Source organism: Semicossyphus pulcher, unplaced genomic scaffold (genome assembly GCF_022749685.1).
Source record: "Semicossyphus pulcher isolate SPU_LCO1_2020_fin unplaced genomic scaffold, fSemPul1.0.p SCAF_8, whole genome shotgun sequence".
NCBI lineage: Eukaryota > Metazoa > Chordata > Actinopteri > Labriformes > Labridae > Semicossyphus > Semicossyphus pulcher.
The window spans coordinates 21,996,768-22,068,856 of NW_027211759.1; the positions used below are offsets into that span (position 1 = coordinate 21,996,768).

Below are 72,089 nucleotides of genomic sequence, written 5' to 3' on the forward strand. Positions count from 1 at the left end.
AACAATGGAAACTTAGTTTCTGTGCCCAACCTCAAGAAATTGATGGCCACAAATCTGGGATGTTGCCATGGCAGTAAATTTCCAATTCCACTTATTGTAAAAATAATGAAACACTAAAGAGACGCTCTCTGCTCTTTTTCTACCATAAATCACTTTTATTGTTTGGGGAGTTTGACGCTGTGTTGTGTGCAAATATCACAGGTAGAAATGTGTCTGACTATAAATAGATCAGATGAGGAGATCCTGCTTTGAATACTATGATGGCTTCAATCCATTTCTTTGACTTCACTCTCTGGTGAAGTCAGCGTGCTGTTAAAGCACTAATATTTTATGACAATTTAAAGGCTATAAAATTTGTTGATAAAAAAGAAACACCTGCAGAAACCTTTGTTTTCCTGCTCCTTTGCAGAACCAACTACAGTTAAAGGCGGTTGTGAATGAGCTGTAAATACATCACAAGCCGCCCTCATTTAAAAACCCGCTCTCGTGTTTCCTGCTTGTTGTCCTTGATGGAAAGAATTAGGTATGAGATGGAGTGTGGAAAATGTTTGTGGGATGATTTTCGTACATTAGTCCTCTCATACAGGAGATGACAGCTTGCTTTTGACAAAGCTACAGTTGGCTAAGTGACTCATTGTTAAAGCGTTTCACCTCTGACTCGTCCATGCAGAGTGGAGGTTTCGGGGCAGCTGCCCAGGGACCTCCACAGTGACCTTTTGAGCCACACAGGCACGTGTATATCGGGATGGCTTGCTTCCTTCATGCAAGTTTGGTATTTTAAGCATTTACTGTATTTCAGGATGAGTGTGACTCAGTGATCTTGATGGCAAGTAGTGTTTGGTAGTTAGCCTGCTCTACTACCTCTCAACTTTGTGCAGTTAAAGAGACCCTGAAGTGAAAATCTTGGTTCATTCTGGAGCTTTCATGCAGATGTTTTGGACCAGCTTTTTGAGCACCAATCAAATTGGATCTATTATGTCGTCTGTGGTTATCTTGCTTCCTTTGCCCACCAATAAGCCCCATAAATATGTCTTTACTTAGTGTTCTCCTCTTTGTGTCGACGGATCTGTTACATCAGATAAAGCTGATCAAAACCCATGGCGGGAACATTACTGTTATCCCTTTCTGCCTGTTGTTGTTGGCTGCTTCCCTCTGAGAGACCGAACACCAAATGAGCAGAAGCAGTAAAGTATCGTGTCTTTGGATCCCACGTGGAAAGATCGAGTCAGAGATAGAAATAAAGAAACATTGGAGGGAGATGGAGAGAAAAAATATATTAAAATGAAGAATGGAAAGACCAAAGACATCGAGTGTGAGGTCCTGTGAGTCTGGCAGAGATGATTTCAGATTCTAATCTCTGATGGTCACTTCATAAAGGCGAGCATGGAAAAACCGCAGATATGAAGAGACAGAAGATAAATAACTTTTATTGTATCCAGACGGAGTCCCAGAGAGCGATCACACTCTCCCTTATTTGTAATGATGAGTTGGGGAAACTTTAGAGAGCCATGTTATCTGTTAAACATACAGTGTCTGCATTTTGATTGTAATAGTAATTCATTGACCATCGTTTAGCTGTTGAGCTTATGTTACACTGGGGTCACTTCCACATCGCAGACACACTCACAAAGCATTCAAAACTCTGTCAGTGGTTATAAAAACTAACTGTAGTCCTTAAGGCCACAAAACAGAGAATTATAATGTAAAATAGTTGTGAAGTAACCAGAACTGAGGCTTTAATTGATACTGTATTATATCAGAACATAGAACACTTCTAGGTAAGTGAGTAAGACTCAATAAATAAGATGGTAATGCTATTATAAATGATAATAAACGTAAAGTAAAGGCTTTTATTAAGTTCTCTATAAATTGTTTATAGTTTCTTAGTGCTTATAAATGTCTTATAATCGAACAATAAACATGATTATGATACTATAATTAACACTTATGTAGTCTTATTTTAACGTATTTAACGTTAATAAGCATCTTATATGGACTGATAAGGGTCTTACTACATATTAACTAATGCTTATTACAAGGACCTTAATAGAATACATTACCCACCTCTTAAGTATTATTTATTTTATATAAAAAAGACACATTTAAATTGATAAAAAACAAATCGATTGTAGCTGAAACTGTTGAACATCAGGAGAAAATTAAACAACAACAAAAAAGCACACAATTAAAAGACCTTATAACACGAAATATCAAACTGCTCATAAAAAGTGAAACTATTAAAATAAACTTCAAACAGGCGGTTGCACATTATCTAAAACATCTGATATAAATCACTGAGAAAATGTTGCTCCATAAGTTACTACTATGATTTAAAAATTTTAATGACTGACCCTCAATGGACACCGTAGAGCCAAATGAATACAATGAACTGTTTCTGCATCTTCAGTTAGTCTCATTGATGATTTTGGACACACAGACGGAGTCGCTGTCAGTTACTGTGAGGGTTCTTCTCCAGTAATAAACCACATGGCATCACCTGACTGCTGACACGTGTATAACTGAGTATCTCAACAATAAATCTGACACGTTATCTGCTTTACATTCGCCCCCTAAAACCCCCTGACGTTGCATCCTGAAGACCTCCAGTTGAGTAAATGTGGGAGTAAGCCCTCAAAGCTTCTTGTGATTTCGATGCAGGAAGTGTCTTCAGTGACATCTTTTCTGTTCTTAGTAGCCACGTTGTTTTTCTATGGATAAAGACAGGTGCATGTTTCTGCAGTTGGCAACACTCTCAAATGTCACTCTGCTGCTACTTTTTACTCTTTTTGATTCAGTTTCAGCAACAACTCTGCACTTATTTTACTGCTCGATCGCTCTGTGTTTCCGTCTGTCTGTCTCATGCTGTAACCATCCCCATGAGTCCTCTCAGGTTATCAGTCACAGCTCCATATGCCACAGCACATTTATAATGTGCTCCTGTGCCTAACTAGAGTCGGTGAAGACAGCTCCCATGAACACACACACAAGCCCTCACATGTACAGCACAAATAAATTGCTAGCGGTCATTGGGTTCACACAGCTGCGAATCTTAATATTACTAGATTGCATAATGCTCTAAAACTGCAATATATTTGTTTTTCAGAGAAGCGGCATGATAAAGGCTTTGTGCCGAAACTCAGATTTGTCGGTCCATTTATTAAGAATAAAATTCACCAGAATGGTCAAGACATGTGGCGTCTCTTTAACTGTTTTATTACCACTGGAGAGCTGCCTGTCATGGATCTGTTTTGAGGCAAACAAACTTACTGCAGCTCTTTTTCAGTGCAGGAAAAGTGCACCAGTTTTCTAATCACAACTTTTAACTCCATAGAGTAACAAGGCTATAGGTCAAAGCTGAGTACGTGGCTGACCGCATCAAATCAATGTGCGCTTTTGTGGGCAACGTGTTACAAGGACTGTCCGTATGAGGCCGATGACGTGTTTGAAAGCAGGTGCGGATGTACTCCCCGAACAAAGTATCCAGAGCCGTATAGACAGAGAGTCGCATCAGTGGAGGTCCAATATGCTCGATGATCCGCCATTGTGATGTCGCAACTCTCTCCCACAAAGGCCCTTAAAAGTATTGTCACTCACTCAGTCACTCAGTCACTCACTCAGTTACTCAGTCAGTCACATACAGACCCATGTGTAGGGCTGACCCTGGCGGTCAGCCAAAAATGTAGATTCAGTTGGAGCATCTCTGCAGATTTTTGTTGCCGAACAAAGTCAAGTGTAGTGCAATGGGGCTATGCAGCTCCTCTCAGCTCCCAGTCTCAGGACCAAATATGCAATGTATACTTTAAGTATATTAAATTAACCAAAATAAAAGGAAAAAAGATAATAAAAAATAAATAAATAAAAATTAAAAATTAAATTCAACACTTTTTAAAAAACTTTTTTCTATTATTTTTCCTTCTTGAATTGCGAATTTTCGTCTTAATTTCCCCTGAAGATTAAATTTGATTCCCTGTTGAGGGCACAAACAAACAAAACCTCACAACATACACGAGGTCATGCAGCATTTATCTCAACAGTTAGAAATAAATAAATTGATTTGGTTGTTTGTGGGAAAATATTGAAAGAAAAACTCTCTGCAATTGCACTCTCTGCAATTCTACTTGGTAAAACAACAACAGACACAAAATATAATGAATATGAGTTGTAACGAGTCTATACAAAAATATTTTACACACTGGAAGTGACTTTGTTCTGCATTCAATTATATTAGCTCAGTTTACATGCCTAAATAATAACTGTTAGCTGCCAAAACTAGGACAAAACCAATAAAATGATTAAGACTTCACTCAGTTGGTTAATCTCACAGTCTCTCATAATGATCCTGTTTACTACGCACACATAACTGTGGATATTTTTCTTCATAGAGCTGCTATAATTGCTTCCTGTCCCTCTGCTATTGACCACAACAATAACACAGTTCTGACTCCACCACATCGTGCTGTGAGTCACAACCGCAGTCGTCTACTACAATTTAAGATGCTTCAGGTTCTACTTCTGACAGAGCTGTTGGAAGAAAGAAGATGCTTCAGTCTGATATTGTGATGTTTCTAAAGCTTAGGTAAAAAAAAAAAAAGAAGATGTTTCATTGTGTCTGAACTTTCTTTGTCCAGCACTTCTTTACTTCTAAACTCTGGAAAACTGCGGATGATATTCACTAAATTAATTGGCAAACTTTGCATTATGATAAACCAAAGCCAAACACAGTGTTGTGCACAAAAGCACAGATACCTGTTTACAGGAGACTGTGCAGCTTACACAGTATTGTACCAATGATTAAAGTATTATTAAACAGAGATGGGACTCTAAATAACATACCTAGTCTTACACCACATATACCTAAAATTAAGGGATCAATCAAGGGCTGTATATGTAAATGGTTGTGCATGCCAGTAATAATCAGACAAAAGTTAGTCGTACAAGTTGGTACAAACATGCTGTAATAACTGCCATAACTAAACCAAAACAGATTGGACGCATCGTGCCTGTCCTCCTTCCAGGACTCATGGTTAAGGAGGAATGACCCTCTCTGGAGTTAAAGAAAAATAAAACTTTGCTACCTGTAATTAACTTATATTTTTATACACCAGTCTAAACAGTCCATGCTTGAACATCAACAGGTGAAATACATCGGGTACACACAAGACAATAGATTCAGGTTGTTCTCTGTTGGAAAGGATCTGATGAATCCATGTTGGGAGTTTGATGTTATCTGTTTAGGACAACTTGAGTCAGAACATTTCCCATCTTTGGAAAGGCTCTGAAACATAAATATTCTTAACACATTAGCCAACTCTGAAGCATGACACTATTTCTATGACTTTTTTTTTTACTTATGAGCCACAGCATATGGGCCATGATTAAAAAACACGTAAGCACTCAAGATAGTGCTGTTGTACTGAATATCAGCAATACCGTGATTCATCATAGGCACCGATACAGCCGTGCTCATATTCAGTACAGCAACACGACCTCGAGTGTGATATTGCTTTTACAACATTTTTACAAAGGGCAGATATAAGCAATGACAGACTGTTAATTTTGGCTTATGTGTTCATTCGTTTGGATCCACCAACACAACTACTTCACAATAACATTTTCCTGCACATCTGCTTCATGTTACTGCAGACCAGCTACCTCATCCTTTACATATTTATGTCACACTTTATTATGCAATCTTTGAAATAGGAGTCTGTTTGCAGTTGCTTTGGAGGCCCTTGTGATTCTGACGTACCAGCTCGATCATTTAGCAGCGGAGTGATAAACATAGTTTAAGCCCTCGTTTTGTTATACTCTATATCAGCACTCATGGAATGCCTCTTGTCCAATCAGATTACTTGGTCGGTACTAAGTGTTGTATAATTATCCATAATGATTTCTGCTGCTAATAATAAGAAGGCAGCCAAGTATACATTTTAATTGCCACAATTATCTCAGTGGCAAATGTGGCATTCGAAAAATCATCCTTGAACTTTACAGCAACATATCATGTTAAATGTATCTTTAATGCTGCAAGAGGCATTGTTGTCATCGCTGGGCATCAGTGTGCTATGTCGGGGGCTATGTACAATATGTGTCGGTGAGTGGTTACTAGGCAACGTTCAAACTGTTGTGCATGTCGTCTCATCTGTGTGTGTTTTTTCGCTCCGTGCAAAGCTGAAGAGAGAAACAAAGGGTTGCAGGGTCCCGATAAGTACAGTCGTCCTCTCACAAGGTGGAGGGGGGTTTAAGTCATGTGAGTCTCTTGTTAAGCCGGCCACTGCGTTACATAACGTCCCAAAATGAGCATCGGTGTGTGCGCGTGAAAGTGGCATTTGTTTTCTGTCAGTGTGTGAATGAGATGACTGCTAACAGCTAACTGATTCATGACGCCATGGGCGCACAAAACAGGAATTTTTCTGTTTTTTCTTGTTAATCTGATTGCAAACAAACATCATATTATTGTAAAACCTTTCAAGGATAAAGATTGGTTAGTTTGTTGCAGCTCAGGAATAAAACTCCACTCACAGACTTCTTGAGAGCAAAGTCCCTGAGATCACTGTTATGCCCGCAACCACACAAACACTCATGCACACACGCACACACACCACACGTTCCTCATCAGTCACATTAACCATTCACATCCGCCAGTGGTCCCTGCCTCCCCCCTTTTGCCCCCAGGATAAAATCTAACACCCCCCAAAATAACCTGGTGAGTTATAAGAGTCAGCAGGGCCTTCATCCAACCTGCACTTTTAATAGAAACAAAAGGCAATTACCTCGGTATCCCTAAGAGTTAATTTAAGACACGAAAGGTGGTTTGCTTCCCTTTGTAGTCTAATCTCTAAATTAATAAACCCACATGCCACAGACAGCGTCCTGTTACGCTCTATTTGTGGGACAGCCGTCCCATCCAAGCAGTGGTGTGTGTGTTTTTAGGGATGCTGGTTTTAGAGGCACTGGGACTATTTTTTTCAGCTCAAACACAAACAAACACGTGCATGAGGGGCAGAGGAAAGAAAACACAACAACATCCAGAGGGCTTCCCTCTCGCCCAGGGATTCACGCCACACATTGTACACCCGCTGAAGCGGGGTCAGATTTCCCCAAGCCCTTGTGCTAACCCTGCACCAACGGCAAGTGTGGAAAAACAGATGACCCATGTGTCATTTTAGAGATTTGAAAAGCTCTTTCGGACCTATGTGTGAAGAAGAGCTATGACTCCACTTTTGCTAATGAGATGGTCTCCATTAGGGGTGAGATCTTACCTGATGAGCCAAGGAAGTAGCGCTCCAGGGCCGAGCCGAAGCCTGAGGGGTTGTCCTTAAGGTCGCTCACAGTGAAGGGCTGCATGGTAGCGTTCTGATCATTGATGGGCCAGGTCTGACCCTGGACACTGGCGCCGCCGTACCAGGAAATGTTGGTCATGGAGAAGCAGTCCTGAAAGGGAACCCACAATGCAACGACAAGCAAACAAAAACAACTGAGTGAAAGAGAAAAAAACATCGGGAAAGCAAAGACGTCAAGGTTTAGATTTATTTCAAAAAGGAAATATTCCAAAAGGATATAAAGTTAGAAAATTAAAATACTGGAGAACTTGGAAGTTTAATTTCTTTCTTTTTACCTTTGAAACCTTTAAACACACACCCAAACCTTTGTCAATATTCAGTTTATATCTGTCAGAGCTTACTAGGGCACTCACATGCTTCAAAAAGATTTAAGATTAATGTAAGAAGAAGATGAATCATGTTCCCAAAGGATGGATGAATTCTAAGAATTGACACTCAGTACTGTTACTTCAGTGCAGAATTGCAGAGCACCCAGCTGTATGTGATGGCTGGTACATGACACTATCTCAGGAAGCATCGCACGCAGGAGGGATTGAATGACGGAGCGTTTTCTCAGAGAAACCTTGTCCTTCCTCAAAGCGTCTTTACGCGCGGGGGGGACAAATGCGCAAACAGGGATCTTAATTATTTCACGTCAGCAAATCCAAAGCTCTGTTAAAGAGTTTCAAAACAGGTGCCAAGTGGTCACCTGAGAGGCACCGGGCAGGGTTTCGGAGAGGAGAAAAAAATAAAGGCTACTTAAGTTTGGAAAGCGTTTCTGTGAGCAGTCGTGCCACATGACAGGGAGTTATGGTGAGGAATGTTCCAGTGGGGACAGATTAACCTCCCCAAACATCCCAATAGTTAAATGCCTTTGATAATTAAGCTGGGGGGAAAGTACAGTAAGTACCGTGCATGTAAAAACAACTGTGACGAAGCGGATTTAACACGAAATGTATTCCTGCCAGTGCAATTACACAGAGGACAGCAATCAGGGAAAGAATGAGGGAATCAAGCGGACTAATTCCTGTTTTCCATCTCAACTCAAATGCATCGCTCAAACGCTACCATTGTGTTTTGATTACAATATTTCGATAGGGTGACGTGGCTTGTGAAATTAGAAATAAAAAAACAACAAATTCAACAAAATGCAATCATAAAAAAATATTTGTGTCCTGAATCATATGAGCCGAATAATTCCTGACAATGAGTTATACACTGATCCTGCAGCAGATATATCTGGTTTTGAGCCATTTAATTAATTTCCATTTAAAAGGGATAGTCTCTGTTTTTTAAATGAAGTCTCTTATGATTAAAAAAACAGATGAGGCTAGAAATCTGACAAATTTTGAAGATCAACAAAATGAACATTTTGGAGGTGATTTGGATGAGAAAAAGGCCTGATGTTGTGTTTTCTGATTAGAAAAGAGAACATGGTCCTTGCAAAATATGCAGTGTTTTAAATTGTGCACCAATACCACAATAGCATGTACAAACATATGTCAATTAAAGCTGCGTAAACTGCTAGTTGAGGCATGAAAGCTCAACATGCAAAAAATGTTGTGTCTTTTTGCGCATCACATTTTGCGTACACTTATTTTCATGAGCCTCTGAGTGCGTTCAGAGCTGTGCGGAGTGAGTGCACAGAGAGAAACCTTACCTTCAGCTCCACATGACAGTGCACCGGCGCCCAGCTCATACTGTAGCACTCCGTCTCCGTCTCCTCATTCACCTCCAGCGAGATCTTCACCTCGGCCACAGAGTCCCACGTGTAGCAGAACTCCGTCTTATTGAGCCAGCACAGGTTCCTCACAAAGGGAACCTCGATGTCGGGGTTCCCCACGTTCCCAACGTCTATCTCCACATAGGTCTTGTCCTCCGTTAGTGTCTGTATGACCAGAGAGTGGGTCCGTCTCTCCCAGATCAGTCCGCTAAAAGTCCCCCTGAGGATCCAGTTCTTGTTGGGCTGGTCCACCACTTGCCAGTATATGATCCCGATGGTCATGACAAAAAAGACGGCCACACCGAGGCAGGCTATAGCTCCTTTCCAGGTCTCGTTCATCTCCTTCAATCCCGTGTCCCATGTTACCTCTGGGATGGGGCTAGGGTTCCTATTTCGAGCGTGGGGCATGTTGTTTTTTGAGATCAGCAAAGAATCAAACACAAAAAATGCTGCAGAAATCTCTGTGCGTCAAAGATCTCTGTTGCCTCATCATGTCATGGTGTTTTCAGTGAGGCTACAGGGTAAACCAGCCTACTCTTTATCTTTACACCGTTTACACTGCTGGCTGTTTTTGCGCAATTGTGCCAGCAACAGAGACCTGTCATGTGAAGAAAGCTGTGAGAGAAAAAAATCCCAGGGAAGTTAACCGGTATGAATGAATAATTCACTTACCACATACTGCTGCAGTTTTAAAAGAGTTGCATTTGTAAATTGCATTGGCTGCAGTGAGCTCGTGCGCAGCCCCAAGCCGGGTTTGGCAGTAATGCCTACGAATAGCTCCTAAGACGCTGTCTTGCTTGCCCTGCACTTTCTGACGTAACGCCGGCTTGTTTCTTCAGGGGAAAGGTAGAGAGAGGGAAATGGGGGGATCAGGAGGGTTTGGCTGAGTCTTGGAGCTGCCCGCCGGGGCGAGGAGGCCACGGACAGCCTGGAAGGGAGGGACCCCCCACGCGTGCTCGCAAACTCTCCGTGCGCTCTCCGTGCGTAAAGACTTTGGAGACTTGTCATCCGGTGGTTTGGTAGACGGCCAGGGGCGTCAATTGGGCATGGCAAGGTTTGCCTAGCCTTATCCAAATTTAAATCTTGTGGTGTTAAACATTTTAAAGAGAGCAAAGAGTGATGGCTGAGATGGATTTTGAAACCACAAGTACAGGAATCCAAGCAGTGGAATATTCAGGACCAGTGTTTGTCTTTGCTTTAGGTTTAATTGGGTACATCTAATAAGCTTATTAATCAGATTGTCTTTCAGCTATTATTAATTACCCCACTTGTCTGAGGAATTTGAGTTGGTTTCGTAGGTTTGGTTTGGATCCAAGGTCTTGGTAGCATGTAGAGTTTAAAATGGCTTTGGACAGCTTGTATAGACAGTTTTGCAGCGTTTACAAAGAGAGATGAAGCACTCATCATCCAGCAAACATCCCTGCTGAAGCTCCAGGGCCAGAGCTCTGCATTGTTATCCACTGTAACGAGTATTTAAATTGTCTTATAGATCGCTTTTAATGATGTTCACCCTGAAATTTACATTATTCCACTTTGCCATGTCGCCAAGATGAGATGAATTCACTGATTTTAAATGCAGACAAACTCTCTCTGACATTTATATTTGTGTTGCTTTCCTGCAACTTGTATTGCATGATTTTCTTTTAACCAGTACAGAGACACTGGTTTTTAAAAAATGATGAACCTTATCTCACAACACTGGAAGAAACATCGTATCAAAGTCATGCTAAAACTGAAAGGAAGAGTTGACCACGACCAAGAGTTAACCACAATTTCAGAACCTGATATGCAAATAATTTGGTTTGTTTGAGTGTCTCAACATGCTGCAAGCAAGACAGACTGCAACTGATGCATAGCTCTAGGATAACTGAAGGACTAACCTACATACATTATCCAAACCTCTCTGACCCAAAGAGATTTTTCTGGCTTGTAAAATGTGTGTTTGGTTTATTATTAGTTTTACTGGCACATGTTTGCCATGTAATTGCTTGCACTCTGCAAATATCACCTACAACGAAAAGCCTAAAAAATGGATCAATGCAAGAATCTGTGTTGCATTCAGGGTGCGTCGTGATATATCAAAACATTATTATAGGTGGTGTGAGGTTTAATGAGTTGTGTGACTCATGCGCCGTGCTGAAGACATCTGAGGGCAGGAATGTTGTTTATGAGTGCCTCAAGGGTAGCGGGTGCTGGTGCGACTGGTCGAAGGTGGCATTCGTTGGCATTTGGACTGTCAACATCCATTGTGTCTGGAGTTATAATGTCAACATATTGTAGCTGGGCTACTGTTTGACTCGCACTGGTTAACAATGAATGTGTGCGCTGCATCAGTGTACATTAAACAGTATGTGGATGTGCCGTACAAAGTGCTCATGGACGCTTATCCTTTGTCATGACTCTCTGAAACCTGAACTGTGCACAAATCACATTGACTCATTTTAATACAGTGTCACTCCCCGTTTATTTCAACACAGTTCTTACTGTAACATGGTCACGGCTCTGTTGGTATCAACAACTTTATTGGACCCAAAAATAAGACAAGAGCGTGGCTTTAACAATGTTGTTGTGTTTGTAGGTTAAGGTCTTCCGCGGAGCTGTGCACAAGATATCCTAAGAGTGTCGGCTGACATACCTTGAAGATCAGTTGCCCTCGTCCCTGTTTATGCATGTCAGCCCCCCCTGATCCATCACATAGCTCTGGCAGGGGCAGAGACATTGGATAAGGCTGTGGGAACCTGTGACAGAACCCTACCTAATCACCCCAACTGTAGTCGACTTCAAAATCTCTTGAAATCAGTGTTAGTGTGCGCTGCTTTGTGATCATTTGGTGCCAAACCATCGGGGTAGAAAGAGACGGATGATTCTGTTTTTAATTTACTTTTTTGTTTTCTTGGAGGAAACAAACCCTACTTCTTTCTGCACACCAACTAGTATCAGACACGAGGGCTTAGTTACAGCGTACAGTGTGCTGAGAATTACATATTTATGTATCTATACTTTGCCTCAAACTATTTCACATGTTGCATTTTATATATTTGTGTGCATGTTCATGTGCTGTAGATGGATAGGTGTTTGCATGTGTTTGTGTCATCATGCATTTACACCCCTGAAATCCAAGTTCAACATGGGCCTTGTGGCAGCCAGGCTCCTGGGTCAGAGGTCAGGCTTATGACATCAACGGAACATCCAGGGGGGAGGGTCTAAATTTACACGCCATCCAGATTGCCCCTGACTCCATCCCTCACCGCTATTAATAGGCAGAGGACTGCTGCGTGGCATGCCCTCGCTCCCTCTGAGAGTGTGAACATGGGACAAGAAAAAACAGAGGAATCTGACCTGAACTGGCCACTAGCTCTGACCACTCATTTAGTGTTGATGGCAAAGGGGCAGGGGTTTAATTAGGTGTGGGGCGGGGGGGACTAATGGTTTATGCTTTATGGGTCAAATGGACTTTCTGCTACATTCAGGCTGAAGCAGGTTTTACAATGTTACAATGTTACAATGTCATTTAGCAGACGCTTTTGTCCAAAGCGACGTACATCTGAGAGTTAATACAACACAAGCAACGATCGGGACAGAAGGGGACGAAGACAGGAAGTGCCAACAAACAGCTTCAAGTGTGACGGACACTGGTGCCGACAGACAGCGCACAGTGCACTGTGTTTTTTTTTTATAATGATCATCAGCAGCATCAACAAGGTCAATATAGACATCATCATCATCATGAATATCCTAATCAACATCCTTGATGTCGTCATCATCAGTGGCATCAATATCATTACGTGCAGAGGTGTTCATAAAGAGCTGGGTCTTAAAGGTGAAAGGGACTCTGGACCGAATGGAGTTGGATAACTCGTTCAACCACCGGGGGACTACTGAGGAGAAGAGTCTAGTTAGCGACTTAGGGCCCTGTTGTGATGGGAGCACCAGGCAGCTTTCATTGGCAGAGTGTAGTGGGCGTAGCCCTGGATTTAGTTAGTTTAAACTTACAATTTCTTTTTAAAAACTCACTATGGTGCTTCACATCACAAGGACCAAATACTCGTGAAAGTATATGTCAGACTTGAAATTGAAAAAAATTGCCAGCAACTCTGATTCAGGACAATACAAATATTTCATATATTTATTAAGCATCTTTCTCAGCATTACATTCTGTATAGACATCACATGTTTAAATCCCTGCTCTGTATTTATTAAGTCCTCATGACTGCTGTTGCAAATTTTAATCCAAAATGATTCTAAAAGTGTTCACAGCCGTGCTAGCATCTCTGCAAGGCTGTACTTAAGCACAGTGGTGCTCTGAGCTAAAGGCTAAAATCAGCATGCTAACATGCTAACAGTTTGTGTTAAAATCACAGGACTCCATCCCGCCTGCATCACCACACCAGCATCAGCACACCTGCAGAGTGAGAAAACCAAAAGTGGATGCATTAATGATGTAAGTTTAATGAACCTTATTTAGAAACTACTTTAACATTATTTGTTTAACACTATTAATTAAGATTTTTTTTCCTTTTGCCAATGTTTGTACATAGATAAAAGCATCCACATTCATATCAACAACTTAAAATGGATTGTGAGATTGACAGACGGGTTGGTGCAGCGTCAGCAGTATTGCAGGCAATGCAGGAATTGCCATTGGCCCTTTGCTGCGTGTCATCCCTCACTCTCTCTTCCTCCATTTCCGGCACTATCCACTGTCCTCTTTCTAAATAAAAAAAATAAAAAAAGGAATTGTACGGGACCGTCGTGGTGATGAAGGAAGTGACCCAAAAGGCAAAGCTCTCAATTTACCAGTCAATCTACGTTCCAACCCTTACCTATGGTCATGAGCTTCGGGTAGTGACCGAAATAATGTGATGGCAGATACAAGCGGCCGAAATGAGTTTCCTCCGCAGGGTGTGCGGGCTCAGCCATAGAGAGAGGGTAAGGAGCTCAGACCTCCAGAGGGAGCTTGGAGAAGAGCCACTACTCCTTTACAGTGAAAGGAGCCAGTTGAGGTGGCTGATTAGGATGCCTCCTGTGGAGGTCTTCCGGGCACGTCCAACTGGGAGGAGAACCCGGGGCACACCCAGAGCCCGCTGGAGGGATTATATATCCCGTCTGGCCTGGGAACGCCTCGGAATCCCTCAGGAGAAGATGGAAAATGTTGCTAGGGAGAGGGACGTCTGGGCTAACTTGCTTAGCCTGCAGCCCCGGATAAGCAGAATAAAATGGATGGATGGATGGATGCACTGGATCCTGTGTTTGAATGTGCACATCAGTTGTTCTCTGAACCAACGATGGCAATGTCAAAGCAATAACATCAACGCATTTTCAGTTTTGAATGTTAGCATGCTAACACTTGATATTTAGCCCTGAACACAAAATAGGCTACAATTGGGGCTGATAGATGTGCAGTAAGTTTAACAGGTATTTTATCACAACCCAAAGTATAGGACGTAGTGGACACCACAGATATGTCTAATACATGGGAACTATACATGTCTGGACATGATTTTTTTTTTTTGATATTTCATTGGAAAAATGAAACTTTCTGGAAGTGAAATATCAGGGGACCACCAAGGTCACAAGGGTTAATCCTCTGGGCATAGAATTAATTGCAATCCATCCAAAAAGTGTTGAGATATTTCAGTCTGGACCAAAGTGGCGGACAAACCAACCAACAGATTAGCTTAGTCATTCACAGAGCTAAAACACTAAAGAGCTAAGAGTAGCTAAAAATGAAAGTATAGATCAACAGACTTGTTCGATGTCCCCTGATAGATAAAAAGCCACTGAGGCCCACAGACTGTATCTATGAAACATCTGCTACAGTTCGTCAAAGGAGGATGAGAATGGTTTTACAAAGAACAGCTGCCAAAAATTATAATTGGCTCCCCTGACACAGTTCTTCCTCATCCTTGACTGTGATGCATAACTAGCATAACAAACTGAAGCCCAGGCCTACTGTATGAGCCACGCCTGTCACAGCAGGAGTTAATAGGCCACTGTTGAGTCAGATCTGGACTCAAAGGTGTCTCACTCATTCCCTGTGTCTTCAGTCATGCTCCTGTACCTGCTCTTCCTCTGGATCTCTGTAGATCTAAGAAAGGTGTATGGTAATGTGTGAGTATAAGTTTTCATTATCAAACATTTTAGCAAAACTGTTCTATTCTTCATGGAAGTGGCTTCAGAAGGAAACACTAAAACAGCAAGTCCCGTTACATGCAAAACTATTCACTTCAACTGACAAACTTTTCCATCTTCACGTCTGGATCTTCAATTTACCGTTTCCTTTTTTTTCTTCTCCAGGATATTCAATACCGACAACTTCTCCTCCGGCTGCCTGCGAGTCGGAGGGGGAAAGTTTCCATGCGGCCCCAGCGCCCGCTCTTGGCGGGACAATCCCCGCTGTAGACCGAACTGTTTCCGTCTATCCACCTCTGCTGTTAGAGCTCTCCCTCCTCCTCCTCCTCCTCCTCCTCCTCCTCCTCCTTCTTTACTGGCCCCCTCTCTTTGTACTGTGACACAAACAGACTCTTTCCACTGCCCCAGACCTGAACCTTCCTTTTCAGTTCTCTCTCCAACACTCATTTTCTTACACTCACTGTCCCTCTCCTTCTCACACACACACAAAGTTGCAAGACTGATTAAGTTGTAATTATATTGCACAGACGTATGCACACCTTTATTTTCTTGTAGACAGGTGCTAGGAGGAAATATCCAGAAGCAAGAGAAGAGGGAACTCTTCCATTTACTTGCAATTACATTTGAAGAGTATCTGAATTAAAATGAATAATAACTTGTTGATGATGGCAAGAAAATTTACACGTGTTTACATGTCCAACTGAGTATAGGTTTGATTTATGTGCATACATACGTGCATCTGAATACGACTCCTGCAAAACTGAACTATAAACAAAAAAGAAGCAGCATTTTCACATGTAGAGTAATGAGAGCAGAAGAGCCTCTCACGGGCTCGTTGCCCAGTTATCTGAAGAGCAATAAAACCTCATTAATCAGACTTGTATTATTATAGCAACCAATGATACTACGGAACTTTAATTTCCACCATAGAGCAAAACTAAGTGCATTAACTAATAGGCTTGAATCGCTTCTAAAAATGGCAGAGTTGGAAAACAGTGTGAGACTGAACCTTTGGCTGAAGGATGGACTGGTTCATGTTGCGGGCCCCCTCCTCTCCCCTTAGACCTGGCCTGGCCTGCACTGATTGAAGCTGCTGCTATGCTGCACCCACAGCGAGCTCCTGGTCTGAGGTAAAGGTGGAGACGAGGGTCAGAAGTATGTGAAACACAAACACTAACAAATGCTTTCTGCAAGGTACATGAGAGGTGGATAATCCATGCTACACAGAAATAATCACACATTATTATTTTGGTGTGAATCCTGTTTTGTAATGTACTTACTTATAATTAAAGAATGTTTACCATAAAGCATAATATTACACAGAATAATAAAGAGCTAGGGGCTATGGTACCCTCAGGTTTATACTGCAAACCATGAACTACAACATAACCACTTTATAGTTGCTTGGCCTCCGCCATATATTTGGATGGATTTGAACCAGCTACCAAAAAGTCGGAAACCACCACTCCGATGCTGTGCACTCTATGAATGTGGAAACATGGATTTTAGAGGTATTGAAATTCAATATAACTTAATAATTTATTACAGTATATGTTTGGAAAGCAACCTTCCTATGCCTCACCACCTTGAGTCTCCAGTACACTCTAATATCAGCTGTCAGATGAATCAGATCCAAAGAAACAAACAAGTAAACAACCAATGAACTTATGGCAGTGAACATCTCTTCTTCTAAAGGGAAAGAGCCTCTGGACACCTGTAAGGACAGCAGGATGATCTGGTTTGAAGTGACAAATACCTTTGCCAACTGAAGAACATTACATTACTGCATAATAATCAGATGCGGAACTGCACTCCAGCACCCTCCACACACACACACACACACACACACACACTCGATGGCATCTTAACTGATGGAAACTTCCCCGTGGGCTGTCAGTGTGGTCCATTTCCTGCCAGGTCTGAACCAGCTGAGCCAGGGACTCATGTTCCACTCAGGGGGCCTTCAATCATTCTTACCCCTGCGGCATGCACAGCGTAGTGAGTGTGAGGTCAGACACCCGGGCACAGGGTCTCAAGGAGACATGGGACGAAGTCTCCCTCTGCTGCCGTCTCATAATATATGCCCTGGAAAAATACTCACAACTATTCCCCATCCATAAAAAGAAAAGTAACTCCTCTGTTAATCAAACGTAAATATGCAGCTTAAACTTATTTTATGAATGTGATATTCTGCTTAACAGGGCACTAATATGATTTTATCATCACAAACTCAATGTCAATTAATGCATATTGATCTATCCAACAGCAATTATAATGATAATGATTTTGTTATTCATGGTGTGAAAAAAATAGCAAATGTGCTGATATAGTCTGCATGCGTGTGTGTCGAACACCTTTTTGCCTATGCACTGACCCTAAACCCAATACTAAATTTAAATTACAGTATTAATATAAAAAAATTGCAAGCATAAAATATCAATGCTTTTTCTTTTACTGTTATAACACATTATTGCAGATTACATAGACTGTACTTGGCCTGTATCTCCTAAAAATCAATAGATGTTTCTTGAATCTAACCACGTCTAATTTACTTGACTGAGTGAGCAACATACGATTTAATCATACATTAAATTGTAGTATAAGTACCTACAGATAGTTAACTGAGAGTCCATACTCTAAGCAGGCCACTGATCATTCATACATCATTCCTGCTCACTTAGGAAGTTTACTTCAAGGACATGGACCGAATCTAAAGCGCATGCGCCTTGCGAGTGCCCCGGAAGTACATCCATGCACGTGTAGCATTTTTTGACAACCTTGAAAAGACTACCAAAACAACCAGCTGGCAGCTTATGTCTCACAACAAACCGTTTCAGAGATGCCCGTAACGAGACTACTGTAAGTATCACGTTTGTCCCCATTAAATGTCACCTCAACAAAAACTGAAATATGTGTTAGTCAACCCTTCTATCTGTATGTTAAGCTGGAAACATGCTAACGTTAGCATGTCTTGCAGCTTCCATGTATGTCTGAATGTAGCTATTGGTTCATGTTTTCATTAATCTTTACAAATTCCCAGAGCTTTTACATGCGGAATGTATTTTCTCAATGGGATTTTTTAATAAATTACGCAACACTAACGTAACAACCATTAGCCAGCTATGCTAAAAACAAACTGCCGTTAACATGAAGCTACTGCCGTAGCAGAGTCACTATGCTGGTTACTATGACACCCAGGTTGTTGCAGTGTTCTATAGATAAGGAATTGCACCTGTGTCTAAACGATAAATAATGTCATAATGTAATGAATGACATTATGACATTGTGTCGTGGGCTGTACACAGTGTTAATGCCATTCAAAGTAAAGTTAGATTTTTGGCTCTATTGATAACACTGGCTTGAATGATGGTGTCTAAAGCACATATAGTAATTTTTTGACAGGATGAAATGGCAATTCAAGTTTATTATATTTTTTGTTGTTGTGCTGCTCTACAAATGTTTATAGGTAATAATAACATTGTGCTCAACAAATCAGACAGACAGTTTTTAACGTATAATATGTACCCCACCTCTTGCCCAATGACCGCTGGGATAGGCTCCAGCCAGTAATTGTAAATTACTTAATCTGGGGGCAAAACTGAATGAAGGTTCATCTGCTGGCAATTTCTAAATTTAGGTCAAGTAAAGCAGTGTGCAGTCAACTATATCTATTTATCCACTGGAACAATGCAGTGGTGTTCATTCATTTTTATAATAATCTTCATTGACTTTATTTCAATAGACATGTCCATATAGGGGTGTAGTGGTTTGCGCTGTCACCTCACAACTTGAAGGTCCCTGGTATGAATCGCAGTTCGGACATTGGGGGCCTTTATGTGTGGGGTTTGCATGTTCTCCCTGCGGGTTCCCTCCAGGTACTCCTGCTTCCTCTCACAGTCCAAAGACATCCTCTTTAGGTTAATTGGTGACATAATATCATGGCAGAGAGTGGGGTTTATGTAATTTGGAAGGCATGCAGTCAACCATAAACATCATATTTTGTGGGCTTTCCTTACAACGATCACACAATTACTTAATGATTGACATGTTTACCTGTGCTGCTCTAATATTTTACTGGGTCTTGCAATAGCAGCAAATGCTACAGGATGTGTTAGAATGACACTTTGAATGATAAGAGTCTGTATCTCCTCTTAGATACCCTCTGTACCAGCTGGGCAACCCTCAGCTGAGGATCTTCAGACCCAACTGGTTCCTGACTCTGGTGAGGCCGGGGAAAGAGCAGCCTCCAGATACTGCACAGTTTCGCATCCCCATGGAGTAAGTCTTTGTCTACAGAGGAAAGAAACAGGCTGATTACTGTACTGTTATGTTATCCCATACTTTTAGCTGTCAGACTGTGTCTTAATCAAAGAGATTACTATTTGGAATAGCATTTGAGAGCTACTTCCATTTTAGAAGTGATACTAGACAACATAGCCAACACCACCAATATGTTTATTGATGGGAAAGCTTGACATTGGATGTATTGTTTTTAGAAGCTTACAGGTGAGGGCTTAACCCCCTTACTTTATTCATTAATTTATAATCTGTTATATTACATTTGAAACAATTCAGCAGTACGCTTCTCTGCGAGTTGGGGGAATAGCTGTTCACCATCAGTTTTGGGTGCAGAGGTGGAGTTGAAAGGTTGAGCTGTAGTGGCTGGTTATGTTATATTTGAGTAATGTCGCTTTTAATTTCTACATTACAGCTTTTAACAATCTAATTTTTGTGATGAAGACAAATCATATGTTGATACTGATAGAGACGACAGTGGATAGTGTTGGAAACAGGGGAAGAGAGAACAGAGGAAGACACGCAGCAAAGGGTTGAGGGTGGGATATGAACCCAGGGCCGCCTCTTTAACCGCAGAGCTAAACAGGCGCCCTTTCATTAAGTTATAACACCATCTACAGGTAGGTGGATTAACCTATATACAGTACAGTAAAATGCCACCAAAACCTTTGACTATTATAAATTGCCTCCTGACATGTAGCATTTTCTTTATTTTTTTAAGTATAAGATCAAAAAGTGGAAAGAGATATCTACTTTGACACCACCTTTAGTGTTCAGCATCGTCAAAGGCTTTGTTACTTTAAAATTCAATTTCCATTCCCTACTGTCAGTTTTTTAATGATTATCATTTCATTCAATGTTGTTGTTTCAGATCAGATCCAACAAATTTTTGGCTAATACATCATCCTTACTATGTATTTATACTGTGCTTTTTTAATTGGTCATACTATCTTTCCTCAGTCTCCCTAATAGCATGCTGCACTAGTACACTACATCAATTCTTCATGGCCACATTTTGAGCTCCTTGTCATTTGAAACCTTCTAATTGTCCCAAAGTTGACTTTGTAGACTTTCAATTCAAAAGCTAAGCAACCTTACTTGCGCATATTTTTCTTCTTAGCAGTTTTCTTATTAAACTACAGGCTGCTGTGCTGCAGATCTTTTCAGCAGGTCAGATGATAGTTATATGAATTTGGACCTTGTGGATGAAGATGTGGAAGTTGCTCTTAAAACAATATTTACAGTTCTTTTAAAGATTAAAAACAAGCGGAGACCTTAAATGTGCTGCAATTCCTAGAAGTACTGTGTTTTAGTATTACCATAAATGATTATATAATGAACATAAGCCTCCAGGGTTAGACTGCAATAATTTGTTTTTACTGGCACTGTAGCAGTCTTGCTGGACCAGTATTACGCAGCTGGAGTTAGTTAGGAATCGTGGCCACCAGATGGTGCTATAGCCCCATAAACAGAAAGCAGAGTTGCAAGTAGACAATTCTTCCAGCATATGCCTGTCTTTGAAGAGCCCAGTTACAATGATGACTTGCAAAAGGCCGACATGGGCAGCTGGATGGGAGATGAGGTCAAAAGTGCTTTTGTTTGGCACTGCAGTGGAGGTTCAGGCCAGACGTCAAATACTTACAGGTTGAGCTGCCAGTATTTATATCTCCAAAGAAAATGAAAGTGAAATGTTCTTGATCGTTCTCCAAAAGCATGTTAAATAGAGTATGCTTTATAAAACACTTAACCGCCTCCTCATTTTGCACATGAATGCTCCTTCGCTCTATGTATTTGAACAAAACGTCTTCTGTCATTAAATGCAACAGTAGGTTGTTACCCGTCAGCACAGAGCAGTGATGAGCTGATTTTGACTACTCTCGCGAGCCAAGGTCAGTGAGGTTAGCAGAGCTCCGCAGGCGAGGAGCGGGCCAGAGCCCACACTGGGGAGAAAAATTGAAGTTTGAGGCAGATCATCTATGTGTCTCTGGTGGGGTTTAGACCATAATCTGTTCATCCAGGTGCCTGGCCTCCCACTCTGATTCTTGCCTCTTCTCTGCCAAACTCCTAGGGTGCTTATGTAATTGTGTGTGTGTGTGTCTGCGTGCGCGCTTGTCAGTGTGGGTGAGTGAGTTTTGTGAGAACGGTGTGTGTGTCTTTGTGTGAATTTTGCACAAAAGTGGGTAAATGCAGGGTGCGTGTGTGTTTATAAGGGTGTGTAAGGTTTTTTTTCTTGCAGTCTTTGATGCCTGGGAGAGGTGCACGGCTGATTGAAATGCTGCTGGGGCCTCAGTGTGTGCTGAAACACTGTTACTTTATTTTACCTTTTTATGCACACAATGTGGTAAATGGACACGAGACAGCGACACTATCTTAATATCACTCGTAGTTTATTGATGAGTCATTACAGTAGTGAAAGCTGTTGCATGACTCTCAAGGGGAGGCGGTGTTAGCGTGGGTAAGTTGTAGTGCCGAGCAGCTGTTAATGAGAAGTGGCAATGTTGCTGTTCTCAGGGCAATAACACAAGGTGGCCTTTATCTCAATGACACCTGGGAGCTAGATATCCATGATTACCTGTCTTGTTCTCTCTTTTTCCTGCTTGTTTGCTACATATCACTCACTCTCTCTGATCTGCGCATGTCTTTCTCTGTCCTCTGCCTCTGGCCCAGCCTGGGCTCTGCTGTTTATTGTGCTTTTCTTCAAAACTTTGCAACGCGTCCAGAGCCAATCCCTCTTTGGCACATGTTGTTTGAGACACCTGGGCTGTGTTGTCTCGTAATTCCCTCTCTACCTGCTCGAGGGAAGTATTTGTTTGTCTGTTTGTTCTCAAACCTTTTGTGCTATGTTAGTATTTCCTCTCAGCTCTCGAAGGAACATCATCAAATTTCTAGGTTTACACCCACACAACCAGCTCTTGTGCCTCACCTGGCATGGCTAGAGGCCAGTGCTGACACACACACACACACACACACACACACACACACACACACACACACAAAGAAGAGAACCCTGAACGTTGTGTTCGGTCTCCTCCACAGTCACATTTCATGCTACTATTCTGTTTATTAAGTATGAAACCAGGCCATGCTGTGGTTTCTCAGTGTAATCACACATGAGCAGACTGACCCTGCTACACAGCAGCTCACATTGTCTTTCCACTCTGTCAACTATTCAGTACCTGTTGGATCAAACAATGTTATGATCACCATGGCAATAACTCTGTTTCTGTTTGCCTGTTCCACTTCATAAACACGTGGTTCAAGTTGGAAACTGGGTTATTTTTCACGCTAATTAACCCCTGTTTATGTCATAGGAAGTCATTTAGCGAGCCGGCAGAGGAGGGTAACTAACTGTGGAGGCTTTACTGACCTGTCTCTCTGTAAAGGTTTAGTGACTCCTGATGACCTGTTCTTTGATCTTTTTCTGTCCCATTGTCAGACCAAAACCTGAACAATATCTGTAATCCTTCACACGCTGCTCTTATACTCTCGGCTTCCCAAATGTCTCTTCTCTCCTTGAGTCTCAGGTTCCTCAATGGCTTTCCCTCCAGACAAAGTCTCCTATTATGATCTTGATACTTAGTGTTGAGCAACTTCTGTGCTTGTATTGTCTGTGTAGATGGGAGGGTTAAAGTAGTGAGTTTGTGTATCTCGACTCAAACCCGACAATGGGGCAGACTGACAATGCGGAGCGGCTCTCTTTTGCCTTTCATCTTGGCAGAAAACAACTCTCCTGTTTCATTCTCACCACTAAGCTGCTCTGACACAATGTACTTTGATGTTGTGTGTGTGCATGTGTATATGTGTGTATGGATTGTTTGGTGTTCTTTGGATGTTTACTCTATGGTGCGATGATAAAGGTTACACTAAAGTTAAAGTCTGCCAGGCTTATCGAGCACAATATGTTAGCATGTCAGAGGGTGATTCAGCTCTCTGGTACTGAGGGATACTTCTATTGTTTGAAGTAGGTTAAAGTTGTCCTGTCGTGTCAAACATGTTTACTTAACTTTGCTTTATTAGCTGATTTTAGAGAAATTCATTCAGCAAAACATGTCAACAAACTTTTAATGAAGGTTTGAACTCACTAGGGAGGCACTGATTGAGAAAACAGGGCCAATACTAATGTTTAAAACAACAATTCTACCAACGGCCGATGCCGATGTTATGTTCAATAACTGTAATTTTTGTATTAATGTAAAGTATTAATGCCCTCGTCTGGATAAGGGGCCAAAATTAACTTTAATTATATAAAACTAAATTAATTCAGGCCTTCATCAACACTCTTTGAGAAAGCATGAATTTAATCTTTCAAATTCCCAATAAATCTTTTTATTTAAACTTCTTTCACGTAAAAATAATCATTTTTTCAGAAAATAACTGCCTGAAAAGCCTCTTTAGGCCCCGATCAGACAGAGAGCTTTTTACAGGCTGTTGAAGAGCATCTCGCTAAGCAACCACCGAATCATTAGCTGTCATTAATTCAACCGTCATATTGTAAACTGACAGAAGGCCCGCCTCTCCTTTCATCCGATTGGACAATGAGAAAAAACGGCCATGACGTCGGGTGCTTTTCTGCTTTGTGTTGAAGTTTTTTCCAACTCGAGGCGCTCAGAGCGTTTCCTCAAAAACACCAGGCGCACAGAGCGGAAAAACGTGAGGTGCTCTGCAACACAAAAGCAGCGCACAAAAAAGCGCCCCCCAGCTGCTAAAACGTGTTCTGTCTGATCGGGCCCTTAGCCTGTTTTAGAATCACCAGCTCATGGTACAAACATTTTTCAGTGCTTATATAGCCTAACAAAAATCTTTCTGATAACATAAATACTTTTATGTTACAATTAAATTTACCGCACAATTAAATCAGTTAATAATAAAAACATCGACTACTGCCATCGACACACCTTATTTGGCGATGAGCAGATGTCTGTCAACACGGCCAATATCGTCATCAATGTGTATATGTGTATATCATCAATTCCGATGTTCATCCGATGCATCGGTACATCCCTAGAATTCACCAGTTTTTTAAATAGTTTTTCAGAGCAAGACAAGGCAACAAATACAGGAAAAAATAAGCCAGATAATTGATGTGCTAAAGAATTGACATTCATCCGAACTTGTCGTAGGCGACTGCATCACCTCAACGTGTGGCTGCATCCTCTTCTTTTCCAGTCCCTTGTAATACTTTTAAGTTTATCTGCCGACCAAAAAAAGGCACTATAAAAAGCCCAGATGCTGCCCAGTTTGTATCAAACAAGGAGCCACATTAAACTTTCCAGTGGTTTGCCAAGTCGAGTTGCTAAAACAAGCAACCTTTCCAAAAAGGATTCATGGTAACCACAAAAAGCATGATGGTCACTGAATCATCCCTATACAAAGTCGTGTTTGTCTTGAAACAAAAAGGACAACACCCCCATTCTTTGGATTAAATGTTGGTGTAGCGATTACTAATTTACTGTAGCGTGGCATTCAGTTTATACAGACGAGCACACATGCCATTTTTGAAACATGAGTCAGCGTGATGACCACTAATCCTAAGCCAAGATGAATGTAATTAACCAGATAAACACATTTTTTTCACTTTCCTGTCATGAAACCAACTGTTTGTGTTTTCAGCCTGAAAAAAGGGTCTGTATCAGTACGTCTTCCCACTCTGTGAAGATATGTCATGAGTGTTCGAGCCCACAGGTGGCAGCAATACACTTGGTAGAGCAAAAACATAAATGTATTTATACATTCATACACAATTGATAACGTTTTCAAATAATGAATAATAAATGCCTCCAGCGTCGTTGTTAGAGCAAAACTAGAGCCAGGCTTTGCTCTTTTTGTGGATCATGTCCGCAGTTAAAATCGAGCATACAAACGTATTTTGCAAAAATACTGTCCTACAGCGTAAAATTAACATGCTCTCTTATTTTACACTTTTATCAACTTTTTTAGGTCATCCAGTTTTGTACCTTAAAGATTACTCTCATCACCTTTAGTAGTAACATCAACACACAATGGCAATACTGAGTTTCTTATAAATTAACCCATAACCATGCTTATAGTTTTTGAAACATTTAGAAGTATTTGTTTATGAAAACCCCTTTTAATCAACAACTGTAATACCCTTTGTTAACTATGAACAAATTCATCAGTTTGGTATGCTGTTATATATATTGCAGAGTCGTCTGCATACATAGAAATTCTATTGATATCTTGATTTTTCCATTTGAAAACTCCATGAGTTTCTCTTTATTTTGAGTCAAAGCAATATATGTAGAGAGACCAAACTATAAGCATGTGACACAGTATGCATTTATTGATACAAGTATATTCCAGATAGCACTTTTTCTTTAATCACACGTGTAAACAACAATGAAAAATATGTAAAAGTATTTTTTGGCACTTTCTGTAATTGTTCAGTCTTGAGATAGAAACGAAGGAGATGGGGCAACATCATATAACATTATACTTAGTATCAGCATGGCTATGAATCCAGTGCAGCCTCCAACCACAACCTCCAGTGTGATATTGCTTTTATACAACAGATCAACTAGAAGCATGTATTTGTAAAAAGCAAAAAATATTTTTTGTTACTTTTGTCATTCATTTTGCTTTGTCAACACTAGGGGTGGGAATCGCAGGGTAACTCATGATTCGATATGCGGCCCACGATAACGATAATATCACGATACAGCGATTCTGTGACAATTGATATATTGCAAACTAATCATATAATGATACACTACAATATCAGATTAACTGAAGAACACAAAATGTCCCTAAAAAGTGCAGAATTAATGTTTTTATTCACTGCAATTGGGTGTCAGTTTCACAGATTTTGACGTGGAGGTGGTCACTCAAATTAACAGGGAGATCTGTTTAGAGCGGTGAATTTTTTTTAAGTTAAAATACTGATATTTGGTGCTAGCGATACGATTGTATCACACCAGTCGGGACAACGATATATTGCGATATCGATATTTTGTCCCACCCCTAGTCAACACAACCAGTTCTACAGCTTGGACATGGAAATATGTCAATCTACAAACTAGACTGCGATCTAGTTCGATCACCTGAAGCAGATTGATACACATAGTTAAAAGTCCCAGTGCTGTTATACTCTGTATCAGCACTTGTGGAATGCCTCTTTTCAAATAATATTACTAGGTCACATCCAACTCTTGTATAACAACATTTATGAAGAGGGTTTTCAGCTTCTTCAAACATTATTCAGCAAAAAATCCAGATCTGTTAAACCTAAGTGTTTAGTCAATATTTGTTGTGTATTATTTGTGGTTGAAGGTCATTGTTATTGGGTGGCTGTAAAGGGCATCCATTATGTATAACAGAGACACCACCCATTCACCTGGCAGATGTTCTTTTAGCACTGACAGACAAGTGGCACGCAGTAGTCTCGGAGCTTTCAGAATACATTCATTATCCTTATTGTCAGGGACTGTCAAAGCTGCCTCTGTCCTGTCTTGCACTTTTTCAACTGTGCCCTTTCACCTACTTCTCTCATAGGCTTTCGGTACACAGGTGTAAATGGACCATTGGAAGTGATACTCGCAATCTCCTTGGCTCAGTGTGAGTCAGCCCACATTTAAGAGTAGGAAATAACCAGCATGTACATTCACAGCGGAGGAGGGATTACTTACTACGAGAGCAGCTGACAGAGGTGTGTGGGTTCAACTTCAGTTGGCGAAGCTGCTGTATTGTCACACACAAACAAGAATGTCACAGGAGGGCAAAACAAAAGCATAAAGGTTACCGTGTTCCTTTCTTTAAGCACCATGTGATATCAAATTTGGGTCTTCTGAACCTCCCATTGAACAATGTAGAGCAAAAAAAATGTAAATTGTTTTCTAACAATGAATCCACTGTGCCTGTTTTAAAACCCGCTCGGCAATAACAGACTATAATTGAACCTAATCCATCATCTGCGTCATCTGATGCTCTTCTTGGTTTTGTGTTTGGAGTGCTTTCCTCATCTTAAAGGAGAAATCTCTGTAGCACGCGTGTTTGCGTATAAATATATACCAGTTGCTGAGGAACGATGCCTTTAGCCTTGGCAGTTGCTGAAGACAGGTTTTCATTCTTCCTGTGAGGCTGAAGTGTGAAAGGTTAGCTTGTGGAGTCAGATGGGTGTTTATACTGGGATGATGATCAGATGCTGCCTGCATCACTATTGGAGACACCACGCCCTTTGTCTAAGTTTAGCCTTGTTTATGTACACGCTTAACTTGACATTTTCTCCTCAGCTTTCAGCCCAAGGCTTTATTTCCTACTGGATTCCAGCCCGTAGCTGAAATGGAAGTCATGTATTGACTCAGGTCAGAGAAAAAACAGCGATCTAATTTTACCCCTGTAATTCTAGTGTTAAGCATTTATGTGTGTGGATGTATTTTTGGTAGCTCTATAAATACATATGGTAGTGTATTTGTAAATTTATAGGCATATATGAAGACATTCTTTAATGTTTGTTACATTTCTGTTTGCGTTATCACATTTAAATATGATTTAAGACGTATCTTTGGGTCGATGTGTCTTCTTTGTCTTCTTTCTCGCATTGTTTCTACCACGGATTTTCTTTTGCAGCCATGAGTAATACCCATTCATTAAACCTGTTTGTGTGCATGGGCATCTTTTGTAGGGGAACAGACATGACTGTGGTTGCACATTCTTGTTAAATGCTATCCCAGTGTTTCTGGTGGCTGGATAAGTAGTTGTAAAAGTAGTAGGATTTAGATGCAGAAATGTTCTCATTAATCAGGATCAGTGTTCCCTCTGTTAATGATCCTGGGGAGACCTCGCAATCCCCAAGCCACTTTCCTCTCTTCCACTTCCCCGCCCCTGCTTTCTAGGAAAACTCGTCTCTCCGCGCAATCACTCTTCACTTTATTCCTCTCTTGATCTCAAGTACCCCCGGTCACTCTGCTCTGCTTCACTGCCCTCTGGCACACACACTGCGAGACGGGGGTTATGGGGGGAGATGGGTTCAAATGGAGCAGAAAGGCGCATCTGCATGCCATATCTGAGGAAACACATCGTCTTACTCAAGACTGGGTTAAGAGGGACGAAGAGGCCTTAACAAGTTTGTTTACACCTTTTTACACAATGGTATAGAAGCTCCTGCATCCTAACTCCATGAGTAGTCCTGGATCAGTACTAGGGCTGAGGGGGGGCTTAGAGAGTGCTTAGATGTCTCCTCTCTCAAAGTCAGCTGCCTGAAGTCGGTGTTAGGGAGAAAAGCCCTATCATACTCAAGAGTCACCACATCAATCTATCAGGCTTTCTGTAATGGTGGAATCAAATGTGGAAATAGTTACCCAAGTGTCGTAAATGTGAGCTTACCTCTCTCGATAAACAGAACTCAGCAGGTCAAATGGAAGTGTTACAGGTCTACATCAGTGTCAGCTTTGCCAATATTTGGCGTATTATTGAGGAAAGGGCAATTGTTTGTACAGCATGGAAACATATATTACATCATTCTTCGGTACAAAGAGTCTTTGTGTTCACAAATGGGATTTTCTCATGCAAATGTTTGCCTCACCTAATATTGTTACAAAAGCGAGAGGTGTTGTGCTGTATCCTCTGAAAAACAGAGAATATCACAGAAACATATAAGATGATAAGACGTCATATCCGAGGCACTCATGTCAGACCACAGCGTCGCTATTAAGCACTTTGTCAGACGCATTTGGGAAGTGCTCTCTACCAGGCTAATCCAATTGGCTAGAGATTGATTAGCAGTTAAAAGCCCTTCTTCCTCTGGTCGGAGTGATCCGTTCCAAATGCTGCCCAGTGGGCTAGCTTCAGCTGGGCTGGCCCACCGGATCAGTTGGTGCCAGGCCCACTTCCTGTGTAGAGTTTCACCGGGCGCGATCAATACATGCAGACAGCTAATTGGATGAACACTGACACTCTCATTTCTCTTCTCCCCACTTTATGGTCCGGAGAATATAAGCTGAATACGGGTTTATAGGGGCTCTTCCGGTCAATTTCAGTAGGGAATATACAGAGTTTATGGGAATGCAGTGTGGAAATAGGATGTATAATTTCTATGCATGTTTCAATTTAGTGAATGTGGTGTTATTTGATGGAGAGAGCTCAAGCATATGAGTGCTGGAACCTCAGAGAGCTTCCCTCACTCCCCCTCTGTCTCATACGCACATTTAAACCACAACTCACTTCATGTGAACGCTGATGCTGGTAGCCTTGTATAACCCCTGTTTCTCTTTCTTTCTGTCTCCTTACCTACGTGTGTGCTCTTCTCTCATCTGTCCTTTCTGGATATGTCTTGACAGAATGACCAAGTATGACGTGAAGAACTACCTGGAGAAGATCTATAACGTCCCTGTGGGAGCCGTCCGCACCAGGATACAGTTTGGTGAGTCTCTACACTGCGTTGCACAAGCACATACAGTGAGCTGTGAGAGAACTTGAAGTACCTCATAAAATATTTGTTTTTCACATAGACTCACTGATAGTGAGGGAACTACTGAAACATAATGCATTTTTTTTATAAACCACACCAACAGTTATTATTTAAAGAGTTGTGAAATAACCAGTTTACACTAAAAGGGCCAGTTTACAGATTTTCAACCTCAGTCCTATCATGCTATTACAGGGAGCTAAAGCCATTATGATAGGAAAAAAATGCAATTTCACTCCGTGCCTTTGGAGGATGCTGTCCGCTTCTCCAATGGGCCCTGGAAAACCTCCGCCAGACTATGTAAAACACGTCATCTGGCGGAGGCCAGGGAGCTCGCTAAACTACACTTCCTCAGTCTAGGACGCCCGTCTCTGATGTCATGTCTCGTTCAAAATCGTCAGGTTTGAAATGTAGACTGCAGACACGAAGATGTTTTAGACAATCCACCGGTATATTCTCGTCCTATTTCGGCTTCTGTACCGCTCTGAGCCATTGCCTGCAGCATCTCTCGCTGGGCCGTTCCTTTCAGAGGGAGGGGCAAAGTGCACGCTGGGTGTTGTAGGAATGTACAATGGGCGAAACCACGAGCTGTTTGTACAACTTTCTCCACAGCTATGGTACCAATTTCAAATATTATTGCTTCCATTGATGACAAAGAACACCAGCTTTGACTGACTGTGGCTTTTTCCAGGAGCTAATTGCTCCTTTTACAGAAGTGTCTTCACACGTCTGTTCTAGTCCTTGTAACTGAGACTTGACAACAAAGTGAGTGTAGGGTCCAAATTACATTCAGTCTAATTGAGATGGCTAGGATCCCATTGTAAGGCCAGACGTATAGTGCATGTCAAGTTTTAAGATAAGAGTTATAAACGGTAATGGAAGTCATACTGTCTGACTAAATACACAAAGAGAGAAATGACAAAGAGATTTTATTTCAGGCCATTTAGACTTTATTGCCTGAGTCACTGACCGTATGTTAAGGTAAGCTTGTGGTAAAGGAACATTACACACATTATGACTCTACATCTATGTAAAGACATGGAGCCCATCCAGACGGCTTAGAGAGAGGGTGTTAAGACAGTGGTGAAAACACAAGATTCATGGTAAGCAATACCAAGCCACAAACATTTCATCCAAATTAAAGTTGTTCTGCAGCTGTTGTGAGTAAATTGAGCAATTGGTGCACACAGAAAGTCTCAGTAAACTCTTTACTGGCACGTGTATATAAAACTGTCTCCGCAAACAAGCAGAATGTTCTATACTTTAGTTTCTAACCATGAAGTACAGAAATCAGGGGTGGGCATGAGTTCTCCAGTACTTGTTTTGGACTTCAGTATTTATTCACTGTCAAAAGCAATAACCTTTTATATATAATTAATGTAAACCTTAATTGACCTTGTTTTATAGTAAAAGGGCCACAGTGAAGGGAAAAGTAAACAAACTACATGTGCAGTGCAAGCTGTGTAAGGGTAAACTTATGTTATCATAAACCATTGAATAGTTATCTGTATATGTACATTACCATATCATCAGCTTACATTTGAAAGTCAGCTCTAATACACGATGAACGGAAAGTAATGTATAAGCTAAAGAGGAGTGTACCTTAATAAGAGCCCTGGGTAACTCCACCATTACATCCTGAGAGTGAAGAAACCCTATCTTTGATCCTCACGCACTGATTTCTGTGTTTGAGGTCAGATTTGAAACAGCATGAAGCAATATATTTTCCTTTTTTATATAAAAATGTGGTATTTAACCTCCTAAAAGGGTTTTCTGAAGTCTAGAAACACAGCATAGAGTGCTCCCCCCGGTGATAGCTTTTGAATTACAACAGAGTCCAGTGATGAAAGCTACAAGAGACATTTGTATCAAAGTATCAATTAAAATGTATAAAAATATTTCAGTAGCAAATCTACCTATTGCTTATGTTACACATCATGTTATGTGGATAAACAAATTGAATAATTTATATGTTAAGATTTTAAAGTTGATTTGTAATGCAAAGTTCAGGCTTGAATAGCCTTTTGGTAGATGTTAAAAATGCAAAAAAATATTTTTTATTTTAAACTTGGGCATCATATTAAGGTTATTTACACTATAATCTTCAAGGTTCTAACACTTTTAATAGCCTTTTTATTCATTTGATAGATTTGTAAATTGTATTTTGCTCATTGTGTCTGTGATTCACAGAAAAGATGTTTTTGTTTTCGGAAGCATGAAGTCAAATTGATTCTGTTTTTTCGACTTTAAGCGGTGGTTAGTGGCGATTAGCAATTTCGGCTCGCGATGTAAACCGTCTTCCCATTGACATGCAGCAGCGGGAGTGTTTTCCAGCGGCTAGTTGCGGTAGTGGTTAGCGTGCCTGGCTCTCCTTTCTCCTAACACACACAGCTGCTTATCTGACAATCTGCTGCTGCAGCATTCCAGCCTCCAGCTGTCCCAGGACACCCCACTCTCCCTTCACACAAACACATATTATTCACTTACAAACTTGCATCTTCAGGGCCCTAAGTGCCCCATCCCCTCCTGCCCTCTCGTCGAGGATAATCATAGAGCCAACAGTGTTATATCACTGACTTAATCCCTTTGACTTTTTATTGGGGGAGGAAACAGCTTAAGTTTGCATGGGTTGATTTAGGGGCTCCCTACAAGTCTAGGAATTTGCAAGTTCATGAAAGAACAGAAGGGGTGGACATATGGGTGGCTTGAAGTTGAAGAGACGTTGAAGAACAGCTGAGATGAGTACGCAGGAGCCCCCTCTGTGCAGAGCCTGAAGGGCCAAGAGGAGCCCCCTCTACCTCTGGAGGAGAGTCTGGGAGGGAGGAGGAGAGAGGCGCCTAGCTTAGCCTAGCCTACAGTGTGGAGTACCCATTAACACTGTTTATTAGGGTTGTGTCATTAAAAGCTAGGGGAAAAGGAAAACCCCTCGGGAGGGTGGGTGGAAGGAAAGAAGGGAGCTGTGGGGGGACAAGAAGAAGAAAGCGCGGCTCAGGGCCCCTCGGTGATCCCGAGGTGCGTCAGAGAAGGTATCCCTGTCTGCGTCAGGAGTTCCACTCAATTGGCAGCGTAAAGACGGGAACCGGCGGAGGAGAGCGAGGGGCGCAAACGACCCTTTCTTTCCTCCATGGGCGGCAGGGGTATTTTGGAAGGAGTTGCCATGGTTACCCCTCCGGCCTGGGATTTGTAACATGATAGCTGACTGCCAAACCGCAATCTCAAAGTGGGAGAAATTGTGCTTGCGTTTGCGAGTGTTGCATGAAAGCCCTGTCTGTGTGTCTGTTCGGAAAGGGCTGTGTGAACGAAGAGAAACACACTCTGTACCTTTCAAGATGTACAATTGTGTAAGTGTGTCTCTTGTGGTTTTTTTTGTTTATGGGGGAGGGGGTCCTCGCTTTACCTTGCTCTTTCAAAAGTTGAACCATTTCCCTGTGGATTTCCTCAACAATCACAAACACACACACAGAGGCACACTCTTGGTTACCTCTGTCTCCCACCCACACAGGGGCCTCCAGTTAGCCAGGGGGGCGTTGAGGGGGGTGTTTTACAACCCTGCTCAGGGCTTTCCCTGAGCAGTGGGCTGCCTGGCTAGTGATTATAGCTACACATACCACACACACACACACACACACACACACACACACACACACACACACACACACACACACACACACAAATGACTCATTATAGCGGAATGTTTCCCTTGTTTTTCATGTCATAAACCGTTCCCATGGCAATGGCAGTTTCTCAAAGGGCCTGTTGACTTGACCACCAGGGTCTCATTGAGATTAGAGTTCAGGCGGAGATGAAGCGTTTGATGCTCCGGTCATTATCCATCATTCATAGAAGAGTTTTTGTTGCAATGCAAAGATTGAGATACCTCTGTGAACGGGCCATAAGTTCAGTAAAAAGTACATTTTGATTTATATGAAGCCAGACTTTGAACCTGCCTCTACACGCACACTCACACACACAGGCACGTACACAAACGCAGAGGCACTCAGCATCTCCCAGAGTCCCCTGTCTTCCAGACTTTGAGTGGTCTGACAGGAGAGAGGGTGATGTCATCATCATCTCCCGCTGGGTAAGAGGTTAACCTGCCTTCAACAGTCACCAAGATCAGGCTTACCACAAGGTTTTCTCTGTCCTACAGGGATACAACAAAAATGTGTAGTATAATGTCTGCTGTTAAAATAGTAATAAAGCATTTTAAAATTAAATTCGATCATTATGCTGACTGACACCCAGAGAGGTGGTCTGCTCTCATGGCACACTGCTCACAAGACAGAAACACATTTTTATTGTCATATTTAATAATTCGGACAATTATTTTGTGCTAATAACATCAGTAAACAACAAAACAATGCACATCTACATTTCCAGTGTTCCATCACATGTCTTGTTTCATTCAACCACCAGCCCGAAACATGAACTGTTCAGATTACAGACATAGGAAACACAGAATACCTGCAAATGTTCACATTTGAAATGCTGTTACATTCAAATGTTACTTAAGAATTACTTCATTAATTGATTACGGAGTACATGTTACCATTTCATTTTCTGTTTATCACCTTATTTAATAATTAGCTTTTTGTTGCAGCCTCAATACTGGTATTTAGGACTTTCATAACATTAATCCAGAAACAATGTTGTAAAGTTAACAGTGCAAAGAAAGGCGACGTTTCATCTGACAGTATATCATCATATGGTAAAACCTCCCTCTCACCATGGTCATAAATATCATTATCACGCCCTCTGTCTGCCGTCTAAAAACTAGAATGTGCTCATGTTTTGTCGTTCCTGTTTGCCGACAGAAGCAATACCTGCTGTTCTCTGTTTCTCAGGCTCCAACAAGAAGAGGACTCACCTGAACCAGAAGGTCAAGCAGCCTGACTTTAAAGTAGCCTACGTTCAGCTGGTGAGAAGGCACAAACACACACACACATGCACACTCACTCTTCTACTCCCAGTCCTCTCTGGTTGCTGTATTGTTTGAGTAGCATTAGCTCATTGACTCCTGTCCAGTGCACAGCTGGGGGTTGAGACCTCTTCAGAATAACACTCTCTCTTTCGCTCTAACACCCAGCACTCTGTGTTTTACTTTCTAATTGTCGAGGTTGCATTATTAAACACAACAGCGAGGGGAAAGGGCATTTTGGAGGCCTTGAGCCTTTAGCTTTTGTGTCATGGGCTATTTTTTGGAGGGGGGACTCTGGGACTTGCCGACTTAGAGAGGCGAGACGGATGAGTTCCCCCATAGAGCCCTGAGGGGCCGGCGGACTCTGAAGGTTAGCTCTTAAATTTAGTGCACATGCAGGTCGATGATCATTGCACACATGCATTAAAAACATTATACAAGCACTGTCCCTGCCTTTGCAAATGTTATCCCCTGTTCTTGTGAGAGAGTCTCTCGTGCACACACACAAATCACACATCCCTACCCTGCATCTCTCTCCTGTGTCACACTCTGGCGGCTCTCTTTGGAAAGCAGCAGTCTCGGTTCTTGCAGGGCCTGAGGTTCAAAGGTCGTCTTTGGTTACATGCCAGACTTATTACAGGACATATTGAGATATGGTTATCATCTGGTATAGCTCTCTTTTCTCTCTGTTTTTTGCCATAGATGGAATGTGCACAATGTGTGTGTGTGTGTGTGTGTGTGTGTTTGAAGGGCCACTCCCCGTGGTGGCGTGGCAGCCCAGGCTCTCACATTGCGTAATGGTCGTTGCCTTCACACCTGTGTTTGAGGTGAGATTTGGGTCAGGAAGGCCCATTCCCTGCACGTCTTGCCAATGTTTGAAGTCTGTTACTCTTTGAAATCAAACAAACCTCCCCCAAAAATGTCAAAAAAAAAATCATTGTTTTAATGCCTTTGATGCAGATGTCAAAAGCAAGGGGCCTTTGTTTTGTGCCTGTCGTTTTGATCTTGCCCAGATAAATCAACAGCGGTGTAGACGCTTGTTTATGCCGCGCCGCCCACCCGACTGGGAGCCATCAATCATGAAACGGATGAATAATGAAAATTGTCTAAACACGACAATTTGAAAGAGGATACATGCTTGAAGCAGCCATGAATCTTTTAAAAGAGAGACTTCCTCTTTCGTGACACCAAGTAAGTGGTCTGTGATATTGTGTGTGTCTGGAATTCCTTGCGTCAGTAGTCAGTAGTGATGTGTCTGTCTCACCAGATGCACATGACGATGGGAGGTGTGAGGATGCAGAACAGCACACGCACATCTGTGACATGTGTGCATCATTCATGCATGTGGAGCCCTGGAGAGCGGATGTCTTTCCTTGAGTGTCATTTCGCTCTGTAGACCCAATCACGTCGCGGTTTGCTGAAGTCATCGTCATTTGACGGTGAACAGTGGGCAGAAAAACCGAGATGCAGGCTCTTTGTGCTCTAAACGGCTTGATATAAAACCAAATATCCGGCCTTTCTCTGGCAGGTTTTCTGAAAAACAGGCCCTCTCAACTCTCATTCCTACCTCACTCTCTCTATTGTGTATGCACGCACACACTCACAAACTCACACACACAGCCCCAGAAAACCCTCCTTTCTTTTGCAGCGGTGGGTAGAAAACAAGATTGTTCCTAATTGACTCCACATGTGGGAGAGTGTTCTGTGGGTCGATGCTCACACCGCGGTCCCCCCATTCTACCCTCATCCTTTCCTCTCCCCCTCTCTCTCCCCCTACTCCCTCCATCAGCTAATATTGCAGCAGTAATACGTTTGCACTCTCCCTCTCTCTCATTCCTTGCTCCTGGGTTGTGGTTGAGGGGAGGCCTCCCGTTAGCGGGGTTCCGTGACGGCCATTTTCCTCAGGCTTAGGGGAGGACCCCAGTAATGGGGGAAGAGATAGCGTCTGCATGTGTGAAATGCACACTGTGTGTGGGAAAGTGTGTGTGTGAGGGGCTCACAGAGGGGAGGTGACTAAGGGGATGATGGAGTCAAGCCAGAGCAGGGAGGTCCAGAGACAGGGCAAAGTGATCAGGGAGAGTGGGTAGAGGGTGGGGGACAGGATGCTAGTGTTGGGGTGACAAAGAAAGCAGAGCAAAATTAAAAATCTTGAGTCTGTGGCACTGCTTTTAGGTCTGGGTGCACATCAGAGGCACAGAGGCCACGGCTGTCATACACTGCACAGGCTAGCTCAGCGCTAATCTCTATTTACAGATTTTACATAGAAATGTAGAATCTGTAGGCAGGGACATTAGGGACGGCAAGTGTTCTGGTTTCCGTTTTTACTACGCCTGTAGTCCGAGTAATATTGACCAATCACGTATCAGCAGGCTGTGGCGTATGTAGGAAAAACGTTCCGTGTGGAGAGCAAAAGCAGGCGGAGCGTAAAGCACCCATCAGCGTCATCTGACAACGATTTAGCTTCTTATTAATCTCTATAAACAGACATCTGCATGCTAATAGCTAACAATCCGTTCTAGATCAAAAATTCAACTTGAGATAAATTCCCTTGACGCTGTGTCAAGAAAGACATTCAGCGTTCAGATTTCCCGACTTCCTCGAATGCATCAGTAATGATCGATCCGACCTCTGTTGAACAAACGAGCATTTTAAAGTAGGTTTCTTCTCCTCTTGAGGACAGACCTGACAAAGTTTCATTTTTACTTTTTACTAATCCGCATTGTGACGTAATTTCACACAAATCACAAGAACAACAGGTTCTTTTCCTGTAAACAATGCAGCACACGGAAAAGGAAGTCTTGACCCTCGGCATGTTCATCGTTGTCCCCAGAGGCTATATCGTTGTCAGACTAAAGCAGATGGGATCCGAAGCTCAGCGCTAACTCAGCTCGCCGCACACAGCAATACTTGTTTGTAATATTCAGGCGATACATTCATCTGTTTGATGCTGTGAAGTCGCTCATTCTGTTTTGCAGAACATGAGGCGTAATGCCATGTTCTTATGGGTCGTTATACACTTTTCTGTAAATATTGTCCTCAGCTTTTAAAGAATGGTCTAGTAATTATTAAGCAAGTTGCATCAATATTGTATGAAGCACCTTATCCTGTGTACTAGTTGACTTAAAACTGGCATGTAGAGAAGGAGTCTTCACTGCAGCTGATTGTGATCATGATGCTCATCAGGCTCTGTGGTTTATCCTCATTAAATCCTCTTGGCCGACGCTGAAGTGCATTGTGCCGTCATTTCCAGTTAAACCTTGCTTCCCATTTAAAACCTTCTTATATCCAATCTGCTGCTTTTTATAAAAGAGAAGGCTCACCACTTCTGAAATGATAGTTAGTTTTGAATGTTCTCAGTCATTGTGCAGCAACATTATTGTCAGTCAAACATTTATGATAAAGTGCTCTCTGCCTGGCATGCAAATGAAAAGGTTGTGGTGAGTTTTGGCTAGAGGAGGAGTTATTTTCTCTCTTTAGAGTGGCAGCTAGTTTGCAAGAGAGCTTTGCTGGCTGGTGCCAGCTGCAGCACTTCAGTGGGCTGAGTGCTCAGAGTGCATGTTGAAAGCTCCCGGGGGGTGACGTTGTGAATATATGAATGGGATGCCTGACCAGTCTCAGCATTTCTGAATGATCCAGTTTAGTGCCACATTGTGCTGTAAATGTCAAATGCATGCTGTAAAAGTAACGCAGTCCAATCAGCAGATTGCCTACAGATGGTGAGATTGTTGGTCTGACACCATGCTGTATTTTATCCATTCTGTGGTTCAGTCTCCATGAACAGTTGATAAGATATTTAGAAATGTATAATCTGAACATATTCCTATATTTTAAACTGGAAGAGGAGAGGTTTGCTAGCTGGTACGTAAAGCTTCTCTATCCTTTTCTTGGAAGTCTGGGATGGTATCAGTGTAAAGAAAGGAATCTCAGACATTTTCCTCGACTTGTTTTCAGTAGAGGTCAGAAGGGAGGAGCGGCAGCTTGTGTTCTTTGCGTGTTGGGCACAGCATGGCACGTCCAGGCACCTGTGGGATGTTTGCAACAATATAGCCTTAAAATCCATACCAGTCAAGCGTTGTTTGACAGTGTGTAGACACCTAATAAAATCACACAGAGATTAGAAGTCCATGTGCGCATCAACAGTAATCTGGACTCCCTGGAAGTCGGTAAGCATCGCCTCAAGTCCGTCCTTTTGTGGGGTGTGGTTGCACAAATCTCACACAAGCTCCATTCAACAGAGTTTATCTGTAGACAAAAGCTCTCTTCATACAGTCGGTGGAGAGTCTGCGTTAGGGCCAAAGTAGTGAAAGTAGATGATGAGTGAAAACTTTGCAGCAGAAGGGAGAGCAGGCACACAGATGGTCCAAGGTGTTGTCACGATGCCGACCTTTAGTTGTCATGAAGTGCTTTTGTTTGCACATGAACCAGTGATGTCACTATTTTGATCGTGGTCACGATCTAGTTCACAACATCAGAGGACAGCCCAGACACATTTACACATATCATACATGATTTTACTTTAGTACAATAATAATTTCCCAATGTTAAATAATTACACGAGTCAAGTGTCTGCAAGTTGCATCCATGTCTCTTTATAGAATAACCTCCTGAAGTCAAACATTTAAACTCTTAAATCAAACATTTTTCTAATGAGGTCTGGAACAAGTTTTCTTGTCTTTCAGTATTTTAATATTCTATTATTGTGGGGACATTTGCACTAATTAAAAGCAGAGCTCTTTCACCCATGCAACCAGCTCATTTTGACACCAGTATTTTTTTTATCCTCTGTGTGTCTTCCAAATTTTCATAAAAGTAGTAAAAAAAGGTGTCAAGGTTTCTCTCCAGGGTTCATTTCACGGACAGCCATGCAACAAGCCAGTTGCCCCAGTCGGATTCCTCTGTGCCCCAGAGCAATGTCCTAAGCCCAAAGACCACAGAACAAAACAAGATATGGGGCTGGACCAACAGCTGTAGAATAAGTGGTAGCTTCATTTAAATTGCTCATTTCCCGTGTTTCTTTCTGCAGCTTTCTCCGCCCCTGCTCGGTCCACAGGGAGGGCATCACTTGAAGTGAAAGAGAGAGACAAACAAAGAGGGAGAGACAGAGTGGCAAACATGGAGGAGTTGTGACACAGCTGAAAATGAGGGAGAGAGAGAAAGAAACAGCTGTATGGAGGGTGATTATGACCAGGCCTGGCTCTCTCGTCCGTGCGACTGACACTAGATGGCAACGTTTTGCTGTACAGCTTCTCTCTCACGAGCCTCCCCACTTCTCCTATCTGTTATTGACTCCTTGTTGCTTAACAATAGACCCTCTAGGGTTCGGTGACTGTGTGTATTTGGCTGGGCTGCAGGGTGGTGGTAGAGAGGGGTACAGGATAGGGGGGCTGCAAAGCCCCACAACCCCCCACACACACACACACACACACACACTTACACACACACACCCGTCCCTGTTCTGAGCTGAGTGAACCCCCTGCTCTCTGGAGCTGGAGGTGCTGAATCAGGCGGTGGGGCCGAGGGGGGAAATCTTGCTTATCTGTATGGAATTTTATTATTTTCAACTATTTGGATCATGATGGCTCCCGCTCTCCTTCCCTCCCTCTTCCTCCTTTCCACCTTGTCACGCAAACACAGCCTTTCCTCACACAGCCTTGTCTGTCTGCCGCTCTGCTTCCTTCCCTTCCCTGTGCTGCCTCACCCTCGCTTATCATGCCAATTAACATTTTTAACTTCTGCCACTTTTCCTCTCCGCTCTCTTCCACTGTGTCCGTCTCATTTTTCTTTGTCACACAGGGCTGGACTATTGATTTAAAAATTGCAATGTCAACTCAAACTACTTATGTTTCTTACATTAAATAGTTTCTCTTGTATCCTCTAAATACATTAGCCAGCTAGGCGTCTTGTGTTATGTATCTTACTTTAATTCAAAGCAGGCTTACAAATCAAAATGAGTGAATGAGTAGAAATTTAATTTGATACTCTATTCTCACAGATAAAGGCATCTATTTCCTTGTGGCTATTATTAGTTAAAAAAAATCACAATATACAGAAAGCCTGGCTTTTAATCAGCTTATAACTCCGGTTAATTTTTTCAGTCATATTTAAATAAAATGCAGAAAAAAAACGATTGCCCATTAACTAACATTTTTGGCTGACCGCCGGGGTCAGTCCTACACAGGGGTCTGTATGTGACTGACTGACTGAGTTAGTGAGTGACCGTGGTTTCACAGCCGTAGAGAGAGAGAGTTGCGACATCTCAATGGCGGATCATGGCGCATGTTGGACTCTGTCTATACGGCTCTGGATACTTTGTTCGGGGAGTAGGCAGGGCTGCTCCTCCGCTGCTCATCCGCTGTCCTCAACTACGTCTGCGTAAAGCGCGCACCTGCTTTCAAACATGTTGTCATCGGCCTCATAAGGACAGTCCTTGTAACACATTGCCTACAAAAGCGCACATTGACCTGATGCGGTCAGCCACATACTAGGTTTTGACCTAGTCTTGTTTTTTATATCTAAGGGTCGACAACATGTAATGTCAGAAAATTATCAACCCATAAATATGCAAACTTTTATACCTTCTATTTTCTTACATTAGAAACGTTCTTTTTCACTATCAAGCTATTTTTGCCTTAATTTAACCAGGCTGTCTATTTTTTAAAATAATGAAACAAAAACAATACCTTCCTACCTAATGAATGATATCTTCATTAGTGCCAATTCAGAGGAGACATTTTAATAGTTAAAAATGTTAGTTTTAAAAATTGGCAGAGAAATCTGTAGTATCACTTCTAGGTGATTAAATCACATTTCTCCTGAAATGACTGACGCAGCCGACTTTGACTTAAGTGTATCTGTCAGCATTCTAGGCGTATAAATCTTTGTAAGGAAGGAATGGGCGGATACACTCATTAATGTGTGTACACATACATGTATGCTGGGTGTAAGCTAATAAAAGGAGAGACCTTTCCTGGCAATCAAGCTTTCCTGAAAGGCCCCCCATCACCCAACGTGTCTCCTGATTTGGAAAAATTCACTCCTAAGTAAAATCCTGTGTGTGTGTCTGTGTGTGCGTGTATGTGTGTACGTGTAGGTTTCATAAGAGCTCAGGAGAGAGAGAACATGAATTATAGAGAACAGAGCAGGGTCTTAACCATCCGGTTTGGATTCTCACACGCAAACCTTTTTTTGAATGGCTCCAGTCGATGCTCTCTGTTTTCTTTCTCACATGTTTGACGCTTTACGCCAATTCAGCTCCAGCTTTAATGACATAACATTACATGTGCCGCAGATGTAAGGCCTCAGGAAATGTTGATTGGTGATTTTGTTTTCAAATAACAAACTAGACAAAGCAGAGCAGTACAGAAGTGTAGTGTAAGAACAAGTTAAAAGCACAGTTCAGCCGTACGAATATACAGGTAGCGTAAAAGTTATTTCAATTTATTTTCATTTAAAACACATTCCAATTACAGCCTACCATCAGTTTTCACCATGTCGAGTTTGCAATCCTGCTAGCTACCAGTGCTGTAGCTAGCGGTAGCTGGCAGCCTACGGTGATGTTGATTGTTTTGAGGGTGGCGGCTGCAATGGCGATCTTGACAGTGCATGTCCGTGACGAAGCGTTTGTAACAATCAAGTTAGTTTTACCTAAGACAGCGAGGAAAACAGCACTGCGGCATTTCGTAAATATGAGACGTTGTAGCCGCTCGGAAACAGTTTGATGCGGAGATGTGGAGTCACCACTTAACAACTGGATAGCGCCATCGTCTGGGTAAAATAACATACCTCTGTCTGCATTTCATACAGGTATGTTGGTCGAACCGTTATACAGGACGCAGCCAACTTCTTAGATGAAAAAAAAAAATGTATTAAAAGTGCATCTTATACACCGAATTTTACGGCACATCTGGAGATCTCATTCAGTTCTTCCTCTTCCTCTCCACATCTTCTCCATCTTCCCTTTTGTCTGTCTTGATTGATCCTTACGTTATCTCTCTCCACAGCATCTTTTCTCATCACCCTCATTTCCTCCCACATTTCCTCCAGGTTCCCCTTATTTAGATAGCCACGGCAACACACACGCACACATGCAAACCCAACAAGCGCACTCACACATGCGCACGTGCGCATGCACGTAACCTTTCTTGATTACCCCTTGACCTGTAATGACACTGCTGCCACTTTGATCAGCCAATCAGCTTGCGGCGCCACCCAGGTTCTCAGCGGGGCTGCCACTGGCCTGATAAAGCCCTCTGATAGGCCCCTGCTGGTGCATTTCCTGTTTTGGTATGCTTCTTCGTTTTTTATTTTCTCCACCAGCTGGTCCCCGCATTCCTCAGAATCGGGGAGGGGGCAGGAGCATTGCCTGGATGTTTATGTTGCATGTGCATGTAGGGGTGAGTGTGTGTGTGTGTGTGTGTTTGTGCAAGGGTCCAACTGTGTGTTTGTGTGTGTTTGTTTGGTAGCCTAGATAGTTGGATCTGGGGCCGAGAGGGGGCGGGGGAAGGTGGTGGGGATGCTTGAAATTGGGGGGGAGGGTATGTGAGGGTTGTTTACATGCGTTGGCGAGAGAGAAATGGGGTACATCGTGGGGGGGTGGGGGGGTGAATGACATAGATGGAGGGGATAATGATAGTGAACAGCTGTTTATGTGTGTGTATGTGTGTGTTAGGGGGGTGGATGCTTGAGACAGGCGGGGTTTAGGTGAGATTTGGCTTGGAGTTGTTTACCTGAGAAAGGTGACATGATTTAGCCTTTGTTGTCCATTGCTGCTTACATTAACACATTTCGTTGTGTTATTCTCCTCTGTTGTTGTTGTTGTGTTTATCCTCAGAATGTCCACTTGACCAGAATGATGTAAACGTCTTTGTGGGTGGCTGGGTGTGTATTTAGATGCTGATGATCTTTTCCTGAGAGCTCTGTTACCAGGGTCCAGTGTCTCCAGTAGCAGTCTCGGAGCAGACATGCCCAGACATGCACACTCAAACACACACACGTGCACACAAACACATACACACACACTTTCCCCCCTCACACACCCTGTTTGTCTCTGGGCAGAAGTACGTATCATTGGACCCCCGTGTCACAAGGTCGCTGCGATAGATCTTGAAGTATTTTTAGTTGACGCCAGAGCCGGTGTTTCCCCACCTGCCTGACTCCTGCTCTTTGTCTCTTTATTCATCATCAATATCTTCTCCCTGAATGAACACATTAACAATAGCTCAATTGTTATCCTTCATAAAAGTGGCATTTACTTCCATTTCAGGGATAAAAGCATGTACTGATGCACCAACACAATGTTCTCTGTCTGACAAATCAGATATAAACTTGATACTCAGATAAGGAACTAACTAATACCAAATAGTAATGATGATGATCCAGGATTAAGATGTTCCTAGTGGCTAGGGTGTGTGTTTTTATGCCATTTACTGTTTTTACATTCATTAATTTCTTCTTCAGAGTGTAGTCTTAATTGTTAGTGGTGAAGCTGTGCACATGCTGGATTCAGATTGGCTTGCTGGATTAAATCGACACATGATAATGTGTGTAATAATTTTAGAAATGTAATGAAGAAATGAAATATATTAAAGCTGCTGTGAGGAACTTTTGGCTTGTGTTGATTTTGGCGCCCCCTTTGGACAAAACCATACCTCTTATCTCTTTGCTGATTTTGTCCCGTACATGCTAAAGTGGTGGTTTATAACAACCAATCTCACCCTGCTTTCTTTAACAGTCATATGTATCACTCACTTTAAAATGTAAACAAAGGCAGCGTGCAATTAACCGCTTTGTCTGACACCTACCCCCTGGCAGCAGTTTCAGGCAGTTAAAATAACTATATATAAATATATAGTCATATAGTTGTCACTGATGGTCTGGTTTGCTTTTGTAGCTCATATAGAGTTTAAAAAAAGCATTTTATTTCATAAAAATTGAAAAACTCCTCACAGAACCTTTAACAAAAATGAGATTGCATTAACTTCCCTTACACAGAAAAGAGTAGCGCTTGTGTCAGAAGTGGGAATAAAACACGCGGTTTTGGCAGAGCACAAGATGTTCTTGTGAGGATTAGTTAATTCAGTGTGGTAAAATTGAAACATCGGCAGAATGGCCTGTGCTTGTTAATGATGTGTTCGTAATTGTATTTCCCCTTTGGACCTTATAATTTTCTCAGAAAAACTGATCTCATGTCTGTACATGAAAGAATTAACATAGCCACCAGCACCAGGAGACGGAGAACTCCTCTGAACTTTAAAAATAAGTTTATGAGTCAATACAGTTAATAATGGGATATGCACAGAGATGTCTATGCACAAAAAAAACCTTTCCTGCAAAAAGTCCAAAACATTTTGTCTCCTTTGTGTGGACCATAGGTCATGAATGTAAAGGCCATTAATATGAATGACATGGAGACGCACAAACATACTCTGCTGCAAGCCAAAGCTGACCAAGTTATTTGGTTGTTGCCGGGCTGTGGAGGAGATGTCATTGTAATTGGAGGGAGGGTCGGGGTCGTGACCCTGAATGAACCCACAGCAGGATGCTATTGGTTAGTGGTCTACTCTTACTGCCACTTATCTGTCTTTTACAGAGAGGGATGATTTCACTTTGCTCAGTCTCTCAGCTGTTATTTGATTGAATGCAGGCTCTTTTTTCAGGCTGTTATGACATCTCAACAGTCTGACTTCTTCACCTTGCTTTTTAACGTCCTTGTATCTTTCAATTCTCATATTACATTCTTTCCAAAGAGAACAGTCGAGTTTTACTTGTCTTTTGTTTTGATTTTCTTCACCCTTTCACCCTCCCTTCTTCTCACTCCATCTCCCTCTTCTGTTCTCGGAATGGCTTATACCAGGAGGTCTGGACAGAGGAAGAGGTCAGAGAATTGTGTGTGTGTTTGTGTGTTTCAATGAGATAAAGTGAGAGTGAATGTGTGGCCCACCCAGGGGCCTGGCCGTCAGAGCTGTTTACGATCTTCAGGCTACACCTTTTCTCCTGTTTTGCCCTCTTCCATAGTCTTTCCTGCCACTCCCAGGTTTCTCGTCCTACTTAATGTAATATCAGGCTAAAAACTACAAAGTTGGACAATATGAGCTCAGGATCCTCCTTAGATGTTGGTATCAAACTCCAGATCAACAGTTATGAGTGTGAGTTTACACCAAGAATGTTTGGAATGATACTGTTGGGTACTAGGTATCTTTTTAGGACTCTTGTAGATCACTAGAGCTCAGAGGAATCAAATCTTTGAGACTGCACCAAGTCTGATGGCTTATACCCTTCGCCAAACATACCTCAGGAAACTCTCAGGAAAAACTGTCTCAGGCAGCTGAAGACCTCTTTAACTCGTGTCTTGTGTTTGGGTTTGGTCAGGTAACAACAGTCCGATTTACAAGCAAACCCGTCTGTTTCGCTTACAAGCAAATGAAGTTCAGTTTGCTAGAGCAGGGAATGTAATCCAAACCAACTGTAAGAAACCGACCGATTCTCATGAACATTTTGTCCATGGTTTGGTAATTTTTCATACGATTTTATGGGTACAAGAAGTCAGATGTTGACATAGCAATTACTCATGCTTGGAAGGTCTAGCATAACAAATTAACCAATGGCAAACCACAGCCTGCACCGATCACTGCAGTCAGCTATTTCCTCCTTATCTGGTATGATGACCAGAGATGCTAAATTATGGCAAATTGTAAAGACACACCCACGCATCTTAGTTAAACATAAAGGAAGTGCAATTTCTCCCTGCTCCTTGGTTGCCAAAATCTGTAATCTTATAGGATGACAGGTTGCCAAAGCTCTGTCCAATAACAAGCTACTTATTTTGTTTACAAGCCCCAGTCCACTTGATCTTGGCCTGTGTGAACTTGAACCAAAACGAACCATGCCACAAAATCTGTGGTTGATACCAAGGTAAACGGACTAGAAAAAGGTGTGATCCACCTTACATATCCACAGTCAGGCAGCAGAAGCCAGTTGGAAAAGAGTAAAGTTGATGCTCTTCCTTGTAATTGAGCTGCCCTTGAGCAAGGCATGAAACCTCCTCCAGCTGGTCGAGTGGAGCAGGTGACTCCCCAACAGTAGGAAATCTTTTCAATGCGTACCAATGCACGAGTTGCTAAAAAAGAGCAAGCTTGCCCGGTCGACCTTTTCTTAGATAAATAGGGTTTACACACACACACACACACACACACGCAGCAGGGGGTTGCCCTCAGCTCTAATCCTGGTAACCTCATCACTGTGGTCTTACCCTCTGTAGTCTGCCAGACTCCGCTAACGTGCGGTCGAAATAGATTCAACCGCAATGTGAACACCTCTCTGTGTCTCTCTCATTACCCCCCTGAACACACACTTTACGCACACATACACCACCAGTACTCAAGATGTCTCTGTGCTTTGCTACAGTTTACCCCACCACACCACCACACTGCCACCGCAGCCACACGAGCCGCAGCCTCATGAGATTTCTCACCGCGTCGTCAACACCTCTCTGTTTCAGTGTGCTGCCCAGATTTGTCCGTACTCTAATAACAACCGCCACCATCTGCTCGATTTTTATTGACTCCTTTTGTGAATGCCTCTGTCTTCTGATGCCTTCTGGATTGTTCCTCACCAAAGGGGATCTGAGTGAATGACTCAGTTTCACTTTTTCAGCCCACTTAAGGCCTTTTCAGTCTCTGTGACCCCGTTGAGAGCTCCTCTGTTCTTTAATTCGGTCAAGTGTGGTCATCCAAAAAAAGTCAGTGTACTTGGCCTCCGCCCCTCAGTCACATCTTATTTAGCTCCACAATAACTCAAGGTGCTTGAGGTCTTGAGCGAGCACAAGAGAGAGGCTGATCCCAGGTCATTAGAGAGGATTTTTTGATGGATCCAATTCATAAATTGTCTAGATTATCTGAAGGGAAGTTGCCATTTGACCTCTAAAGCAGTTTTACAGCTGTTAAACAGTCCTCAAAGCAATAAAACTTTTCTCCAAACTTCTTTCATTCCAGAGGACATAAAATCTGATACCATGAAGGCTATTATGTTTATTGGGGATATTGAAAAATGAAGTCAGACTTACTACAATGGGGTTGAGTAATCTGCTTTTTGTTTTGTATTTTCAGATGTGCAGCATAGTTCTTACTGTGCTTGCAGAGCCTTTTAAATACTGATGTGTATCTCATCTGTCACATGGCAATATCTTGTCCTGCAGCAGTCCAGTCCGGCCAAGTCTCGCCCCCCCCTCCGAATGTTTTAACTCTCAAATCTGCAGGTTGAATCAGCCTTTGTGTCCTCTGCTGCCGACTGTGCCATAATGTTCTATTCAGCGCCAGGTCGGAAAAGCACTGTGCACCGGCACCTTCCTGTTTTCATCAAAGACATTTTAACACATGAAGCCAGAACAACTATGGCTTTCATATTTCATACTTAAATCTCGGCTTATGAATAATAAAAGAGTCACCCCCTTCACATTTTCCTAGTATTGATTTCACATGCATTCCAAGGTTGCAGGACACACATTTGTCCATTCTTTCAACATTTTTCTGTTTTTTCCCCACTCTTAACGGGAAATTATTACACACAAAAACACAGGACCAGGACTTTTTCCCCCCTTTGGCTGTTTTTTTGTTGCGACGGCTTGCTCAGTTTGTCACAGATCAGAAGGAAAGGTCAATCAGATAGAATACAGTTGTCCTTTGTGTGTCTCTTTCCATCTCTCGCTTGGTCTTCTCTCTTTTCACTCTCCTCTTTCCCTCCTTCCCTCTGGGGCTCCAAACAGGATTATAACAGGATTACACACACATTCAAAAAGTCAGGTTGGATTTGAGGACCTTTTTACCGAAGCACATTTGTACCCTGGAGGCTTACAGCGATTATAAACAAGGAATAAACGACATTAAAGACTCGGATCATTTTCTGAATGTAACTGCTGTGAAAACAATACAGGGACGCCGATTGTTGTATCTAATTTGACAGCTGTCCGCAATCATCTGGTTAAAAGTCCGACAGTGGTCCCCAAATGTGACACAGGCCAGACTGACACCCTAAATACACGCTTCCTGGAAGAGAACAAGACATTGAATTAGAGCTTAATAAGGAAACATACACATGCACACAGACAGGGAAAGTGAGACGGGTTGGTAGTGAGTCAATGACAACATTAGCCTTCCCCTCTTAACCCCCCCCCCCCCGAGTGTTTCTCCTTCTTTCCCCATTGAGAGGGAAACTCTGGGTGTAATGGGTCGTTCATGTGCGTAAGAGGAGTATGTTTACATCACTGGCAGTGTGGGGCCTCGTCTCAATATTCCTGGATGGCATCTTGATCCAATTGGGACCTTGGTGAAGATGATGGCAGAGCGAGGGAAAAATATCCACGCCTAGGAAGCATAGAAGGTAACAGAAAGGAAACCCTTGGAGGCGCATAATGCCTGACTGTCTTTCTCCACTTTTGTCCTTTTTGGCCAGACCTCGGTCTTCTCCATAAATCACTCAGTATGCACTCATACACACACAAATACACAAGCAGAGCGAGGCAGACAGACACACAGGAAAGATCGCTTTGGCTCGGAGCACACAGAGACCGAGGGGACGCGGGCTCTGCCTCCACTGTGGTGCAATGTATGTAATTCAAACACAAATATGAATGTTTTCCGCCAACACTTTCTCTCACTGCGGAAATGTGTCCAGCAGACGCTTGACACACGCTCGCGCACACACACATACACACACAGGGCGCGGCCTGCTGCCAACAATAAGACTTGTTTAACAAGTCTCTGTGCTTTGTTGATTTCAATCTCTGGGCTTTGTTGTTTTTGTGAATCGTGCTCTCTGAGGCCGGTATTAATCTTAGCCATGTGTATACACAAGGTGTCCAGCGCTGTGCAGTGTAACTGGGAATTGTCATGCGACAACGTTCGGTTCAAGTCGGGTGATGTCTTGTTTGGCTCGCTGCTTCGTTGTTCCCCGTGTTGCCAGGTTTGGTGTTTACGGTGCTGTGGTAGAACTCTGCCTCAGTCAACATTTCTTTCCTCTTCCTCCTCTCCCACATCACTTCTTCACATCGACTGACCCCATCTTTCTCCTTGCTGCCTCCTTCTCCGTCTCCTCACTCCTCCTCATACTCCTGCGGCACACTTCCCTTGGCCTCGTCCAGTGTTTGTGTTTTGGATTCTGTGTTCCTCGATGGCAGCGTGTGCAAGTGCGGAGAGACACTGAAGGTCTTGGCAGGACCGTCGGTTTCCAGGTGCTTCTCTGGTGTTTGGCAGCTCTCTGCCTGTGCCTGACTCAGCCTGCTTCTCCTCACTGGGTCTGCTCTCTGGTCCCTCTCTTCCTGCATTACTACACTCTCTAAAAAAAAAAACCTTGTAGTTTGCTGTGCAGGCGTTGCCGCAAGACAAGAACAGGGTAGCTTTTCTGTTGATTGAAGGTTATGCATGTTTTGTTCTAGCTGCTCCTCAAAGCTGGTATCAGAGAGTTTGGACTCAAAGTTATCACACCAAAATAGTAGTTTCTGAAATAGTTTTGTTTTGGATGTACTTACATGCCTGGTCATGTCAGTATTATCAGATTTGACACGTCAATCTTGCTGGTACTTAACATACTTAAGACTTGGTTAAGATTATGGATTTTTGTAAGCAATAACCCTGTCAGTTTCTCCCCCCGTATTGTCTCGTTTCCCACTGAAAAGTGGTTTACTCAAGCAGTTTTCCCACATGAACCTCAGACAACATCTAGAAAATCAGGCCCAGGCACTGTCCGCAGTTGCCCTTTCACACATGTAATACTCCTTTTGTGCAGGAGGATGAGGACTGGTCTGTAATAACAGTTTTTTCATTGTAAACAATACAACATTTTTAGATACCTCTTTCCATACCGTGGAAATTAAGTTTCAGGCACACGAATCGGGTTAATGTCTTGTTTTTTTTGGCCAATCAGCACACAGTGATTGTACCGAAAAAGTCACTGAACACATACCAACCGTTTGAAATACTGCGAGGCTACTTAAAGGCATGAGTAGATGATGTATCAACTTGTCAGAGTTTCCAATAATTCTACACTTTTTGATGCCACATGTTTTAAAAGAATACAATCTACGTTATTTTTATGCTTGTTAGTACCGAAAACTGAAGCTTTGGAAAAACAACAGATCTTCAGTCAGATTTATAACCCAAAGCTGCTGCAAGCAAAAGAGAGAGAGCAGCTGTGGTCAAGCGACATGGACAGGAAGTAATGAGTGCCGTTCATGTAAATGAAGCAGTGAAACTGAGAAATAAGACATTATTTTCTAACACGCCTACACCTTCGTGCAAACCCGCAGGAAGGTACAGGATTTTGTTTTTATAGGCCTAAGTCGCGCTTTATCCTGCCGACTGTTTGCTCTGCCCTCTGTCACACCTGGAGCGACACAGCGGACTGCTCTCATTCACAGAACGGCAAATTAAGACGTTTTGTGAAGTCTTGCTCACATCTCACAAAGATGCAAAAGTTCCAATAGTGTCTGCTGCAGACAGACAGAGAGCAGAGCAGAGAAACAGCCATGTCACCTTGGTGCTATGTTTTCATTTAATCCCGACCTGCAGACTGTTAGCTGAGCTTCAGACCACTGCCAAGCGATGGTCGTCCAGAAATGTCCCAAATGCAGCAGAATAATAAGAACAATAGAAATATAGACGAAGGGCAGATCTGCCCCAATCTGTAACAGATAGACACCACTTCACACTTCTGTTGGATTATGAGTGATGATTTCATTATTATTAACAGTATGTCAGATGAGCTGGTATGTGTTTAGTGACTTTTTTCTGTACCAGCACTGTGTAAAGGTGGGACATTAAAAACAAGAAACCAACATTTTTGTTCTTAGGACTTCCATTTTTGTTGCCGTGGTATTGCAACAGGTACCGAGTATCGTTTTCTTTACTAGTATCGTATTAAGGTTTGAAATTCTGGTATTGTGACAACCCTAGTATAGATATTCCCTATATATTATCCCCTATGACCCCTCAGTGTTTGGTGGTGTCTGTATCTGCCGAGCCCCTGCCCTGAATTTTCTAGTTTTTCTCTTATTTGCCGAATTTGACATATTTCTGGGTGACAATAACTGGGCAGTGGTTTTGAGCCCACCGCCAACAGTCTGCAGGTCCAGACAATAAAGAAATGTTGCAACAATGTGACATCACTTTATTTCCTATGCTCCGTCTGTCTGCGAAAGACGCTAAACCTTGTGCATCTGAATGACAAGCCAAAGTTTCGTGGCAGTGTTGATATTTGTCAAGTACATAAAATCAAAATTAAAAAATCAAATCAAATCAAATGCTTTACCTGAATTGGGTGCAATACTCTAGAGGCAAACACTGCAAACTTGAGGCTCAAAAAAGGTTCCATTGTTCTGCTTGACTATATGTCAGTGGTAGTGGAAGTATTTTGCACAGAGCGCAGGTAATCCCACCTTGGAGAAATAATCGCGTGACGGAATGGCATATCTTTTGTCCAATTTTCTGAAGCCCTAATAACCCATAGTATTTATAGGACATCAACATAGATCTTTAACGGACATATATCTTAAATGGAATGCTATTGCATTGGTAATTTCAGTAAATATTTGGGAGTTGGGTGGATAGGGTGTGGATAGGGGATAGTGCTGATATGGATGTCTGACCTGACGCTGCACAGGGACGTGGAGTAGCGTCATTACTCCTCTTGGCCTTCATACACTCATCACACTGCACTTTGTGGTATTTGTTTTAAGTGGTTGAACAAGTTAGTAGTGTTGCTTTGCATCACAGACACAGCACAGACACAGGTTTCATGGACTCTTAAAATACTATTTTTTCTTGCTAAACATCACTTGCCCTAAACCAGAAATACCTCCAAACAACCGATGACGAGCTGTTTCAGCGCCTAATGACATGACATGCCAGCTCCTCAAAAACGTGAAGCAAGAACCTCTTGATCGCCCTCTGGGGGATAGACTGTCCACAGGAGTTTTCTATGGATGTAACGTGCATTTTAAACGTCACTGTCACTGTCGATCATGTTTATCTAATCGTTGGAAGCCTAAATCATGATCGGGATTAATATTTGAAGTATTGTGCAGCACTCATTTCTATGAATCACAGCTATGGATCCAAAGATGGCGTCGATTCAGCCCGAAAAGTTTGAATTTGAATTGTTGGTGTTTTCTTACAATGTTACAATGCCATTTAGCAGACGATTTTGTCCAAAGCGCCGTACATCTGAGAGTTAATACAACACAAGCAACGATCAAAACAGGAGAGAACAAAGTCATCCTCAATGTCATCATCATCAATAGCATCAATATCAAGTGCAGAGCTAGGTCTTAAGCTTCTTCTTAAAGATGAAAGGGACTCTGCGGACCGAATGGAGTTTGGTAACTCGTTCCACCCCCTTGGGACTACAGAGGAGAAGAGTCGAGTTAGGGACTTAGGGCCCTGTTGTGATGGGAGTACCAGGCGCCTTTCATTGGCAGAGTGTAGTGGGCTGGAGGGAGTGTAGACCTGGATGAGGGCGTTCAGGTAGGCAGGAGACGTTTTTGTAGCTGTTTTCCTCCTGGGATTTTTCCACTGCAATACTTTGAGTGGCCACTGGGCTGGATTTGAAACCAAGTGGAGTGATAGCAACGTATCTAGTTTCTAACAATCAATGAATTGAAAACTAATAACAGAAGACTTAAGTTGACTTAAAGTTCTTTGTATTTTTCCGTGAATCTTAGTGTACCCACCCACTGTTTTTACGAGCTAACGTTCACGAAGCATCTAGTCCTCCTATCTCTTGTTGTTTTCTTTCTTCTTATATTGACGTGCCAAAATGCACCTGAGAGCACACATTTATACATGCACATATCTAAACATACAGTACAAATCACACCCGAGACAAATGCTGTAGGTTCTGTCTGTCACCCCATCCTCCAGTCTGCGTATTTGGCAAAGTGAGTCATGTTGTCTCCTCCTTTGGGAATTAAACCATGCTATGTGGTAATTATATGCATGTTTCTCTTGGTATTTTGGGGGTTGGAGACAGACAAAGTAACGTTCACATCAGAGCCAGACCATTCCTTAACGCCTACATGCTGACCCCAAACAAAATATTTCAAATATTTAAACAGAATAGTTGATTGACAATTGTGTTCATGGAAGCAATTCATTTTATAGTGGTAGTTAGTTACAGTCACAGAGTGACATATGACTATTTGTCATTATGAAGGGGAAGCTGTTGTTTGGAGTAAACTACATCGTTAGTGATCATTCATCACTTTGGGAACAGTTTTGAATAATAGCAATTTGTCTAAAGTCCAAACACAGTGATGAAAATGATGCCTGTGAGCAGTTTCATCATCAAAGACTATGATCCGTCTTAATATGAAGCCGAGTCATTTAAGGACAGCTATGCTTTGGCTCCAGATTGATAACAGTGAATTCTTGTTGCCAGGTGTCCATGGGAGAGGCTGAGAGGGATAGGCTATGGATATGTGTCCATGCCTGCACCCACTGACCTGTTATTTTTTTGTGTGTGGGCGTGCACGCATGCATTGGTGTGTGTGTGCTGTACTGTACTCCACGGCGGCCTGACACAGACTACGCTTGGGCCAGTGATGCATTAGCCATGTCCAGAGATGGGTTGGTATGGAATAAATAATGGATACCATCCTTTCCCTCTGAATAAATCAAGACCAGAGAAATGGAGAGAGATGAGAGATTAAATGTGGGAGAGAGTTGGAGAAATTGAATGCCAGAGAGAAAGAGAGTTTGTGTAACTGGAAGAGCGATATAGAGGGAGAAACAGTGTCCTGAATTCCAAATCAGTGTCTCACTCCTTGTATCTGCAAAGATAAGGAAATGGTTTACGAGAAATGCTGTTTTTTGTGGTAAAAAAATAGTTTTCAAAAGAACCACCTTGATCCTTTCTTAATATTGGGTAGGAACACAACGGTTTCTTTTCTCATTAGGCTCACTTTTTTTTTTTTGTCTTTTCAACCCAGGCCCAGGGCCAGACGTTCACCTTCCCTGACGTCTTCCCGGATAAAGAGCAGAAGCCGGCGGAGGGCTCTATGGAGGAGATGCAGGAGCAGTTCATGGAGGACGAGAAGCAGAGACAGAAACTGGACCCAAGGAGAGGAGGGGTCACCGAGTGGTTCGGACTCTGAGTCAGCCCACTGACCGAGAACTCTGTGCTCGAATGTAAGCAGCGGGTGTTTCTACATGTATTGATTTACAACGGGACTGTTGTGATGTCAGTTCTATTTCTGTGAGAAACTCTCACAAGTTGTGTTGTAAAGAAGAATGAGCATGTGTGTGGGAGACTGGAGACATGTGTTTGGTGTGTGTGTGTGTGTGTGTGTGTGTGTGTGTGTGTGTGTGTGTGTGAGAGTTTGCAAGGCTTCAGTCCAGTAACCGAAGCCAGAACAGAATCACAGGAGGAGGAGAGTGGCTTGGTTCCATCTTTTATGAAACCAGCCCACCGTACAGAATCTCCATCACCTCGGATGACCTCCCCTCCTTCCTCCTCCTACTCTTCCTCTTCCACCTCCTTCTCCTTTTACTACTCCTTTTTCACGATCAGCTTTCCTCAGGAGTTTCCTTTCCTTCTTCCTTTCCTTGTTCCTCTCCCACACTGCTCTTCCTCTGCCACGCTGAGGAGTGGTATATTGTGGTATCCCTAGTAGCCCTGACTTTCTGCCAGCTGGATCCGCCTACCTGGACAACCCACATCCTTTCCTCTTTTATGAGTTTGCCTAGGATTAATTGACCACTTTAGGTAAACAACAATTGAGATGTTGTGTCAGCAAAGCAACGATATGGAATTTGCTGGAGTGTTTTATTATTTTGTGGTAACACCTCTTGCCATAACTCTGAGAGAGGATTTGTACCCACTGTGTGTGTGTGTTTGCCTCGCATGCGGGACTTGCCAGTGAATCTGTCTTAATTGTAAATGCTGTTGGAGTAAGGCTGAATAAACGGTCACTTGTCCAAAAACCTCTCTGCTTACTTTTTCTTGTGTTCTCCTCGCCTCATCTCCCAAGGCTGCTGCGCTCAACAACTGGCACTTCGAGACGCTGTTCGCCACACAAGCTGGCCTGCGCGCGTGCCAACATGGTCTGGTAGCTGTTTTGACAAAGTAATGATCTGTGTTTAAACCGGCCCACTGCAGGACTGAGCTCTCTTACGGTAATAAGGCCCATAAAGGGGAGGGACCTCTCCTGGACGCGCTCAGACCCTCCATTATGCTGAGAGGCCAAGGTTACAGTAAGTGTCCCCCAGCCGTGACCACTAATGCTGGCTGGCTAATACAAAGGTCCAGTCCCTGACCTCTCCCAGCCAACTCAGCTATCGCTAAGGAGAATGTCAATATTGATCCTGTTGGCCCATTGTCTGCTGCCTGGAACCACTCACCCCCTGCGTCGCTATAAAGAAATCTGATTTGGAACAAAAAAAAGCCTCTCTATTTCTTTTCTGTCAGCCTCTCACTTTTTATTTTCCTCTTTCTCTGCTCCTTCTGTCTCTGCTGCCCGGTTGTTTCCTCCAGAGAAACAGCTGCCTTACCAACAGAGAGGGAGACCAAATTCTTGTTCTGGCTCTCCTCTTGGCCTCAGAGGACCCCACATGAAAGTTGGGAAATCAAATTCTGGTGTTTGCCAAGAAAAAAATCTGTCCGTGCTCGCCTCCTGTTCTTTGTCACGGGGATACCCTGTGCCTTCTCAAGTCTGACACACACACACATGTCATCAGTACATGCTGTACCCAACCCTTAAATCATCTGGCGTTGGGGTGCTGACATATTCCTCTGTTTAGGGGCTGCTGACAGTAGGGTTATGTAGTGTTTTGGACATTGCTAATTAGAGTCAGAAACATGACACATTTTATAGTGCAACAAGTCAGACACACTTTTAATGAGCTCATCTCTTGCTCACACCGGGAAATGTCTCTTAGTCATTTTAGCTCTTTATAAGAACAAATAAACAAGAACGAGTCATTAGCTGATAAAAGAAAGAAAGAAAAACATTCTAGGGCAGAATGAGGAAAACAATAAATGAAGTCATCGAGATTGAGACTTACAATGTAACACGATAATCTGTCGACAGACTTGTTTCTGAGCGAGGCAAATTTATAGGGAAATTTCTCAAATTTCATTTGCTTCTTCTTTATATTGTACTTGAAATCGAATAAAACTGATATGATTTAATTTAGCTCATCATGATTATTTATGCCGACAAGATGATTTGGGATATTATTCTAATCCATAAATGTAAATTGAGCTAATAAAAGGATAGCCTTTTTAAGTGAAAACATCTGTGAAGGGTCCTGCCAAAATTGCGTAGTTTTTGGGCATGAATGAAACAGATGATTGTTTTGCTTTTCAGAAAAGAACACGGCTCGAGCCTCTGTGCCAGAATGAATTATATAGTTTTGAATCACATTCCTTAAGATTTGGCAGACACGAACGGTGTTGAGAATATCTGCAGTGACTGTGGTTTCTGATTGTTCTTTAAAAATCACCAAAAGTCTTGTATTTCAGATGATCAGCAGTGCAGGAAGCTTGACCGATGATGATGATGATGATGATGCTGTATTCAGTGATGGCAGGGAGGATTTTCTGAGTCATCTTTAGAAGGTACAAACAGGGTGAAGGAAGCAGGCCTGACCATTTTTAATGAAAGGTGCTCTTTTTGCAAGGAAGAGTCCAGCATCCCTTCCTTTGGAGTGACCCCCGGCTCTCTGCATGCATCAGCTGGAAGCTCCTTAATTACAAGGTGAGTGATAGTCTGGTGTGGGTATAAGCCATAAATTGAGCTCTGGAGATTAAAGTCATTCCGGAGAAAGAGCAGGCAGAACATGAAGACTGCACTTGAGACCCATCAGGCGTTTTCTCATGTTGCAGCCCTTTGACTCGTAGCCAGAAAATTGAGAGAGATATTTTATCAAAATGTGATCACGTTTGATAGGTTTGCTGTCCTACAATTTATTTTGTGGAGAAGTGCAGTAACATTAAACAAAAGTCCATGGCCAGACCTGAATTAGGGACATTGCAATTAAAAGGTCTTACAGCCCCAGACTGGGACACACCAAGAAAGCACTTTAAAGCATATAAATATAGTCTTTCAATGTACAGAAGTGCGGGAACAATGTTGAACCATTTAGACGCAGGTTAATAATGTCAATGATACAATAAATTTGTTGCATAAACTTAAGTATGAAGGTGTTTGGAGGACTGGCGGAGACCGCTCAGATCACTGTCTTCCTGCAGAGGGCTCACACCTAAAGTTGCAAAGCTGAGTTGCAGACTTGTCAGTGCTTTTAAATTTCTCCCACATGAAAGCCTTTTTTCTTTCACTTTTCTTCACCATGGCCAAACCTGTCTACACTGTAAATATTCTGCACCAACTCCACTGCTGTAAAAAATAATGACTGCTAAATAGCTTCAAAGACTTTTTTTTGTGCCTGAGCCACATACTGTACACTCCTCCTTTCTTCCATGTTCTCCCCATGCCTCTCCCTTCTCCCCATTCCCAGTAAAAAGCTGCATGCACAGCTCTTCTCCCCTCTGTCCGGCCCTGTCCATGCAGCTGGCAGCCATTTCCCTGTTTGTTAACACACTGTGCTCCCAGCCTGTCAGATGATGCTGTGTGGTTGGAGTGTGACAGAACGGGAGGACAGAGTGACAATGAGGAGGTACCAAGCGAGCCCTGCACATCCTATTTCAGCTGAACTCAGGATGACTGTAGGCAGCTACAGATTTATGAGGATCTATGTGTCCTGAACAAGATGCACTGCATATTGTAATGCACCACACGTCGTGTAAGTGCAGAGGGAGGGAACGCGAGCATGTGCGTGCGAGACGCAGAGAGCTCGGGAAGGATGGAGTGAGAGAGCAGATGGAGGTGAGGGAGAAAGTGATGAGGGTGAAGTGAGAGTGAGAAAGAGATGACATCACTGAGAAAATGCTGAGCTGGATTCGAGGGCTACTGGATGAAAGAGGTCCACTTCCACAGTGCACCATCTCTCTCTCTCTCTCCCTCTTCCTTGTCTCTCTCATGAGATGTACAGTGCAGGTCGTGTTCCCATCCCTACACGGCTGGTTAATGGAAGGGGGGTTGAATATTTTAAACAGCCCTTCGCTCTCTTCCTTTTTCTATCCTTACTCCTACCTCCCTCCCTTTTTTTTCTTGTTCAGTTATGCATTAGTCAAGTGCACACATGACCCTGTTTCTGCTACTGCAGTCAACGCTTGGAATCTGCATGACATCATGCTGTATTTTTGGGATTAGTGGGATAAGTGGTGGTATAGTGAGTGTCCTCCCTGTATCTTTTTAGCATCCCTAGGGGGCACATCTCCTCCTCGCTGGCCGTAGTAACTCCCTACTTGCATGGGAACTCTTCACATATGGATGCTCTGCTGCATCCTGCAGATGTTATGGAGTTTTCATCAAGCATCTCACACTTGAGCTGCACTTTGCATCATCATCATGTGAGCCCATCCTGTAAGGTGAAAGCTGTGCATGAATGTAACCAGGACAGAGAGATGGCCTCATACTGATTGTAGTCTGCTTCAATTAATAACAAAGAATGTTTAAATTGAAGGCTTTGTCGCATACATTAACACAATTCATCGCCAACTGTCTGTAAAATTATACACACTTGTGTAGTTACACAACCCCTACCAGCCTCTTGTGCAGACACACTCACTCCCACACACTCACACTTGTGTTCACTAAGACAACCGGGGTTGCCTGCTGAGGATTCTGACGGCCTCTCTTGGACGAGCGCCATACGCATTCCTGCTTCCCCAGGTTGCCACTGGTTCATCTGAACTCAGCCAGTGCACTCTGTCACCCCATAAGGGTGTGTATATATGTGTGTGAGTGTGTGTGTGTATGTGTGTTGGTTTTAGTGTGAGTCCATGTACTGTATACACCCTTACACAAAAAAACATCTTCCGTTTTTCCAAGAACTTACTTAAAACACACACACACAGACACACATGATGCTCGCATTCGTGCCTCATTGTGAACCACTCTCACATACATAACATGTACCCTGATGTGGCCCCTCAGTGTATATACACGGTCTTACTGTACTCACATATATACACTTGTTGGCTCACAGCCAGGAGCAACAACTGAAGCAGGACACTGTAGAAAACATGTGGACTGGCTGTTTATTGTTGCTAAGATTACAAAGAATTAGTATTCTTCACCATCAACAATATATTTTTTCTGTATTAGGAAGGTGGGTATACATAAGTATACATAAAACACTCACTGATTTATTGAGATTTTTGTGAGCAAACAAAATCCAATCCAGCCTTTACACAGCATCATGTTGACTGTCTATTTACTGCAATGACTGCCAGGCTAGACAAGTATTTAATTTAAAGCTACTGTGAGGAACTTTTGGTTTGTTTGATTTTGGCGCCCCCTGTGGACAAAGCCGTACCTCTTATCTAGTTGCTGATTTTGTCCTGTACATGCTTAAGTGGTAGTTTTGAAGAAAAAATCTCATCCTGCTTTCTTTAACAGTCATATGTATCACTCACTTTACATTTTTGCCCTGGTAAATGTAAACAAAGGCAGCGTGTAGTTAATCACTCAGTCTGACACCTACTCCCCGCCAGCAGTTTCAGGCATTAAAATAACTATAAAGAAATAATCGATCTTGCCGCTGATGGTCTTGTTTGCTTTTGTAGCTCATACAAAGTTTTTAGAAGAAATTATCAAGAACAGATAATATTTAAATGTTTTCTTGAGCCAGTAGTCACACTTCATAAAAAAACATCATCAAACTTTAAAAAAAATCTGATCCATCTATCGTTGATCATGTGTGTTAATTGTCCTTCATTGAATTTATTGCGTTGCTAAAGTTGATGCATTCTTACGTGTAAGGTTACCCGTCTGGATATGACGTAGTAAGCTCCACCTCAACCAGCTGCAACATTTAAATACTTTTACATAATGTTTATTATTAATCAATAACCCCCCCCCCCCCCCAAAAGGGGACTTCTGTAAGTACTAACTAATACTTGTTATTGTGGTTTCTCTACTTAAGTTAAAGATCTAAATGGTTCCTTCATTACTGTTTGTTTGTAGAATTTGTCAACATCTTGTTCTTGTCTGGTTTGCGTGAAGCCTCTTATTGCTTCCATACTCATCCACTATTTCTCAGCACAAAACAAAGGATCAATCAGCAAAGCCAGCCGTGTCGTATTCTGGTTTCTTCAGCTGTTCTGGCTCTTAATGTAAGCTGAATGCTGTTTTCCAACATTGTGCTCCTCCAGAGATCCTTCCCCTCTTCGGCTGTCACAACATCAATTAGGATCAATTAGAAGTCCTGACAATTGGGGATGGTACTTGCCAGCCATCATCACTAAACGGGTTGTGGCGAGGTCTTTGATGTGTGTTTGCAGTGAAAGATTTGTTTGTGGTGACCAAAAGGGGAGGAGCTAGTAGCATTGTTTTTTTGTGGCACAGTGTTTGGTGAGGCTTACGCACAGACGTCTATCTGAAGAAGGGGAAGAATTTCTCCTGACGCTCCAGTTCAGCTTATCTGCTATCAACACAATGCTCCTCCTCTGGTTGGGTGGTCCCTGTCCCTGCCAGCTGTTCAGCACGTACATTTGCATTTTAAACAACTTAATAATAGTTAAACGTCCATAAGAGGAGCAAATACAAGAGGGGAGTTGGTTTGATGCCCACAGTATGCGTGTGTCTCAGAGAGAGAAAGAAAAGGATTCAATGGTTCAAATGGGTTCAATTGTCATAACAAAATAACAAAAATCAACTGGGGCCTGGCCACCCATCTGGACTACAGAGCACTGAGCCCCGGTCTACACACACACACACACACACACACACACACACACACTTTTGTGCACTTGTGCGGTCAGTGAACCCCGCGCTGGTGGAATCGTACTGGCTGCAGGCTGTGCCAAGTCAATAACACAGACTGATCCCTGATGCTGAACTTCCTGGAAGTCCCGGCCGGTCTCAGCGCTTCATGTACCTGTTCAGCACTACAGCTGCCGCCTGGCTGCACGGTGGGCTGGATGGGGATCAGTGGGTCTATCAGTTCTATGCGCCTGCCCTCAGGTCACTCCGACTTGAAACACGGTTCAGAGGAGAACAGAGGAGAAAAAGAGACCATGGGAACAATGGGCCTCGGAGATTGGGTGAATTCATTTCCTCCGAGCGATGAGATCTTATGTACTTTAACACAAGTCTCTTCTCATCACGCACAATCAAACCAGGGTCACTAATCTCTTTATATCACCCAGGGAGTAGAACCTTGAGGTTAATTGTCCAACATCCCAGTGGAGACAGAGCGTAGCGTGGTGGCTGTGGTCGTGGTGATGGTGTGTGTGTATGTGTATGGTCTAACGCAGTACATGCTTATGAGATATTCCAATAGGGAGATTCTTTGTGGTCTGAGAATGCCATAGTTGTCAGTATAAGACAGATCTGAGCTCCCGTTTTAGCTCCCCTTGTCAAACAGACGCTGGTAGGGGAGTTGCAAAAATGCTGCCTGGGTTTTAGTGCCTGTATTGTTTGTGGACAAACACAGTCACATTCTCAGACTTGAATACGTTCTTTTGTTGATCCTGGTCATTCACATTAAGCACGTTCATGACTGATGTGCAAGCAAGGTGTGAGAGACGGATGAAAGTGGTTTAAAGCAGAAAGGAAGAGAGAAGAAATATTTGAGAAGGTTTAATGGTGGGAGAGATTGACACTTTGAAAAATTGAGAGCTTTAGAGGCTATAGGTTTGAATTTAAGGAGGGATGAATGGATTGCATAAGACATCCTGCCTAACACTTCTCTGATCTAAATGGTAGTGGCCAATAGCTCATACGTAAAGAGTCTTCTCTCCTGTCTTACATCTCTTTTCACTGCCAACCCTCAGCTGCGCAGCGCTTACGTCAGAAAATCCCACTGTTAGCCAACACTTAGCCAACATAATGACAGAACTGCTCACCCAGCCAAAGATAGATCAGCCTTTTCTGGCTCCATTTCAAACAGCACGGCTGGACTTTTGTGGCCTGGATTTACTTGACAGAGTTCGCCTTCCTGGCCGAGGGTTGACCATCAGGGCTTGATTAGAGAGGCCTGGGTTGAGCAGACACTGAGCTTGAAGAGTATGTCCTCACTGGCTTAGTTTCAACAAAGGGTACTCAACTAGTGCGACCTGGATTTGACTGTCTGGCTGCCGCTAATGTGGCCTGGGTTCAGCAGACAGAGCTTGACTTGTATGGCCTGAGTTCATCAGAGGGAGTCCAACTCTCCTAGCCTTAGCTTGTCAGACGGGGCGCAACTAGTGTGGCCTCGGCGGATACAGGGCTGGGGTGATTAAGGATGTGTTTGTTTCCCAGGCAGCAAGCAGGCAAGGTGGCGGCATTGCTCCCGCACAGCCAAGGACTTGGTGTGGGGGTGACAGAGCCAAAACAAACTACTGAGATTGCCTCCCATATGCCCTCCTGACCTCTGCGTTTCAATTGCCAGGCAAAGAGGAAGAAAAAGGGGTGAGGGGAGAGGGAAAGAGGTGGCTAGAGCAGCAAGCAGGATGGGGGTACGAGAGGTTGTGGTTGAAGTTTAAGATAGGGGGGTGGGGGTCTGTTGCAGGAGAGGTCATTTGAGTACTTCACGGGAAAGGGCTGGCATATGACCCTTAATCTTATCTATCTCTCTATCTCTCTATCTATCTATCTATCATTTTTGATTTAAAAAAATGAGTTGTTGATAACAAACTGAGAGAGAGAGAGAGAGAGAGAGAACCAAAGAAGAACAACAAAAAGAAAAAAGGAAAGGAAGGAATAAAGGGGGAAATGGACAGGGAGCGAGAGAAAGGGAGTCTTGTCGTCTGAGAGGTGGTGTGGTTCGGGTTAGGTTGTGGTTGAAGCCTTGAGAGAGCGGGAGGGGAGAGAGGGGGAGGCACAGGGGGCGAGAAAGGCAGCGCATTCAAATGGAGCTCCCATTGGGAGGTTTTACGCTTCAAAATGGTTTCCTGTGACGTGGATTGTGTGTTTGATTTGAGCTTTGAGGGGTTTGTGTTATTCTCGGGAGGGGAGAATCTAGCACGCTCTCATTTCCGCACTACCAACAGCCAGCAGAAAGTTGGCAAGGCGAAACAGGGGGATTGTAAAGACAGATTTTTCTCTGCCTCCTCGTAAGAACCACATTTTTTTCTGCTTTTACTTTTTTTGCCATGTTTTTCTGCTGAGCCTGCTCCAGGACTCGCTCTGCATATTGATGGATTGTTCTCAATAATTGGACCAGCTCAGAACTGTGTCCGTCCATGGTTTTCCCAGACTGCCTGATTTTCTGCTTATCATAACATTTGCATTTGCAAGAATGCTCAGATGAGTGCACACATTTGTACCCTGAAACACGTGGGTATGTCTGCACCAAGGAAGTTTGCACATATACACGTACGCATGCTGTCAAACACATGCCTTTGAATTAATTGCAAACAATGGATGCCAGCTGGGCAGAAGGTGCAGAAGGCTGCACAACTGGGCCCAGGTTTGTTTTTTTTTCAACTGAAAGAGATTAGGTGGCACACGAGGGAATGAGGAAAACTAGGGAAGTGAGAGTAGGCAGAAGAGGGGCGAGGGTCACCACAGAGTGAGGGAAGGGGCATAAGCTGAGGCAGTGGGAAGCCACCTCTAAAACCATGACAGCCAGTCATACAAACCATCAGAGAGCTTACTGTTCTGCCAACTACTGTACTTCACAGAGCCAAGAAAATGACAAAAATCAACACTGAATGTGTTTGTGTTGGGGGGAATATCCGAGGAACCCCACTTTCTCTTTCCTGATCAGCAGTTTTCCTTCTCTCTTTCACTTTCCCTCTCTCCCTCTCACCATCCCCCCGTCTTTATTTTCTAACTGTAAATACTGTACTGGATATGCCCTCTGCTCGTGTAAGAGGACAATTATCGTAACAGCACCTCTACTGTGTGGCGCACATGGAAAACCTAACTGCTACAGGCCAATTTTCTCCATGGAGTTATGTAAATAGTTTTGATGGAATGAGTGGGCTTTCCCCAGTATGTGGGGGCATAGCAGGGTCTGAGGGGTTCCACTGCTCCTTTAATCCCTACCCTCAACATCAGTAACTCCTTTGTTAACTTTGTTAGCAGAAAGCTTGCACTTATTGTAGTTTTCCTAACAGTTATGTCCCACGAAAATTACATGTTTCAGTACAAGGCCATCAATTAGATGCTTGTGGGGCTGCAACTGTCTCCAGGAGTCTATTGATACCTGTGCTTTTGTTTGAAATGAAGGTGCATGCATGTCTACCAAAGCATTCGATTCAGGGCTTTAGGATTATTGTAAAACACACTATTACAGTCAGGGTAGGCTAAGCAGTCAGACATTAAACTGTAACACTCACCAGCTGTGCCAGAAAGTGTCACGTTATTTGTTGTGCATCAGTTAACAGCCCATGCACACACCAGATGTGCTACACAGCCAGAAGAAGTAGACACTGTTGTAGTAAGGATGTACCAGTCTTGGGAACAAATGTGATAAAATAGCAGTTAGCGTGTTATAATGCTGGGAAAAAGGACTGCCAAATTTTGCAGATGGACACATCGTGTGTCTGTGGTCTTTCTTAATGTGTCATCTGCCCTGAGCCCAAAAGGCATGTGGGGATTACTTATCTTTTGGTTGCAAAGTCAAGGAACTCTAGGTCCTTAAATACTAAATAATTGCCTATGTGCAGAGAGACATTTGGCTTACCTGCACAATAGATTCAGAACATCTGCCTTCCACTGGCATTGTGTTGGTCCTTGTCTTCAACAAACTGTGTTGTTCTTTCATTGTCCAGATGTAAGGTCCAATAATTGATGGAGTATGTTTTGGTCTAAACTTGACTTGATTTTAGCCCTCTACATTCATTTAAATGCACACTATTAGGAAACTCAATATGTAGTTATATGTACTGAGATTTTGTCCTTTTTTGCTTTACATTGGTTGCTACAATTACAATTGTTCTCCTTAAGTTTTAACTAAAATCCGGCATACTCTTTTCTTTATATTTGATTTGTTGTGCTGAATTAAATTTTAACATTTTAACACCTTTATCAAATTGTCTATCTTACATTGTAAAACAGTGCGGTTTGTACATCATTATGCTTCTATGTTCTGTTAATGTACAGTGAGAGTTTATATGTGGTCACGCATTAATGTGTTTGGCTATTTTCATGTCTGTTTACCCTGTGTATGTTTTCCCACATGAATGTTTTTGCGTTTATGACTTGGATAGTTCACAATGTTCTTGCATGCTGTACGTGTTAGATAGCCTGCAATACCTCCATATGGCCTCTTTTGGTGGTTCATGACCCACAAGAGGAAGTGAGCAGAGATAGTTCTCTAACAGTGACAGAGACTAAGCACCCGAGGGAAGACATAGAAAAAGGACAGTCTCTGGCTGATCTCCCATCCCACCCGTTAGCAAATTGGTTGTTGATTGTCCACAGACATCGTTGTTGGTGCTCCCCTGTTCCAATAAAGCCCAGCGTAGAGCAGAGCAGGGGCCCTCCAGGTCTTGTTATTGTAACAGGAGTCCGTTTTGGCTGGGATTCCTGTTCTCAGCACGAAAAACAACAATAACAACATCAGCCCACAGTCCTGGGAGCTGGACCCGAGTCAGTACAAGGGAGGGGGGTGGATGCCCTGTTAATGTTGCACGCCGTGGTTCCAGTCTAACACTTCATCTGCGGTTCTGAAGTGACTGGAACTGCAGTTGGCGCCTTACTCAACGCTTAAGTGTACAGTTAGTGCAACATCCTGGCAATTCTCACCCCTCAAAAGTGCAGTTTAGGATGCGTGTGCACTCAAGGCCTAAACACCAACCCACCCTCCCTTTTGCTCCATCCCTCATTCTCTCCCTTTCTCTGTCTTTCCTGTATACAAAGTGGTGCTGGCCCTCATTGCATAGAGAGATTCCTGGGTCTCCTGAAGACAAACAAAAGAGAAAGAATCCACGCAAGTCTCAAAACAAATTATTGAGGGAGTTTACACAGAGACCACACAACAACATCACAGCGTTCTGATCTATTTGTAATTAAAAAAGTTTGCTCTCCGATGTCCTCATCCAGACAACAACAGATCCATCTTGCCTTGGCCTTGTTATGATCATGGCTTGTTTTTTTTCTCCTTTCCCCTTCTGTTCTCGGTTGTTGTTCCTGTAACATAATATCTGTTTGTGTGTGTGTGAAAGATCCCTCTGTTGTGTTGATGGCATCTTGAGAAGGCAGCCCATGACCCACTAAATGAGTCATAAAAGAGGGACTCTATTGTTTTTCGTTGACCTCTCTCTCTGTCAGTCTGTAAGTCTTTAAACTGGCTTACATAACAGAGCTATATCTAGGCAAAATTACAATACACCCTGGCTTGTATTTCAATATATGTATCCACTATATATATCTTTGGCCCATTTTACGTCTGTGAAGTGTGTGAAAACAGATTCTCTTGTGAGCTACATTATAGATCCATTACAGTTTGTACGTTTGCAGTCTTTTTTCCCCTTTTTTTGGCTCAATTTTCTGTACTTTGTGGTTACCTCCAAAGGCAGCGAGAAGAGATGGAGAGAAAAAAGAAAGACGGAGAGATAGATGGAGAGAGTTAGAGGGTAGAGGCGGGCTCAGGTGACTCAGCTTTCCCCCTGGAAGCAGATTGAGGGGAGCTGTGGGTTTGAGCCCCCCAAAGTTTTACTAGAACACAGGCTTTTTAACAGGAGGGAAAAACAATGTTATAGCTGCTTCCTGCACCACCACCAGTGTTCCCCACCAGTAAATATAACAGGGATTGGGTCATAATGTTATGGTCTGGCATCAGGTGAATACAGTGTTTTTTCTCTTGTGCTCTTTTCCATGTGGAGGAATAGGCTCCAGTGTTAAAGAAATATCAGTCATCAGCGTTGTTATTGCGCACTCACTTGCTCCATCTGCAACGCTGGCGCTCAAACACACTCTTTGTGTGAGAGGACACAGTGGCTGCTCGCTCTCTCTCCTTCTCCCTCTCACTCTCTCCATCTTTCTCCCTTTCTCTGTTTCCTTGTGTGCCTGTTAAATGCTACTTATTATTTCCCAACAAGGCAAACTGGAGGAAACTCTGATGTAAAGCAACCAGCTCCGGCGTGTGCGCTTTTGTGTGTTTATAGGTGTGTTTGAGGGGTTGCCTTTGCAGTCTGCCATTAAAACATGAGAGTGTACATTTCTATAAGTTAGGGTGAAGGTGTGTGTTCATGTATGTGTGTGCGTGTGTGTGTGTGTGTGTGTGAAATATGTAGTATGTCCAGTTTGTGTGCCAGTTTTATGATACAAAGGAGCTCTGTCAGGTTCAGCACTATGAATCAGGTTGCAGGGAAGCTGAATGTTTGACAGTAGCAGTAAAAACAAACAGAAGTTCTCCACTCTGGAAAAATCTTAATGCTATGAAAATGGCAACTATGGCAATGATGGGAACCGATCCATGTTGAGTTTCCAAACTGTGTTGCATTTGGCCAGGAGGGAAAATGGCAAAGGGGTAAAATAACATGGATATAACTGCAATGGGATTCCTGCAAACGTAGGGTTTATACCCTATGTGAGTGATTTAGGAACACAGGTGCTTGTGTGTAGTATTTTTGTGGCTATAACTTGCTTTGCCTTTCTACCACAAGTACTATATGTATCTTTCTGTGTGTATGCAGGTGAGTTTGTGTGTTTAGTGGCTGACACACAGGAATTGTTCTGAGGTGAAATCCATCTATAATTCTGATCTTCGCAGCAACTCTGTACACACCAGTCACTGCACAGCAAAGCATTCTCAATATCTTGACATTCACAATGCAATCACATCCCAGGTTTTTGCTTTGTCATCTCAGAATGATGCCCCAGGTAGGGCCTGTTTCGTGACTAGGGGTGGGATAAATATTGATATGGCAATATATTGTCATCCTGACTTGTGCAATACAATTATCGTTAGGCTGGCCCAAATATCGATATTTTCATTTACAAACATATGGCACTCCGAACAGATTTCCTGGCAATATTGACTTTCTGCGTCACTACTACATGACTCGCGGTGGCGCTTATGACATGAATGAGGGTAAGGTGAACTGAAAATAATTGGCCAAAGAAGACGTTAATCACATGTTGAGATTAAAAGTTGAAGTAATTAATCATTATATGATTGTTTTGCAATATATCAATTAATGCAAAATTCATGTATAGCGATATTATGATTATCGTGGACCACGTATCGCATATCGTATCGTGAGTTGCCCGGCGATTCCCATACCTATTTGTGAAATACGGACATACATGGAACCATTGGTCAGACGGGGGGTTTGAAAAGGTCTTTTAGGTTAGGTATAGGCCCAAAAACAACATAGTTGAGGTTAGGGAAAACAGAAATGCAACGTTCATTTTTTGTTTCACACCGGTTTGAACGCAGGTCTCATGGGTGGAGGTCCTGTGTTGTTGTGCTCATCCAATGCCCACGACTGTCACCTCAAATGGACTTTCTCAGTCTTTCTTCATCGTTGCAAATTGCTTATCTGTAAAGGTTCTTAGTCATCCAGGTCTTGGTAATTATGAGTTTAATCCACAAGAAATGGTTGAAGTTGCAAATTGCTGTCTTATATTGTATATATATATTGTCGGGTCTTATATTGCTGCAGATGGGATTACATTTAGTTAGGAGGCTGGCGTGTCTCATGCAGAAAACCAACGATACCTTGTGCATCTGTACGGTACGCCAAGTGCTGTAAAAAAGTGTCATTTTCACATTGGGAATGAGAATGGGCTGACCAGCAAGTCATGTGTTGTGTACGTGAAACTAAGGCTTTTCCATCGAGTAACTTGTCCTCAACATCACCCAAGATTACAGCACTCTTCATGGGATCCACTTTCATATGCCTTTCCCATTTTACGATCCTTTATCTACACATATATAAATCCACTAGAGCGGACATTAAACATTGCACAATGCAGTGCCGGACCATTAGCCTGCAGATGTATGACTTGTTTTATAAGCGGGTGACAGGATTTAGTGCCCAGATTAATCATAGATAAACAGCTAAGTAAATGAATGGATGGTGTATGTAAATTTCCTCTCCACCATATGCAACAGCTCACTCGCACACCGCCTCGTGTGATGGTTTAGTATTAGATGGAATATGACGTGGAGCTAGCGGGTGTTGTTTGTGTACTGCTGTGTTTATGTCAGGTGTGTGTGTGAGTGCATGTGTAACAGGACTCAGCCTAGGGGGTCGTTTTCCTCCGGTCAGACAGACAGTCAGCATTGGATCCACGTTATCTCACGTCTGGAGCTCCCAGATGAGAGCCGAGCAGGCTGCAAACACATTCTGCGGGCCTGAGTCATACTGTGTACGTGTGTGTGTGCGTGCATGCATGTGTGTGCATGTGAGACAGACAGAACAAATGTGAAAGCATGAGTGAGAGTTGTCCTTGTGCATGTTTTCTGTGTGTACGTGCTGTGTACATGCCGATGATTGTTTGTGAAAATGGATGTGTTTAACTGTTTGTCTGTGTGTGCGTGTGTTCAGTTACTAAGATACCCAGCTTATCACCTCCCTAAAACACAGTGACCTCATCCATGGAGGGGTCTAATAAATTCATTGCAGGTGATGAGAGTAGAACTGCACTCAAAAACAACTTTGCCATTTGGTTTCATTGCAAAGGTATGTTGCTAAGCCTGGTGGATTAATGGGTAGATTTTTTATATCAAAGACAATCTCCCACTGAGGAACCTTATTCAGTTTGGATTCTTATCATTTGTGAAACCAGCGCAGCTAACTCCTCAGTACATTCAGCAATGATTCAGTACATGAATGATGTTATTTGGTCCAAGCTACATCAGCGAAATGGTGTCTGTCTCCTAAAATCCATGAAAGAGCTTCATGCTGGGATGGGGGTGTGAACATGGAGAAATCTTTAGGAACAGCAGGCTTCTTTCTTGAAAGTCATCTCATTCCAAAGAGGAACAAAACCTTCCCACAGCCTTCTTGGAAAGTGATCTCATCTCCGTCTATGTCTTATATTCAGGGCAGATTGTCTTATTGATTTGGACGTAGCCAGCTCCCACTACAACTAAAATAGTTGAAGAGATGGAGCTGTGTTACAGGACCCCATTACTGTAAGGACACACACAGAGACCTTGAGCCACACACAATGTCTATCCAATCACTTGTCCTGTTTCTTTTTTGTTACTGGACTCCTCTGAGTATTCGTGGCTTTTTGGTGGCAGGTGAGAGAATCTGACTGCTCTGGCCTTCAATGGTGAGTCCAGTATCACAAAGCTCATGTATTCCCTGAGGTTGTGTATTCCTGGACAATAGATCTGAAACCAAAAAGGCTAGCTGAGAAGGCTTCAAAGGAACCGTAAACTCAATCGTCTGAGCTCACCTTTCCTACCAGCAAGTTTCCCATTTATTGCACTCAAAGCCTCAAAGAAGGTTGGTCTAATAAAGAAAAGTCTAAGGATTGGGGATACTAAGGAATACCTCTTATCTGACTCTATTCTAAATTTGGTAACAGCCAGTCTCCTGCTTGGAACTGGCATGAACAATTTTGGCGATGAGAGCAATGCTTCGAGATTTGGATGTTATATTTCTTTAAACCTGGAGAGTGCAAGTAAAGCAAAATGCTTCAACATCCTCGCAAAGTATTAAGCTGCGCACTACATAAGTGTTATGTGTTCAACTTACCTTTACAATAGACCCTTCGCTAAGTCCTGACCCCCTTGGTCACTGTTGCTACGCCTGTCAATCTTTCGCACCAGCATGTACATATTATTGGCATTTTCAACTATAACAGTGAGAAATGTTCCAAGGGAAATAACAGCAAATTTCAGGAAAAATAGTTCCCAAATATCAGAGAGAAGTCGACAGAAAGGACGACAATACCAATTGAAAGCTACATCCAGAATTCATTTAGTCAGCAGAGTGTTGAGAATGAAGAGGACATAAAAATCGAGGCAAAAGCTCACCGGTCCAAATGCAAGCGTCAGGCACCCCACGACAATTCATGTTTAAGACAATCACATACAGGAACAACAATGTTCTTGCACAGCAGGGTAAGTCAATATATTGCTTTATTTTAAGCGAATGTTTAGTTATGACTTGCTATAACTTTCATTATTTAATATGTTTTAGCCCAATGCTAGCAAAACTAAATGATCCCACTTTTTCATTTTGTTTAAAGCGTGTCAGGATATCGCTCGCATATCGTGGGCTTGATCCACACACTGGATCTGGATTCACTTATAATTAATAGTTTTTGTT

At 42.7% G+C, this 72,089-nt stretch overlaps 2 protein-coding genes across 2 annotated transcripts in view; one reads left to right on the plus strand and one right to left on the minus strand.

Annotated features, from left to right (window-relative positions):
* The window catches only part of LOC138613513 (SITS-binding protein), a 22,624-nt gene extending 13,171 nt beyond the window's left edge, over window positions 1–9,453 (minus strand). Inside the window, exons 1-2 of the mRNA XM_069687203.1 lie at window positions 8,983–9,453; window positions 7,263–7,434 (exon numbers count right to left, since the gene is read on the minus strand). Of these exons, the coding sequence (XP_069543304.1) occupies window positions 7,263–7,434; window positions 8,983–9,453 (643 nt within the window). The remainder of the gene's footprint in view (window positions 1–7,262; window positions 7,435–8,982) is intronic.
* Window positions 9,454–17,939: 8,486 nt separating this feature from the next.
* mrpl23 (mitochondrial ribosomal protein L23) lies at window positions 17,940–55,773 on the plus strand. Its single transcript, XM_069686729.1, has 5 exons — window positions 17,940–18,036; window positions 19,333–19,455; window positions 29,766–29,848; window positions 34,738–34,811; window positions 54,787–55,773. Exons 1-5 carry the CDS (start codon window positions 18,017–18,019, stop codon window positions 54,949–54,951), a joined length of 465 nt encoding a protein of 154 aa, XP_069542830.1. The 5' UTR covers window positions 17,940–18,016; the 3' UTR covers window positions 54,952–55,773.
* Window positions 55,774–72,089: the final 16,316 nt, after the last annotated feature.

Excerpts from the sequence above, each read along its gene's own strand:
- mrpl23 (XM_069686729.1), top strand. The coding sequence starts at position 18,017 with ATGCCCGTAACGAGACTACT. Across the intron at positions 29,849-34,737 it reads CCGCACCAGGATACAGTTTG|GCTCCAACAAGAAGAGGACT; the intron begins GTGAGTCTCTAC and ends TCTGTTTCTCAG. Across the intron at positions 34,812-54,786 it reads AAGTAGCCTACGTTCAGCTG|GCCCAGGGCCAGACGTTCAC; the intron begins GTGAGAAGGCAC and ends TTTTCAACCCAG.